The sequence below is a fragment of the Notechis scutatus genome, chromosome 1 (assembly GCF_049901735.1).
Source record: "Notechis scutatus isolate UNSWTSFEM ecotype Mainland chromosome 1, rNotScu1.2, whole genome shotgun sequence".
In the NCBI taxonomy this organism is placed as follows: domain Eukaryota; kingdom Metazoa; phylum Chordata; class Lepidosauria; order Squamata; family Elapidae; genus Notechis; species Notechis scutatus.
Genome location: NC_142009.1, coordinates 289567311 through 289639399, shown reverse-complemented (window position 1 = coordinate 289639399; position 72089 = coordinate 289567311). Strand labels below are relative to the sequence as shown.

The 72089-nt window shown below is 36.6% G+C and overlaps 1 long non-coding RNA gene across 1 annotated transcript; it reads right to left on the bottom strand.

Moving 5' to 3' along the window:
* Positions 1 to 28253: 28253 nt before the first annotated feature.
* Positions 28254 to 70409, bottom strand: LOC148133425 (uncharacterized). The gene is made up of 3 exons (XR_015746777.1): positions 70285 to 70409; positions 50024 to 50254; positions 28254 to 28741 (listed from the first exon to the last, which is right to left on the bottom strand). It is a non-coding gene; the product is annotated as an uncharacterized LOC148133425 (long non-coding RNA).
* Between the last annotated feature and the right edge of the window lie 1680 nt (positions 70410 to 72089).

Here is a 72089-nt window from a genome sequence, read left to right as displayed (position 1 = left end):
CACATAGCATCTTCAATTTGTGATGCATGCTTTTCTATAGATTTGTAACTGGCTGACCAACCTCACTCAACATGCAGTCCTCAATGAAACTGCATCTACATGGAGGGAAGTATGCAGTGGGGCACCCCAAGGCTCTGGCTTAGGCCCAGTATTTTTCAATATCTTCATCAATAATTTAGATGAGGCAATAAATGGGGAACTCATCAAATTTTCAGATGACACCAAGTTGGCAGGAATAGCCACACTCCAGAAGGCTTAAGATACAGAAGGATCTTGAACATTGGGCTCTATCTAACAAAATGAAATTCAATGGTGAAAAAAGTAAGATTCTACATTTAGGCAAGAAAAACCAAATGCACAGGTATAATATAGGTGGTACCTTGTTCAATAGTAGTAATCGTGAGAGGGATCTTGGAGTGCTAGTAAACAATCACTTAAATATGAGCCAACAGTGTGCTGCAGCTGCCAAAAAAGCCAACACAATTCTAGGCTGCATAAACAGAGGGATAGAATCAAGACCATGTGAAGTGTTAATATTACTTTATAATGCCTTGGTAAGGCCACACTTGGAATACTGCATCCAGTTTTGGTCGCCATGATGTAAAAAAGATGTTGAGACTCTAGAAAGAGTTCAGAGAAGAGCAACAAAGATGATTAGGGAACTGGAGGCTAAAACATATAAAGAACGTTGCTGGAACTGGATATGTGTAGTCTGATGAAAAGAAGGCCTGGGGTGACATGATAGCAGTGTTCCAATATGTCAGGCGCTGCCCCCAAGAAGATGGAATCAATCTACTGTATTCTCTAAAGTACCCAAAGGCAGGACAAGAAGCAATGGATGGAAACTAATCAAGGAGAAAAGCAACCTTGAACTAAGGAAAAATTTCTTGACAGTTAGAATAATTAATCAGTGGAACAACCTGCCTCCAGAAGTTGTGGCTGCTCCACCACTGGGGGTTTTAAAGAAGAGATTGGACAACCATTTGTCTGAAATAGAGCAGAGTTTTCTGCCTGAGCAGGAGGTTGGACTAGAAGACCTCCAAGGTCCCTTCTAACCAGGGGTGGGATTCAAAATGTTTAACAACCGGTTCTGTGGGCATGGCTTGGTGGTCATGTGACTGGGTGGACATGGCTTGGTGGTCATGTTATTGGCTGGGTGTGGCCAACTCAATATCACTCACATCGAGGCACGCATCTCCTCGCCTGGCCTCTCATGACTGTGGGGATGCTGCAACAGTCGTAAGTATGAAAAATAGGTCACAAGTCATTTTTTTCAGTGCCTTTTTAACTTTAAATCAGGGGTGTCCAACCTTTCACCTTCCCTGGGCCACATTAGAAGATGAAAATTCGGTTTGGGATGCACATAATTAAATTAAATAATAAATTAAATTAAATTAAATTAAATTAAATTAATAAAATAATAAAATAAAATAAAATGATTATTTATTATTTATTGTTAATTATTTATTAAAATTATTTATTTTTTATTTTATAATTTTCTGGCCAAATTTTGCGGGGTGGGGAGGGAGGGGGGAAAAACTTGCCCGCCTCGCGCCTACCTCTCCTCCTGCAAATTATTTATTTTTATTAATTTTCCGGCCAAATTTTGCGGGGTGGGGGGAAGAAAGCTCGCCCGCCTCACGCCTACCTCTCCTCCTGCAAATGCAGCAGCGGCGGCAGCGGTGGCGGGGGCAGAAGCAGCGGTGGCGGGGGCAGAAGCAGCAGCGGCGGGAGCGGCAACGGGGGCAGAAGCAGCGGCGGCGGCGGGGGCAGAAGCAGCAGTGGCGGCGGCAGGGGGCAGAAGCAGCAGCGGCGGGAGTGGCGGCGGGGGCAGAAGCAGCAGCGGTGGCGGCGGCAACAGCAGGAGGTGGCGCGGGCGGGACTTTTGGGCTGCGGCTGCCCACCTTTTCTGTTGCTCGCCTCGCCCCACCTCGCGCCACCTCTCCTCCTGCAAATGCAGCAGTGGTGGCGGCGGCGGCAACAGCAGGAGGTGGTGGGGCGGGACTTTTGGGCTGCGGCTGCCCGCCTTTTCTGTTGCTCGCCTCGCCCCGCCTCGCGCCCACCTCTCCTCCTGCAAATGCAGCAGCGGTGGCGGCGGCGGCGGCAACAGCAGGAGGTGGCAGGGCGGGACTTTTGGGCTGCAGCTGCCCGCCTTTTCTGTTGCTCGCCTCGCCCCGCCTCGCGCCTGCCTCTCCTCCTCCTCCTCGCTGGATCTTTCATGAAGGTTGGGATGGGCGTTGGGCTGCATTACGAGGCGACCTGGGCCGCATGCGGCCCGTGGGCCGCGGGTTGGACAAGCCTGCTTTAAATGGTCACTCCACACAAGCAAAGTACCAGCAAAGGAGGGGGAAAAAACTCCAGAGAAGTTCCTGAGACAGGAAGTCTAGTCCTGCCAAGAATGTAATAAGGGTTAACGGAGAGGCAGTTTCTGTAAGCAACACCAGAATGTTTCCTTCCTGCCTTCCTTACAGGATTAGGCCAGTAATTTATTCTAACAACCGGTTCTCCGAACTGCTTAAAATATTAACAACCGGTTCTAGCAAATAGGTGCGACCTGGTAGAATCCCACCCCTGCTTCTAACTCTGTTATTCTATTATTCTATTTAAAAGGATTATTTTCCCCTCTACATTTGTTCATGAAAATGGATGAGATGGTGTTCATAAAATTTTCTTTAGATAATTTCCACAGATCTAATCAGCTTACATATTCCTACTTTTGTGAAGCCACTGACTACTTGAAACCGGTTTGAACAATGTTTTCCAGGTGGAATTAATTTTGAGATTTCTCTGTCTCTACATTTCTGTGTCATTCTCAAAACATAGGTCTTCCACACTAATACCAACAGCCCAGCTAAAAAGTTTTTGTTTGTTCCTGGTTTGGGCATATACTCTTTCACATACATACCCACACACAAACATTATCAGGTGACCATTTAGGAAGGGCTTATGCAGATTATTGCAACTAGAATTTGCAATGTGATTTTTAGAAATAATTGTAGTTGAACAATATTTTTCAACACAATGAATTATACTATTGTTGTTCTCTAGAAAGAGCTTGATCATTTGTTTCCAGAACTAAGAAACTAAATATATTATCCACAGAAGGCAGGGCTGGTGTATAAGAGTTTAAGTTTTACTCTGCCAAAGTTAGAAGGCTAGAGGCAGTAATGACTCCTGTTAGATAAGAGTTTGAATGGGTGGAGCAAGTGAACAATACATTGAAGTGCCTTTCTTTCAGCAACCATGGTTCAAAAGAAGGTTAAATTCCAAGAAGAGGTAAGCACCTAGCACACAAAAGAATATATTTAAAGGACTATTTTTTTTTTTAATTTTGAAGATCACTTAAGAAGGCGCAGGAAACCTGAATATTCTGTTAGTTTGATGCCCAGCTTCTTAATACTTTGTATTAATGATGCACAACTTCTGCAAAGTATTAATCTAGTGCTTCCTTCAGATCAACATTACAGGAATTGACCTGGTAAATATTGCTTGGATTTGTACAATGTTAGATTAGATTAAATTGGGCTTGTTGTAGTTTGTGGTTAATATAGCTGTGGGAACACAACCATTATCTTATCATATTGTGTGCACCAAGCCAACACACTAATCCATAATTAGCTTTATTTATTTGGATGGTTTATTTTATTCAATGAAGCATAAGAACTGTATTCGGTTAATCCAGGTTTAAGGTTTAGAGTGACATGAACCTGGCTCCTGGGTACTTACCCCTTTGAAGAAGCAAGTCTGGCTTCAGAAGCATGGCAGATATGAAAAGATCCGATTAAGCTTGAGGCTTTGGATTGATTAAATGGATACTTGGAACCTCCAACCAAGAAATGTAGGTGGCCTCTGCAAGCTAGAATTACCCTGACACCAAGTTCTATTCTCCACCACCTTTGCAATCAGTAAAACTGGGCCAAGTATATTTGCCAAAACAATATGTATATTTTTCTTTTCAATTCCAAGAACCATGATCCTCCTCTTCGTATCTGTCATACAAAAGAACAAGAAAGGCCTAATTCGAATTTCCTCCTATCTCTCACCGGGTGACTTCAGTGGTACATAAATGAATCAGCCATTGCAGAAATGAAATACTGGGTCTGCTTTTGAAGAAGTCTGGTTCTCCTTCCTGATATAATATTTTGGCAAAATATGTTTTTAAAGAGTATCTGGCAGAAATATGGGAGGATAAAGGAAAAAAGAAAAGAAAAGGCATTTTTTTTTGTGGCTGCTTTTCTGTTGCCAAATTCTTAATGTGAGTACATGCTCTCTTACCTCAAGCAGCACTGAAAACAGCACCAAAGGCAGTCCTGGACTTGTGGTCACAATTGGGATCAGAATTCCTGTTGCTTAGCAAGGCAGTTGTTAAGTGAGTCACAAGTGTGACTTAAGTGAATCTTGTTAAGCTGATCTGGCTTCCCCATCAGAAGCCGGCTGAGAAGATTGGAAACGGTGATCACCCAACCCTGGGATGCTGCAGCAGTCACAAATACAGGTCAATTTCTAAGTGTCCACATTTTGATCACCTGGGGGGATGCTGTAAAGGTCATCTGTGCAAGAACCGGTTATAAGTTACTTTGTTTTCCAGTGCTGTTGTAACTTTGAACAGTTCCTAAACAAATGGTTGTAAATCAAAGACTGTCTGCATGTGCCCATTTGTTCTGATGTCTTGTGCTGCTTGGTCATAAAACGGAAGGATTGTACAATAGCCTAGCTATCAATATTCTCCACAGCTTCCCTCACTTTATACCCAGAAAGCTAACTCTTGTCTTCTCTCTCATCATGCAGATTTTGATGTTCTTCTTAGAGTCCAGGAACAGTTTTCCTCCCATTTGTTCTAAGGTGGCAGGCAACATCCTCCTCCCTCTGCCCCCCCCCCCGTCAGATTTCTGCTAAGAACTCAGCTGTTCACGACTAGCATTCCACCATGAACCACCCAGCCATTGCTCTTATGGCACTTGGTAATCCTTTGATTTAGCTCATGTTACAGTATAATTAAAACCATCAGAATACAGAACTAACAAGATTAACTACTTTCCTTTTTACACGGCAGGCCTTTCAGCTTCCCTGCTTGTCTTCTTACACTATAAGTTCTTTGGGACAGGTAGCTAGACAGCTAGTTCTGGTAGCTTTTTAATTCCCCTTAGCATCCCACAGCCCCCCAAAAGCTCTAAGATTTATCACCAGTGCCACCATTAGTTCAATATGAATATAGAAATAGTATGTTTATTTTATTCTCACAACAATACTCGAAAGCAGTGTTTCTCAATTGCAGCACCTTTAGGATGTATGGATTTTGGCTCCCCGAATTCCCCAGGAACCACGCCAGAATTCTGAGGGTAGAAGTCCATGCAACCAAAAGTTGTTGATTTGACAAACATTGATCTAACATACAACTCTAACCACTCCTAGAATTCATTAGAACATACCTGTGGTTGTAAGACTCAAAAGGACATTCCAGCTAGCTCAGAAACCCAACTATTTGCTGCTAGAGTACAAGAGAAAAATAAATGTATCACGTTTCCCCAAAACATTGCTTTATCGTGTGAGAGATTCATATGTTAATATCCATATGGGCACAAAGTTCATTAGTTAGTTATTACAAACTGAAGCTTCCCAACAGCCTCTTTTTTTAAGCGTCCTTAGAAAAAGAAAATAATTCTGCTGGGTTGACACCAGCCAGACTCAGTGTCTTGAAACCCCAGTCTATCTAACTGGGGAGCTTTTCAGTCCATTTATATGAAATGAAAAAGCTTCCTATGATTGTCTTTTGTGATCTTAGGAAGATATCTGGCACATATCAGTTGAGTTCCGCTCTCATGGTTATAGTGTCTAGGCTTAGGGCTCATCTGCATGGCCTGCTTGTTCCAATACAAATGATAATATTTACAAAATTTCCATCTGTCAATTGCAAAAGGCTACCCTGCTTGGATCTGTTCATATACTATGCAGATATATTACAGCATCCTTTGGTCCTTTGGAAGAACTCGATGCATATGAAAGCCAACACCAGCTAAAGCACTGGCAACTGTGATTTCACATTGTTGTGAACAGATAAATAACAGCACCAATAATAATTTATTAAACTTGTATGACTTTTAATGATTCTAGGCAGCTTATAACAATCAAACAAATTCCAATAAAATCAGTAAAAAAATAAATAAGGATAAAAAGCCTGGGTGAAGAGCCAGGTATTCACTGCTCTTCTAAGCAACAGCAGAGTGAGAGAGATCCAGATCTCAAGAAGAACCTTGTTCCAGAGGGCAGCCATTACTGCAGAGAAGATGCACTTCTAGTGTCCTGGGAAATGACTTCAGTTGCTTAATTGAAGGAACTTGGAGTTTGCCAACCCTGCAGGATGAGATTGACCAGGCAAATGTTATGGGAGACAGGTGATCCCTCAAGTAACTAGACCCTATGCCACGTAGAATTTGTAGATGCCATGCTGTTTGTTGAGGAGGTGAATGCATAACCCCTTTGGTCCACTGCAACGGCAGCATTGTTCTACCTTTTCTTGATGCAAAATAAAAGTGGTGGTGGAGTCCTTGGCACTGTCTGGGTTTGCTTGTTAACTTGCAGATGCTTTGTTTTCAGACTAAGTAACATCTTTAGTGCTAGAAGGGAATGAGGTTTGCTCTTTGTTTATGTACAGTACCTTGCCCTATCTGTATTGGTGGGGTGGGCATTGTTTTCTTCCTTGATTAGGTTGTGCGATTGTTCACCTGGTTGGTAGTTTCTCTAATTCCTCAGAAGAGAGTTCCTCAGGTAGGAACAGGTAGTTCTTTAGGAAGTACCCAAGGAACAGGAAGTACCTGAGGAACAAGTAGTTCCTCAGAAAAGTCATGTTTTCTGATTTCTGCCAGCACAAAGAAAGCTACAGTATGCAGTCTGTCTGTGGCATTCAGTTCATTGTAGGCAATGCTTCTACTGAAACTAGGTAAGAATCCGTAGTCTGGTAGCAACTTTTCCCACCAACATTTTTACTAAGAGACATATATTTTTGTGAGCTGCACAGAGGTGGTATTCAGCAGGTTCTGACCAGTTCTGGAGAACCAGTAGCGGAAATTTAGAGTAGTTCGGAGAACCGGCAAATACCACCTCTGACTTCAGATTTTACAGCAAGGGTCTTCAAACTTTGCAAGTTTAAGACTTGTGGACTTCAGCTCCCAAAATTCCTGAACTAACATGACTGGAGGAGGAATTCTGGGAGTTGAAGTCCACAAGTCTTAAAGCTGTCAAGTTTGAAGACCCCTGTTTTACAGTACCCTTCCCCTGCCACAACCACCAAGCCACGCCCACAGAACCGGTAGTAAAAAAATTTGAATCCCACCACTGGACCTGCAGCTTCCACCTTTTAATATGTGTTTGTTGACAGAGTGTTACCAGATGCCCGATTTTTTGCCACCACACACTAAGACAACTCTTTTTCTACAGTATAATGCCTTAAAATATCCAGTGTATGCAATTGTTAGCATGTTCCTCCCCTCTGATCACTGGAGCTGGTGTCCATTTCACTGTAGATCATCTTCAGAAGGCACCTTTCCATGTAAACTCTGGGCATATTTTGTTTGGGTAGGCATATCTTGGACTTCGTAAGTCTCCTACATCAGCAGAAATCATTGATATTCACCAGTTTGATGTATTGCAATTCACACCAATTCACGGATGAGCAAGGCCCGTGGTACTCAGAGGTGGTATTCAGCAGGTTCTGACCAGTTCTGGAGAACCGGTAGCGGAAATTTTGAGTAGTTCACAGAACCGGCAAATACCACCTCTGACTGGCACCGCCCCCATCTATTCTCTGCCTCCCGAGTCCCAGCTGATTTTTTTGTTGTCCTGCACAGGAGAATAGGGCTGGAAAGCAGGTTGGTGGGGTGGGGTGTGAATGGAGATTTTACAGTGTCCTTTCCCTGTCATGCCCACCAAGCCACATCCACCAAGCCACGTCCACCAAGCCATGCCCACAGAACCGGTAGTAAAAAAAAATTGAATCTCACCACTGGTGGTACTGCTCAATAGTTCAAGAATTTCAGCAACAGTGCATGGATGATGTGTCTGCTGCTTTTATCTCTGCTCCCTCTTTGTTAATGCAGCAAGGCTATGCCATTTTTCCATTTTGGTCCTCCTGGGATACTCCTGGATACTGTTTTGCACTTGCTGCCAGCATTCCTTTGCAACACTGGGGACTATAGCCTGAGCTGATGGGTGAGGGCATTTCGCAAAAGAGGACAGGTAATGATTAGCTCTTTGCCTGTTTATATTGAATCCTGCAATTTTAATTTCTTATCTTCACCACCCGGTGTCCTTCAGAATTAGAGCACATTAGGCATTTTGTTAAATAAGTATCAGGGTTCTCCCAATTTCCCTTTCATTGCTTAAGTAACAGAAAGAGCGATACATCTCTTTGTCTTCAGTATGAGTAAACATCTGTCCAAAAAGTCAATGAAGATTATCCAGGTAGAGTTGTATAGTGTTGGGTTCCGAGTTCCCCCAGAGCCTGTCAGCTCTGAATAGGCCTCGCAGCAAGTCAGCTGGCCATGTCACCTTATCTATGCTGCTGCCGAATCTGTATTTCTGCTTGTGTGCTGGCCGATGGCTTTGGAATGACTCAGCAGAGCTGAGGATGGATTCTGCAACAACTACGGGGATGGAGGATGGATTCTGAAACAACTGCGGGGCTGCTGGAACTGGCTCTTTATTGATGTGGTGATTATTGTTAAAGGGGGTTGGGGCACATATAGGTGGTAATTAGGACTTTGGTTAAAACATGGTGAAGGTGGCACCAGGTGGGGATCAGTTAGTGAGGGTCAGAATAGTGTAGGGATGTAGACATGTTATAGGGTTAATAGTATTTAGGGATAATGGGTTAGGCGTGGCCAGAATTAGAACTGCGTATAGGCCTGGGTGTGGTGGGGTGTGTCTCATGATAATGGTAATAAAAGGAAAGGGAGCAAACTCAAACCCAACTCTAACCTTGTCTGGCTTTTAGCCATTCTTGCCTGATTACAGTATTTGTTGTTCGATGCTATATTGAATAAACCATCATTGTCTTAAAGAGGAGTTGGAGTTTGGATTCATTTAAAGACAAATCTTCAATACTCAAGGACTGGCTGAGATCTAGAAGTTGAATCATGACAATTGGACTGTTTTTCTTTTTCTTTTGGGATTTCTGCTTATCTGTCCAAAAATAGCCTAGCTGACAGGTTAATAATGGAATCGAGGCATTTATACCTCATGACTTATCTGCCCCACTGCCCTGTCCACTGGACTGTTTTTAAACAGAGAGGATTACCACTCCTACCGAAGAAGAATAGACAAGTTATCGAGCTTGCCTGGCTGGTAAGATGATGTATAGAACTGTGTTCAGAAACAGACCATGTGACAGTGTACCAGTCTGGAACACTTTTGCCTCTCAGTTGGGCAGTTTGAAAGGTGGATAAAGCCCCCATCCTGGGATCCTGCCATTCATTCAAGCCCCTCCAAAAACAATTGGTAATGGATTTTCCTAACCCTACCTGCAGCTGATCCTGATGGAATGAGAAACAAAGCTAGAGAGATCCTTACTGTGGGTAGCCAGAGCAAGAAGGGGACTGGAGACTAAATGAAAAATGGTTACAGGAACTGGGCGTGGCTAGTCTAGTGAAGAGAAGGACCAGGGGAGACATGATAGCAGTGTTCCAATATTTGAGGGGCTGCCACAGAGAGGAAGTGGTCAAGCTATTTTCTATAGCGCCTGTAGGCCAGATAAGGAATAATGGATGGAAACTGAACAAGGAGAGATTTAACCTGGAAATAAGGAGAAACTTTCTGACAGTGAGAACAATCAACAAATGGAACAGCTTGCCCTTGGAAGTTGTGGGAGCACCATCACTTGAGACCTTCAAGAAGAGATTGGACTGCCATTTGTCAGAAATGGTAGGGTCTCCCGCTTGGAGGGGTTGGACTAGATGACCTATAAGGTCCCTTCCAACTCTGTTAATCTGTAATCTGAAAGAAAAGAAAGAAAGTGGACCCCAAAAGAATCATTCCTTGCTCTGCCTCTCATCTTCTCTACTTTTTGATGGACAGAATTATGAATTCTGCTTCCCTGTCAAAGTAGAAGAGGATTTGAAAGTGTGAATGGCTTTTCCTCCAGCCATCTAACTTTAAGCTGACTCACACACTCACACAAAAGACTTTCTATGTGTCAGCCTGTGCTTCCTGTTTCTAAATTACTTTTGATAGTTTGTTTTAATTGTCTTTTTAATTTGACATTTCTGTGAAAGCACATTTTAACAGTTTAGCCAGAAAAATCTGAAATTATTTGGGACTAAACCCACCTTCCTAACAACCTTTGATAGATTTATAAAGTATAGAACTGTATAGTTTCCTCCAACACTCCTCCTTCATAGGATGCTGGCTTTGTATGGAAGCCCCCTTCCCCGTATGAACTCTAATAAGAATTGCTTGAGCAATTCTATGGACGATTTCAGTTTGAGAACAACAACAACAACAAATAAGTGATGGGCTGTGAGAAATTCAGTCAAGGTTGTTAATGGGATCCCTCCCCCCCACTCAAAAGGATTAACAGCCAGCATAGTCTCCTCAGATCCAAGTTTGATATTGGGGAAAAATATTTGTTTTGAAGTCCTCTCCTACAAATATTTTTCCCATGAAAAAACAATCTATCTTTTGTGAAATGATATAAAATGGTGTATGTCAGAAAAATTGTATACAAACTATAAAGGGCCTTCACATTGGTAGACATGTAAAAAAAAAACCCGAGAAAATCTTGGATTCAAATACAAACACTAATTCAGAGGATTTTAAAGCTAAACATACAATGGAGATCAGAGGATTGTCATGAGATTAATGGACAAACAGTTGAAAAAAGTTATGGGGCTTTTGTTTTGTAAATGATAATTGCAACAAGATTAGGGAATGTACAAAAGTAAAAAGATTTCACATTAACTACAATGGGGGAATGATGAAACTTGCTAAGAAGGCTAAATTGACTTATTTGATCTGAGAAAAGACAATATCTACATTTATTATTGCCTGAAGACCCCTTATGGACTATTTGCATAAAAGAAAAAAGTGAATTTGTGGTTTATGATTTGATAATCAGACAGAATACACTATAGAAAGAAGAGAGTCATGTAACCATAGACAAAGACATAAATTTGTAATTGTAATGACTGCTGTAAAGATAGGAAGCCTATTCTTTATATTTTTCTTTCCTTTGTTTCCTTTCTTGCACTATCTGCTTTCTGATATCTGATATCTTTTTCTTTCTTTTATTCTTATTTTACATTAGATTTAGTTTGTGCCTTCTTTTTTAAAATTTTTTTCAAAACTTTAAAATATTCTTAATTTTTTAAAAAAACATTTAAAAAATCATGTAATAAAGTAAGTAAAACAGTAGGAAAAAAGCAACCTACCTGCAGGGAGACTGAATGGAAAGGTTATATATCTGAAATGATATAGCCTTAAGGTGTGATAAGTCTGAGATGATTTCTAAATATGTACTTTGGCTTGAAGACATGGAAAATGGTGGCCTTTTCTAAACCTTGAAATGAACTTTACCAAAATTTACTTAAGAAAAGGATATAACTGAGTTAAGTAACAGGAACCTGACCAGTTTTTTGCCTGAAATATGTCACTCAGGGAGGATTTAGATAATATCTGTACAAAAACTAAAATGGCTGTGAAGAGATTTGACACTCATTAGAGAAAGGAGAGGGAGGAAAAAGAGGTTAGCTTGATGTCATACCTTATGACATTTAAAAGGAAATGAGACTTCTATGTGTGAAGCTTTAAATGAGAAATATTCTGATGAGAACAGTTCTTTTGACAGACAGTTAATGACTGGAGCAGTGCAGACATAACATGATTATTGAAAAAGAGGAGGACCAGTCACATTGCTTGCCATTGGCTGCGTGGAGTAGGCTTGAAGCCAGCCTGTGCTTGTTCATGAAAATAAGCTCTGTAAAAGGAATAATTTAATTAGACAAGGGCTAAACTAGGCTTATGACAGGAAAGTTATGCTTTAGACCAACAACTCTCAAACTTTTCCTTTTTCACACAGATCACTTAAAAAGGCTGATGGTCCTCGGTGGCCTCATCTCAAATGTTGATTTATTTTGTGGAACTAAGCACCAAGAAAATTTACACTGTCATATTCATACTTTTCTCTTTTGGTGTAATGGATGTGTCTGTTTTTGTAGACAAATTGTGTGAACTTGAAGACGACATCTATCATCCCACTTGTGGCATTTGTGTTTTACAACAGACAGTATACTACTAACAGCAGTTTTATTGTGTATGTTTATTTGTCAGTGCTAGATATGTTACCTCTTTTTCTAGCTAACATTTCCACTAAATATCTGGGCTGACACTTGTGAGCCAAGAACCAAGGCTGGTTTAAGGAATCTGCCAGACCGGTTTGGATTTCCCCCTGCCATACACACAGCACTAGACTAATGCTACAGGTAGTTCTCAACTTATGACTACAATACAGCTCAAAATTGCTATTGCAAAGCAAGACAGTTGTTAAGTGAGTTTTGCCCCATTTTATTTTATTTATTTTATTTCATTTATTTCATTTATTTGTCAATCGCTTACAAGATAATAGGTATAAGTATAAACATGAGTAAGAATACAGGAAATAGGTACGATTAAATGGGGACAATAGGACAGGGACGGGAGGCACGATGGTGCACTTATGCACGCCCCTTACAGACCTCTTAGGAATGGGGTGAGGTCAATAGTGGATAGTTTGAGGTTAAAGGAGTGGGAGTTAAAGGATGTAACAACAGAGTCAGGTAGTGCATTCCAGGCATTGACCACTCTGTTGCTGAAGTTGTACTTTCTGCAATCGAGTCTGAAGCGGTTTACGTTGAGTTTGTATCTGTTGTGTGCTCTTATATTGTTGTGGTTGAAGCTGAAGTAGTCATTGACTGGTAGGACATTGTAGCAGATACATTGTAGCATTTTACAACCTTTCTTGCCACTTTGCTGTTAAGTTAGTAACTTGGTTGTTAAGTGAATCTGGCCTCCTCATTGACTTTGCTTGTCAGAAGGTCGCTAAAGATTATCATATGACCCTGAGGCACTGCAGCCATCCTAAGTATGAGTCAGTTGCCAAGTGCCTCAATTTTGAGTCAGTTGCCAAGTGCCTCAATTTTGAGTCAGTTGCCAAGTGCCTCAATTTTGATTACGTGATCAAGGGGATGCTGCAACAGTTGTAAGTGTGAAAAACGGTTATAAGTCATTTTTATCACTTGTAACTTCAAATGGTCACTAAACAAACTGTTGTAAGTCAAGGACTACCCATACAACTGAGGATGTGAAAATTGTGAATTCAAAATTGAATAGCCATAAACCGAAGCACTTACTTCAGTACCCCCCTCCCCTCTCTCTCATGTTATTTTTTAGAAATAATTTGTAATATCTAGGCAAGCATTATCTCCAATAATTCTTATGTGCATTTATTTGAACTTCCAGACTTAAAGGCACTTAGTGCGACCAGTTAGAAAAGACAATGCAGCTATTTTTTCTTATATCTCTTTACAGATATATCTGGTTTTAAAAAAAGGAGAAACTGATAGGAAAAGAAAAAGAAAAAGAGGGTTTGTTAACAAAAAGAAAAGCACCGATTCCTGAACTCTTAGTAAAATGGTATCAGTGAAGCAGGGCAATTGCATAAAATCATAAAAGCCTAATTTTGTAGTATTTCTGGTCCTTTTTGGTTCAAGATGATTTATTTTCTAATGCATAGGGTAATTACAATGCATTACTAAAAATCTTCAAATTTTTTTAAAAAAATCAAATACAATGAACTTATTCCCACATAAACAGGTTATATTAATCTAGCCGCTGTGATTTGTCAGCCAAAGTTTATGACTCCACATGTGAGAATCTATTCAACAGAAGTACATTTACTGATTAAATCATGACCTAGCATCATATGTAAACCGTGATACTTTTTCAACTGCAAGAATTTTAAAAATTACAGTTCCTTGTTCAATTACAACTTACTCTTAAGGGAGACTTTTACTAGTGATTTACTGGGATAGAATATGAGAACTTCAAATCTCTAAAAGCAGATTGACTGGGCAATCCTAGGGTAACTGTGATCCTCTGAGTTTTCCCAGGCTGGAGAGGCCAGTTGATCCCCATTTTATTGCATTACTCTGCATTATTCATCATAGATTCACCACCTGAATGATTTCTCCGAACGCGCATGAGAACAGATAATCAAATAAACAAACCTAGGATTGATACAACCTTTCAACTTTTGGCTATGAAATTATTTGTGTGGCGTTTGAAGTTATACACAAGCAAGGCAGGCAGCTTATTTGCTAAGTGATGCCGAGCAAACGGCTCTTGCCAAGTAACCTGAATGACCCTGTTAAGAATTGCTAATTTTATTTGCAGGAGGGGGAAAAAATGTGTGTGTGGGATTCTTCTAACCTATTGAAACGTCTCAAAATCCTGCTTGCTCATGGCCTCATATTTCAGAGGGTGATTTTTATAAATAGTGGAGTGAGAACACGCCCACCATGCTACAGAAAGAGATTGAGAAACAATAAAGCAACATCTGTGAAAGTCAAATACTGGAGAACAAAGCTCTAGACCTCCAGACATACATGTTTCAGCAGTTCCCAGACAGTTTTGTATCATGTATCTTAATTTTTGGAATTCTCTTTCAGTTGTTTTGTTTTGGAAAACGTTGGTCAACACATCTCATTTCCAACCAAATGCTCTAGAAATATGCTTTCCACTATCTGAGTTCTGTGGGTCAAAGGTTTTATTTTGTCCTGAATCCAGGAATGTATATTTGTACATCTGTATTTTTTGATAGATGTCATTGCAAAAACAAAATGAAGCGGAAAAAAAACCCTCAATGGAGCCGAATCAGGAATTCATCGCATTCATAATTTGCCAAGCATTTATCTGATGGTATGAGTAAACAAACAAAGCACTGATGTAACTCCAGTGGCTAAAAAATGAAGAGATGAAAAAGCTGTAAATTTGAGTAACAATTTAGGAATTTTTCTAAGGACCGAAAAAGATGTATTGCACTCTCGCTGTACAGTTAGCACCAGGACCTATACCTCTGAGGGAAGATGACATATATACGCACAAAGTAAAATACAGATGCATGCATACACTATTAAAACACTCGCTGTATTTATCTTTTTGTATACTCTAATCAGCTGAAATGGTGCATTATACTGGAATACTTTTTGAATCAATATATCTCAAATCTGATAACTTAAAGAATGCATAATTTTTTTTAGGAGCCATTGTTCCTGTGGAATTCAAATTTTCATGATAATCAGACTACTGTTAGTCCGGTTGTTGTAGAATTCCTGTGGTCATGAGATCATGATTTCTCACATTCCCCGCCAGTGTCCCACAAGCAAAGAGGCAAAGCTAGCAGGGATTCAGAAGTTGCTCCTGCTCAAAGCGATAGCAATACCATCCAGAAAATGTAATGTTCATTCTGGTCACATCAAAGTGCATCACCTTTCTCTCAAAGGGCGATCCAACAAGTCATAGGTTATCTAGTATTAAATGAGCAAAGTCAAGTCCATGCATAGATTTCCATATCTGCAAATAGTCCATGCAACATAGCCTCAGTAAGTAATGTTAGGGATATCTGTTTATGGCAGTATTGCCAAAGTATTGCAACGTCAGGGCTCTTTTTTTTTTTTTTTTTTGCCTCTAATAACCCAGATTTAACTTTTGATGAAAGTGAAACTTTCATTGAAGAGTAGGGACCAATACTTGAAGCCATGTTGTGTCTACCTATTTATCTACTTACCTACAAGGTTAGTTCAGCACTCAGCAACCACATAAGTAGACTTTCTCAGGATGATCTGTCCCCAACCTTCAGTTCTTCCAACCCTTCACCACTGTGTCAGTTCATTTATTTTGCTGCAGATGTTCCTCCACTTCTCTCTTTTTCTGCTTTTCTTGGCATTATAGACTTCTCAAAAGACATCCATTTTCATATAACATGTCCTAAATATGGTAATTTGAACCTGGTCCTTTGTGTCTTGAATGAGGATTCTGGATTGATTTGTCCTATAATTCATCTGTTGGTGTTCTTAGCTACTCATGGTATTCAAAAGAGCATCCATGCTCTTTTGATCCTGCCTCTTCAAAGTTCAACTACACTTTCATAGAGTGTCATAGGAAAACTATTGCTTGCACTATTTTGATCTTTTTAGGTGCAGATATTATCATGGCATCTGAATATCTTTTCAAGTCCTGATGGCTGGTTTCCTTAGCATATGTTCCTAAACTACACTCTTATTGTTCATTTTAAAACGGGCTGCTGTTGACAAACTGATGTTCTGTTGACATCAGTTTGCCTTTCTTTATTTTTAAACATTGGACTCATTTTTTTACTGTTTTGCTTCATTACTGAAGCTTGCAGATCATTTGCATTTTCGGGTAGCAGAATAGTGTCATTGGGATAGAACAGATTGATGTTTTTTTCTTCCAATTTTAAAAAACCACACCATCTCCTTCCAGTTGAACCTGCAATATGTATATTCAGGATATAGGCTGAATAAATAAGGGAATAAATAAGGGAAGACTATATTGTTTTGCCTCACTTTTTCTAACCCAAAGCTCTATCACTACTGTTCAACGCCTTACCAACTTTAATAGAAGGCAGCATTTTAAAAAGTCTGAGAAAATTCTTAGCATATAGGTAGGGTTACATTGGTGAAATGCCTAAAGATTTAAAGGCAACTGAAAGTGTACTAATATACATTGGATATATTATATACTCTACAGAAGGGGTCCCCAAACTTGGCAACTTTAAGACTTGTGGACTTCAACTCCCAGAATTCTGAGAGTTGAAGTCCACAAGTCTTAAAGTTGCCAAGTTTGAAGACCTCTGCTCTAGAGAAACCAAAATGTGAGGAAGTTACGATGTATTCATGATGTAATGGTATGTTCTGTGCAATATGTTCGGTTTTCTTTTTGTTTCAGATCAGAACTGAGTCAAAGTTGATCTTAATAAATGTAATTCACCCTTTGTGTCATTACTGCCGCCTAAATGAACAACAGATGGTATCAGAAGTGAAGCTGAATTCCTGTGCAGAATGAAGGGATATTAAAGACCCACATTTGGCAACTAACCTCTGCTATATGTTAAAAGAAGAAAATGTGTTACTGCACTGTTAGATCATGGAAAGCCAGCACTAGGCTAGAAGGACAATTGCACCATTACTGAGCAGTTATGAGATAATTAATTGATTAATTATTTTTTAATCTATCAGTTGGAAGACTCTTGACAATCTCAATAATAAAACATCAGACTTCAAAAGGGAAGGAGTAGTATTAAGGGGAAAAAAGAAATGTTCAGATCAAACCAACACCATCTATTGGGGCACACATATAAACTTTTACTTTGCTATGATATAACAACAGATTAAACAAAAAAACTGTAAGATAAAGTGGATGAAAATTGTTAAAGAAATAGTTACAACACAGCAATGGGAAGAATTACAGATTAAATCTGTAAAAATTACACCAAATTACAATATAAAGGAAAATTGGTAGAAAATATTCTATACGACTTCCATCAATAACATCTATGAAGGATAAATCATACAGTAATAAAGATTGAAAATGCCATGAAATAGAAGGAACATTTTGTCACGTGTGTTGTGCATGTAAAACCCCCAAAAGTATTAGAAAGATATACAGAAAATTTAAATCCAAAACGAAGCCACAACTTTTCTTACTAGGTATTATCTTACACAACTCAATGAGAAACAACTTATTGAGATATATGCTTATAGCAATGAGAATAAATTTTATTCAACACTGGAAAGGAGATACAATTCTGTTAATGTCTGATTGGGAACTTCAACTTGGAGAATGACATAAGGGCAGAGCTATATCATATATACACAATAGAAAACAACCAAATTTAAGCAAGAATGGTTCCCATGCATACAATGCATTGTGGCATAGCAAATATAATATCTTACACAGTCTGGCTACAAATATTATAAATAAACAATAAATAAACAAGTGTATGAAAAGGGAAAGATTAGAACTAATAGTTCTTTTTGCTATTTTTGGTATTTTAATTCTTTTTTAAATTGCTTTAGTTATTTTTTCAATGTGTGTGCATGCATACATGCATAGAGTAATAGTACAATGAACAACAACAGTAAGCTTAAGTCTGAAACCTTTATCATACAACAAAGATTGGATGTATAATCTGAATATTTGGTTTTTTTAAATGTTATACACAATTTTAGATGAAAAAGTCAAATATTTTATGTCTGTAATATTTATATTCTAAATTGTTATTAATATTGATATAAACTGTGATTCTGAAATTCTATTAATGGCATTGAGTGGAGCCATTCAATGAAGCATCACAGATGACCACAAACTGCAGAGCCACCAAAGCAGATGAAGTTCTTAAGGAAGATTGTGAATTAGTTCAAGAAAATGTACAGAGCAGATGATACTTAGAACCTTTTAGTTTGTCTTGCCCGAGCTTTCAGAATAAAACATTATGTTTCTCAAGGTTAGGCCATTGTCATATCTCATTCACTACAACCCCAGTTTAACTCATCTACATGAAGGTAATGCAAGAATTGAGAAGTCCAAAAAAAAAACCCCATGCCAGAGACATTCTCTACTGGCTTGCCATGAACTCTGACACTGAAGTGTGGATTGTTCATTGTAAGATTTGTCAGATATATCACTCCCACTTATCAGCAGAATTCTTCTAAGATAAGGATTTTCTTTTAGCCCTATGCGAAAAGGTAAGCATTGAATGGTTCACCCAACAGGATAACAACTATGTTGAGATAACGGGTTGCTTTTCAAATTATCCAGAAGTAGCTGATTATTAAACACATCAATACTACAGTTTGTTAGACATGGCATACCATGAGTTGTAAATATATCATAATTTGCAAGTATTAAATTTTTTAAAAATTGCCCACAGCATACGGATTGAAACATATGACCTGGAATCCCAAACATCCAGAATCATGGATTTTTGGAAACTGTGAGGATTGTCAAGATTCTATTCAGAAATGTCACCAATTTGGAAAATACATGATATCTTCTTTGTAATATGGAACAGTCCCCAGTCAGGGGATTTTTCTTCTGGGAAAAAAATACTAACATTGCTTTTCATTATAGTCCATAGAAGTCCAAAAGGTATTGAGCAAAATATTCCAAGTCACACAAACACAGAGAGACACAATAAGGGAGCTGTGTCTCTTTGTCTCTGTGTCAGAGTAGACAGTCTACAATAATAGGGACTTTAAGTGATATTACAGAGCTTCCTGCATTGCTATTGGTTTCAAACAGAATCAGAACAAATTCTTTGAGATAATCAAAGACATCTTCAATTTCTGTCCAGAAATGGAGTCAGAAGTATTATTAGCAGAAAGCTTAGAACAAGTATCAACTAAAAGTATCAAAATAGACACAGATTCTGCTTTGTATGTTAGATATGGATGATGAATAAGAAGCTGAACAGAGTTTTAAATGCTGTATAAATTATTTATTTAGAAAGAGGGGGATGTGAGAAAAAAAAAGATATACTCAACAGTTTGAAGGGTGATCCGGATAAAAATAAAGAACCATAAGAAAGAAATCTTGATTTAATACCTGACTAACTGGTTATAATTTTGACCGCTGTACTGTAGAATATTTTATCTCTATTTCTATTATAGTATTTATATTTTAGCCCCACCCACCCATGTATAGTATGCCAACATGTATTCTTTTGTCTTCCTTGGGGGAGTATATTTCTTCTCTTTTGCTGATGTGTAAATGGTTCTAATATTTGCAGGAAGAAAGAATAGACCAGTACATTCTTAGAGAAAAAGAAATCTAGACCAGCAATATAGGATTTAAATTCCCTCATTTCTAATTTATATAGTTAATGCTGATTCTCCTTTATGTGGTGACAATCCTTTACATTGAATTGTTGTTTTAAAGCCACCTTTTCAAAGACTATTTTAATAAAAGGATTACAATCTACAAAAGGGTAAGAGACAGGTAACCTGAGATTCAATTTTGGAACGAATACTCCTGGTTCAAATGTGCAGGCTTGAACTTAACAAATGTTTAAAATATTTGAGTTTTTTAAATCCTGCCAAAATAAACCACATCTTTTCTAAAGACTACATATTTAGCTAGGCACTGGCAATGTAAATCATTCAACCATTCCAACTATTTGTTTAAAAGCCTCATAGAACACGTGCAGCTTCAAAAAAACTAAAGAATGAAAAGTCTAGACTGTTCAAAACTACAAACTGATTTCCAAAGTAAGACAAGTCAGAAGTTTTTGAGTATTCATTAGAACATTACAAATAAAGTGTGAGTATATTTACCCATACAAACACATTTACATTGAATAGCCCTATCTTATAAACCTTTAGATCAGAAAAGTGATGTACACATATTTTTGTGTGTGTGTGTATATATAATTTGTTTTCTTAAGTTTTCGCAGGTATCTATATGTATGGTATTCAGCTTTGTTCGGGTATTTTCCCATGTCATTATAGTTGTGCTTTTAAAGTTGTAGCAATGTTTCGGCAGAATCTCATCTGCTATCATCAGGCTTCTGTATAGTGTTCGTCTGTGAGTCAGACTTTCACAGCCGTTTCTGTTTTAAATTTGGTGCTAGCCTACGCTGTGCCAGAATGGTTTTTTCTTCATCCTGATTGGTTGGGAGTCTTGGTCTGTGTTTATTGGTCTTGGAGTTTGCTGTGCTCTGCTTGATTGGTGTTTCTAATATCTTCTGTCTGTTTTGTAGCATTTTTTGATTGGCTGGCAACATTGTGTTTCCTGTATTGGAGGCTTTTAGTGCGGCTTGGCTTCAGGAAAATGGACGGCTATCATTTATTAGGAAGCTAGGTTTTATCTGGGTGCCTGGTTGGGGTATATTTGAGCTGGAGGTATCGGGGGGATCTGTTTGTGCCCAAATGTTTGCTTGGCTTGTGGTATGGAGATTTTTTTGTTTGTGAGTGCAGGCTTCCAGATAATTGACAGTCTGGTGGAGTCATCTCTTCTATTCATGCTTTCAGGTCTTTTTTCAATCTCTATGGCTTCTCTGATAATTCTGGTTTTCTATAGCAGCTAGGGTTTTGGTGCCATTGAAGTTGATGCTATGACCTGTGGCTTTCATGTGTTGGACTAGTGAGGAAGTATGTTCCAGCTTTTTTACTGCATTTTTGTGTTCATTCAGGTGGGTACTTATTCTTCTATTGGTCTGTCCGATGTATGTGGCAGGGCATGATGCGCAGGGGACTTCATATATGCCTTGGTTTTCCAGGTCAATCTTATCTTTGGGGTTTCTTAGGATGGCTGCTATTTTGAAGGCAGTCTTGATGTGATGCCTGTGTAGTATCTTACTGATTTTGTCTGTGGTACCTCTTATGTAGGGCAGGACAGCTGTTCCACAGTCTGTTCATCTTTTAGGTCTCCATTATGTCTCAGTGTTTTTTTGTGGATCAGGCCTGTGATTTAGCTCTTATGGAAGCCGTTGGCTGTCAGTACTTTAGTCAGGGTGCATAGTTCAGTCTTTATATGTGTCTTGTCTGCCAGGCATTTGGTTCTGGCAATTAATGTTTTGGCCATGGAGTTTATTTGTGCTGGGTGGTGGTGGGATTGGGCATTGAGGTAGCGGTTGGTGTGTGTTTTCTTCTGGTATATGGTGTGTCCTAGTGTGCCATCTGTTTTTTTTTTTTTTTTGTAGATTAGTACATCTAGGAATGGTAGTTGTTTGTTTGTTTCTGTTTCCATGGTGAATTTGATTTTGGGGTGTGTGCTATTTAGGTGTGTTAGGAAATTGTTTAGGTTTTCTTTTCCATGGGGCCAAATAACAAATGTGTCATCAATGTATCTTAGCCATAGTTTGGGTTTGGGTAGCATTGGCTAGGGCTCTGGATTTGAATTCTTCTATGAACAGGTTTGCAATGATGGGTGACAGTGGTGATCCTATAGGGGCTCCTTCAATTTGCTTGTATCTTTGTCCTTTGTATATGAAATATGTGTTGGTTAAGCAGTGTTCTGCTAGTTCCATGAGGTGTTTGGGTGGTTGGTATTTATTTTTGATGATTTCTAGGGTTTCTTTTATCGGGACTTGAGTGAATAGTGAAACCACGTCGAAACTTACAAGCAGATCTTTTTGTTCCATGTGTAGATCTTTGATCATTTCCAAGAGGTGGTATGAGTTTTGTACATGTGAAGCTGCTGCTTCAGCATGGGGCTATAGCTGCTTTGCTAGGTATCTGGCTAGGTTTTGTAGTGGTGCTCCTCTGGAGCTGACTATGTGTCTGAGAGGTATGCCTTCTTTGTGTATTTTGGGGAGACCATATAGTTTGGGGCATCTGGAAGATTTTTCTCTTGAGATGATCGTCTGTTGGATCTCTTTGCTCATGTTGCTGGTTATGATTTTCTTCTTGGTTATTTTTTCCACATATGTGGTTGGGTCCGTGTTTATGGGTTTGTATGTGGAGTCTTGGAGTAGGTCTGTCAATTTTGTTTCGTAGTCTTTTCTGTCCGTTACTACTGTGGCATTACCTTTATCTGCTGGAAGTATGATTATGCTGCTGTCGTTCCTTAGGGCTTGCAGGGCTTTTAGTTCCTCTTTGTGTAAGTTGCTTTTGGGTGGTTTGCTTGTGCAGAGGATGTTAGTGACTTGGTGTCTTATTCTATCAGCTTCATCTGTATTTAATTTAGTTAGGCTGGATTCCACTCCACATATGATGGATTCTGTGGGGATTTTTTTTGGGTGCTATAGCATAATTGAATCCTTTGGTTAGGACATCTGTTTCTGTTTTGGTGAGTTCTCTGTTGGAAACGTTGTATACTAATTGTTTCAGGTGTTGTTGTGAGTTGTTGGGGGCTTTCTTGTCATGTTCTAATTTCTTTAGTTTCTTCAGGAAATTATATATGGACTAGGTGCTAGTCTCCTAGTTTATTTTGGATCTGAACTCAAGATGTGGAGCGGATAACCGAGAATTCTCTATTTGCAGATTATTGATTATTTCCCCCCATATCTCTTGGGATGATATACTTTCTTCAGTTACATTACAAAATATTATTTTATTGGGAGTATATACTGAACTGTGGACTTCCACAATGAAGCAGATTTTGTTGTCAATTTACCTAAAAAAACAACAACTTGGTGGCTGATCAGCCCCAATAATATAAGCATTAAACTGATTCAGAGCCACAGTCCATATGGCTCAACTTGCATAAAATAGTGGTCTGTTCTTTCTGAGTCAATACTGAGTCAATCTTGAGCCAGGCAGAATCGAAGTACTGGCAGTTGGCGGAGTTAGAGCCTGCAATACTGCATTCCAACCACTGCGCCACCACGGCTCTAGGTGGTCAATCTCTGAGTTGAGGTTCAAAAGATCTAGGGAATAAGGAAAAAGTTGATCTAAAGGACATTCCAGATTGGGTACAGGCGTATAGTTGGTTTCATCAGAAGATAAAAGCATTTAGAATGATTAGAATGTGCCAACTTCGGAGAGAAATCCAAGACCCTGTAAGTCTAGGTTGAGTAAGCCATTTAATATGCTGTAGAACCAGAGCTCTCCTTGAAGATGTAAGAGGACAACAGAATCGAGAGATAGGGTTTTTATTGTACAAATTATCATGGTCACATAATGATTTTGGGCTGCATAGGAAACATTGTTGGATGGGTAAAGGTCCTCAGTTGTTCTCTGTTTAAGTTGACTTGTTGCAATACAGTTAATTAGTAAGGGCTTAGGGAAGGCTTATCATGAATCTAATTACAGTGCTGAAAAGCTTTAATAATATTCTTACTCTGAAACGTGATGCTATTTACATATTTTACCATGACATGACCATGGATGGCTCACAGCCCACTGTGGAATCCCACAGAAAAATACACAATATCTCTATGTAGCACTGAAGTAATAGTAACACTACTCACAGTGGTAGTTAAATTTGTTATCTTTGCCAGTGGGATGGTGATGATAGAAAAAGTATCTGCCTTTGAACTTTGAGAAAGGGAAACTTTTTTTCAGTGCAAAATTAGAAATAGCCTGACAAACTCTGTTCAAAGCAGCCAACATAACTCACAGTTTGGGCTCAGTGTCATCATGCTATAGCTATAAGAAGTAGTGAGAGAGAATGAGGAGCTAAATTAGAGTTATACATCAGAGCTGAGGAACCAGCATCACACCTATTAGAGAGTGAAGTGGTTTCCTCATGGTAGAAGTTGTAGGCAGTTGTTTGCAAGAGACCAGAAGCTAGGATTGGAGCTTGTGACTGAAATTTTGACTGAAAATTCTTACAATATTCACCCAGAAAATGCAATGGAACAGTAATGAACGTACCCTTCAGTTGGCCACTGGAACCTCCTGGATTTTTGCTCTGAAGTCCAACCATATCTATAATATTGCTTCCAACTTCTTTTAGTTCTTCTTTTCCTCTTAAAATAAACCAAAATGTTTAAAAATGCTATTCATTTTATATTATGGTTCACTGCAGTGTCAGCCAGATGTTTAGGCTAGATTTGGCATTTTTATCCACCTATCAAGTCCTTCCCAAGGACCTGAGAGATGTCGATGTTGTTTGATGGTGTTATTACCACAGGATGTATGTTGTTCCAAATAAAGCTGCCTTTTGCAATTGACTGATAGTGATTTTGTCAATGCTGATGGTGTTTAGGTGATGCTCCAGATGCTCTATAATTGCACTTATTACTATTGGTATTATCTTTGCTTTCATTTGCCACATCATTCCACTTCTATTTGTAGGCTTTATATTTTGTGATTTTCTCTTGTTCTTTCTCTTCTTTTCTGCTGTCTCAGGTACAAACATGTCCATTATCCAGACTCTTTGCCTTTCTTATTGATAAGCTTTAAGTCTGAGGTGTTATGTGGCAGGTTCTTATCTATTTGAATTGTAAAGTTCCAAAGCACTTTTGCTTCTTCATTTCTATTAGCTATTTTATGGTTCCATTACCTTTTCTTGTAATAGTAATGGTATTTCTTACAGATATTTCAATGTTCCATTGTTGCTACTTTGTTGTGCCATCATTTGTAGTCAGACTGCACAATCTTGCAGCAGCTAACTAGGTGCTTCACTGGTGGTTTACTCGGTTTATTTGCAGAGGAGGCCGTTGCTGTCTGTGCTGTCTTCCCAATTCTGAATTTGTATGCATTTGATTTTGATCTTGTGCAGCCAGAATTAGCGTCTCTTTCTTCAATTTTCCTGCTCTTAGACATTGCCAGATCTTGTTATTATATGCCTTGCTTGCTATTTTTAAAAAATGTACTGCCCATGTAATACTTTATTTTATAATCTTCATTATTTTTATTTATTTATATTTCACATTTCGGAACCATCCATTTTCCTCATTATTTTGTCCTTTAAAACAGTATGGATTTCCAACTTAACATGTTAACTAATCAGGGAAGCAAACTCCATTTTATTCCTATAATTATGTCATGATGCCACAGGAATTTAAAATATGCAGTCATATTGGCAAATTATATACAAAATGCTGAATGGGATTGGGGAAAAACATATTTTGCATAATCATGTAAGTGGTTGAGCAGGTGAGAGTATGAAGCTTCGTTTGCGCATGTGCAGGAACTAGGTTGCGTACACAAAATAATCCCCTCCCTCCCTCCCTCTTGCCACTCTGCTGCCACCAGTCCACGGAACAAGAAAGTTTGGGGACTGCTAGTGTAAAGGCAGAATCAAGGAAAAAAAGTTAGCTGGCTTTATCTCTGCTAAAATATTGAGTTCTGTGCTGTACGCAATATGGCTTACCTTGTTGTAGAACCCTAATACATTGTCACTAAAGTGAAAAGAGGGGATATTATTTTGTCCCTCTGCCTCCTTTAGTAGAAATGATAGGTACATAAAAGGCAGGAAGTCCTGCTCAGGCAAGTTTTTACCCCAATAATTGTTAAGAGTTCTTCCAGTTCAGGTGAGTTCAATGTGGGGAGCAGAATTGTTTAACTCTTATAGCAAAAAGGCATCGGACTAAAGATCCCTGCTGCTATTAACTTTACCTGGGCCCCAGGGCAAGGATATATTTATATATTTAAGTAAACAGTAAAAAAAATGTATTTATGCAAGCAATAAGCAACCTATATCCTTTGATTATTAGAGGAAATTTCCAAAGGCATTAGGATCCAATAGAGCGAGAGTTTCCTTTTTGGGTTTTTTTCTTGCATACTTGGTCATCATATTATATTTTATATTTTGTATATGTGGTAGTTTTGTTTCTTTTTTAAATTTTAATGTTTTTATGCTTTACACTGCCCAGAGTCACACTGTTTGAGTTGGTTAGGCTTATACATCTTAAAAAATTAATAAATGTGCAGAAGATTCCATAAAGTACATTTTACAATAAAAGTGAGAGTTGAAAATGAAAACACTGGAATTTTTAACAGAGTTTTTTTTCTATTTCTCCTTCAATAGTAACCATGCTAGAGTCTCTACAATGCATAGAACAGTCATGAATATCTGCTGTTTTACAACATCATGTGTTCTACATCATTTGGTGGAATAAATGTTTTATTGTACTTTTTAGAACAATTTGCATTTCTTAAGATTCATGATAGTGTCTGAAATAGTGTAGGGTACACATATATGTGTCATTGATTTTCATCCATCAGCTTTAAGTATAATTAAGTATTGGTGTAACCATTTTATTTTATTTATTTAGGCAAACAACAATCATATAAACTATTCAACATGAACACACAACCCAGCATATATGCTCCTGTCTGACAGATGAATATTCTCATTCACCAATAGGGCACTCATAAAATATCGACACACCTTAGGAGGTAATAGGACAGTTGACAACATATTAGCAATAGACAATTTTCCTCTAGGTTTCCCTTTTTTCATTAGAAGCACCTTACATTTATTTATTTATTTATTTGATTTGCCAATTGTTTACAAGATAATAAGTATAAGTGTATACATAGTTGTGAATACATGAAATGGGTACATATAAGAAAAATAAAAGAAGAATAAGAGAAACAATAGGACAGGGACGGTAGGCACGTTGGTGCGCTTATGCAAGCCCCCTACAGACCTCTTAGGAAAGGGGTGAGGTCAATAGTAGACAGTCTAAGGTTAAAGTTTTTGGGGTTTGGGGAAGAAACTACAGAGTCGGGTAGAGTATTCCAGACATTGACCACTCTATTGCTGAAGTCGTATTTCCTGCAATCAAGTTTGGTGCGGTTAACTTTGAGTTTGTATCTATTGTGTGCTCTTGTGTTGTTATGGTTGAAGCTGAAGTATTCATTGACAAGTAGGACATTGCAATGTATGATTTTATATACCATGCTTAAATCAGACCGAAGATGGTGTAATTCAAGGTTTTCTAGTTCTAGAATTTCAAGTCTGGTGGCATAAGGTATTCTACAACGAGTAGAGGAGTGGAGAACTCTTCTTGTGAAATATTTCTGGACTTTCTCAATTGTGCTAATATCAGATACGTAATGTGGGTTCCAGACTGATGAACTGTATTCGAGTATTGGTCTAGCAAATGTTTTGTATGCTCTGGTTAGTAGTGTGATATTACCAGAGAAAAAGCTACGTAGGATTAGGTTAACAACTCTTAATGCCTTTTTGGCTATGTAGTTGCAGTGGGCTCTAGCACTTAGATCATTAGAGGTGAGTATTCCAAGGTCCTTTACAGAGCTTGGGTCATCAACAAGATCTTGACTATTCAGCTTGTATTTTATTTTCTGATTTTTTTTGCCAATATGTAAGACAGAGCATTTATTTGTTGAGATTTGAAGTTGCCATTTGTTTGACCATTCTGATACATAGTCAAGATCTTTTTGTAGGGTAGCAGTATTGTCTGTGGTATTGAACAGCTTTTACATCATCAGCGAAAAGAACGCAATTGCTCTTAATATGAATCACAGAGGTCATTTATGTAGAGTATGAAGAGAGTTGGTCCTAGAACACTGCCTTGGGGGACACCACTATTGACAGGTACAGAATTTGATAGGACGCTCCCAATTTTGACCATTTGTTGTCTGTTTGCCAGGAATGCTTCTATCCAGTTATGCAGTTGTCCAGAGATACCATAGGATTTTATTTTTAGGAGTAGTTTGTCGTGTACCACTGAATCAAAGGCTTTACAGAAGTCTATGTAGATTGCATCTATTGCTTTGCCCTGGTCGAGTTGTGTCGTCCATATGTTTTTGCAGTGTAAGAGTTGCAGATTACAGGATAGTAATTTCAGCATCTTTTGCATTTCAGCATCTTTTGCCAATCTTAAAAATTTCTATTCAGTTCAGAGAATGTAAGAGTTTAGAAACACTCTATGGTATTTTGTACATTAAATTAGAAATAAAAAGCAAGAACTCCATAAAGAACAATTGACCATTAAACAGAGACTCCCACAGACAACCACACGCTTTACTAAATGTACCAAAATAGATCTGCTACAAAAGTAAATTTGACCAAATACCTTTGGATAAATCTCAGATCTCAGCAGCCAAGTGGTTAAACATTTATGATTTGATTTTATCTCAGCTTGGAATGTCGTTGGAGTGTCCCACTTCTGACAACTGTTTGCTAAGTTAAAGCTTTAATGTTTACATAGCACTGAATGAAGCAGCCTGGTCTCCAGATGTGAATGCTTCCTTAGACTGGTGCTTTCTATCAGATCACCATCCTAATGGACCCTGCTCCAATCTTCTTCCTTAGGACGTCCACCAGTCTTTGCAATCTGGAATGGAGGAAGGGGTGGGGGGAGGAAGAAAAGGAAACTAATATTAGGAATGTCCTGACTGAAAAGAGACAGTGTTTGCTCTGGACCAATACAACCCAGGGGTGGTCATAGAAGAAACAAAGCATTACTGTAACCGAGACAGGCTCCCAAGGCAGAATGCAGACAATTTGTAAGAAACTTTTAACCTACAGCCTTGTCACAGTCAGAAGAGGGTGTTAATTCATCTTCCACTCTGTGACAAACACAATATCTCAGGCTCTCATGTCTCCAGGTTTACACAGCATTTTGACACTTTGTATGTGAAGCTTCTTGTAGAGATGCCGTTACACAAGCAACAACTTCCAAATTCATGGTACATGTACGTGGAGGGAAATATGTAAGTATATACACTGCTGCCCTGGTGGTGATTCTTCTTAAACATGGAACGTCTAATTAATAAAGCATTACGCCTTCATTTCTGCCTCAACTGCACATGAGCTTTAATTGGATGCTCCCTGAAATGTACATTTTCCTACATGTGATTATGTAAAGTTGAACCTGAAAATGTGATTATTAATTATACTTTTACACTGTTCAGTAAGAAGAATTTGGTGGAGAGTGTTGAATGCTAGCACAAAAACTCTACAGGTGATGTAGTAGTTGAAGTGCAGTATTGCAGGCAAACTCTGGAATTCGATCCTGACAGGGCTCAAGGTTGATTCACTCTTCCATCCTTCCATAATACTGCTACACTGTAAATCATCCAGAAAGTGCTGTAAAATGCTATGGGGCGGTATATATAAGCCTAAACACGATTGCTATTGTTATAGGGTTACAATTACTTTCTATCTCCTACCGTTAGCCTTCTCTAGCTTGATACTCTTTGGATGTGGAAGTATTTACCAGGCATGATGGAAGCTGAAATCCAATATCTCTGGAAGGTAACATGAGGTGAATTATTATTCTACTACCATGTTTCTCAATCTTGGCCACTTTTAAGAGGTGTGGATTTTTTCTCCCAGAATTCCCCATGCTAATTGGGGAATTCTGGGAGTTGAAGTCCCCACCTCTTAAAATGGCCAAGGCTGAGAAACATTGTTCTACTGTAAACACTGGTACTGATATATCTTGTTGCCCATTCTTACCATAGGTTTTTAATTCAAATTTCCAATACTATAGGGAAAAGAGCAATTACATTTTTCTTCAGCTTTCCTCCCAATTCTTGAGTATTTATTTATTTAGGTGCCTTTAAGTCTTCTGATAACTGACAGATCCATGCAGAAGTGGTTTGACACTGCTTTCTTCCTAGGGCTGAGAGAAAGTGATTGGTCCAAAGTTACCATCTTAGGTTGGGGATATATGACACAAAACTAGTTTCCCATCATTTGACGAAGTTATGACAGATATTTCAGCATTTTTTTCCTTGCAGATTTCCATATTCCCAAATTGCAGATTCCCATATTTCCAAATGTAGTAAAAACCAATTATTTTTAAGAACATACATGGTTTTAATTTGACTATTCAGTTCTATAGTATGTCACTGTTGCTGTTGCAGTTCCTTCAAGAATCTTTGCATAATCTCTCTTGCCTGCATTATGATGTACATGAGTATTTTTGCAGTGATGAAGAATATGTAAATGATACAAGCACACAAGTCTACTAGTCCATGAGATTCTCAGTCATTCAGGGCATGGTTGTCCCAAAGGTGCTTTTTTCAAAAGCTAATTGGACTTTGTTTTTCCTTGCAGATGCTTCGCTTCTCATCCAAGAAGCTTCTTCAGTTCAGAACTGAAGCTTTATTCAAGAAGCTTTTTGAATAAAAAGTGAAAAGTCTTAAAGGAAAAACAAATCCAATTGCCTTTTGAAAAAAAAAATCACCTTTGGGACATGAGTCAACCCTTTAGCATTTATCTACTTTTTGATGCGTCAGCAGACAATGGCCCTTCATGATCTCTGCTAAAAGGATTTTCCAACTATTTCATCTGAAATGACTGGTAACTACTTGACGTCTTTAGCAGGCATAGCAAACTATGGACAAAATAGTGATAAGAATGTTTTGCAACTCTAGATTTTTCTGCTTCATATACTGAGTATGGGGTGAGGGAAAGAGCAAAGCTGAAGCAATATACTGTCAGTTCATGCTGATATTTGCACATGTTATCCATTTTTCTATTAGCTTATGATGGAAAAAAACCTGGAATGTGTTCTAATATGGATTTAAAGTGTTTTTCCCCTCTCAAAATATATGTTTAAATGGGCACTTTGAAATATTGGATTATGGAGAACTCTGTTGTTATATTTGGGAAAAAAACACAATACCAACTGGTATCTGGTTGCTGATATGTCTGAGATGAAGATTAACTAATTTTGTATATAATTCTTCTAGAAAAACCTATCAGAGCATGATTAAGAAAAGTGAAAACAATAGGGCAACATTTTAGTCCTATTTCAAATAATATATCTGATCTTTGTTAAGCTTGTTATTTCATTCTGAACAGCAGTAAATGGATGGTTGATGTCAGGTTTTTATACTTTGATACTATGATAATTCGAAATGTTCGTAGGAACAAATGATGTTGGAAAACTGATCTACATCTATGAATTGAACATATTTTGGTTGATATTTTAATAATTATGAACTCCTTTATCTGTGCTGTACAACTTTTTCTGAAGATTAATTTTTATGTGGCATAAAAATACCCATGAACAAAAATGAGCATGAATCTATCGTTAGTATAGGAAATTAAATACACAACACTTTTTGTGATTTGTATGACTTCCTGGCAGTTAAGCAGAAACATTAATATAATATGAAAAGGAATTCCACTCTCATTGCACAAACAGAGAGCTTTTAAGGACTAATAGATGAGAAATAGAGATCTACAACAAATATTCCTTAAAAATATACTATAGTTCTTACCACTTTTCATGATGCAAGCTGAAACAGCAGAGGTATACAATATATGCGGAAACTGTAACTTTTTTTCAGGAGATACTAGCTTGCCTACAACTTTTATAGCATTATTCAGAAAACCTCTAGCTTTTCATACAGTTGGGTATAAATATACTAACCCAAAAAATAATTATAGAGGAAAGGCAGCGGAAAATGTAAGAGTTTTTCAGTAACAGAATATGATGCCAGATATGTATTTAATTATATTTTTCATATTCTCTATATTGCTGAAGATCACTGCCTGGACTCAAAAAATTACAGGGGTAGAAGAAGGTCACAAAGTTGAGACTGTGCTTATAGTTATTTAATTTTGAGCATTCCTGGTGAAAGCATAGATGAGCAATATTATGCTTGTCAATGGCCACATCTATTCCTTCTACCCTCTTTTGAGGAAACAGCTAGGGTGACAGGAGCACATCACATATTTGTCTGGGTCTTTTTCCTCCCCAGGTTATTTTTTTAATTGTTCATTTTTAAAGTAATCTATTCTAAAAATAAGTTCAGTAAAAATTGTTGATATGCTATTGAAATTGGCTTCCATCACCTTGGAGCTTCGCAAAAATACTCTATGGGCCTCAGTAAGGTGAAAAACTAAACCTAAAAATGGAAATTGTGCCCCTCTTCCTATCGTTCAGATATTTCAAGGGTAAAACCTCCCTTTGCCTAATCCTATCACATGCAAACTGACTCTCCATGTCCCTGACAAAACCCCTCCTGCAACCCTACCTAAACCAAAGAATAGAAGCCCTTATCAGCTCACAGAACAGCCCAATGATAAAAAAAGAAATTGTAACCTAGAGAAACTCCAACCTTGCATCTTCTATCAGCTGATGAGTCCAATATTCCATCTCCTTAACAGCTTTGGTGCCCTCTTGAAAGGCTCACTTTTGTAACTGTAGAACTCACCCCGTGCACACTGCCAAGGACCTACCTAGCTTGCCCAAACTGGTCAGCCAATCAGATGACTATGATTTCCTGCCTTATAGTCCTCAACTTCTATAAAATTCGTTGCTTTCCGGTAGTTTAGGGTGTTTCTTTCTTGTAAATCAGTCACCTAACGATCATTAGTACTTTTCCTCAGTGCTGTGATCTTACTTTGGCAAAATCTATAACACTCTAGTGCATACCAAAATTAAAGGCATCAGGTAACAATTAACAGACATCTAAGATCTGGAGGATTATCATCCAAGTCATTAATATTAGACTAACTATGTAACTATTTTGGGATTTATGTCTCACTTAATCCCTATCTTCTCATGAAGTCAGCACTCTTTATGTCCCTTGTTGTTTTTATCATTAGCATATATGTACAAAACTATCTTCATTCCATCAGAAGGGAGGCCATTGATTCTACATGAAGCCCCAAAGGAACCTTTGGTAATATTTGCCAATGAATTTCAATACTATTTGAATCACACATCTATTAGAATATAAGGAATACAATAACTTAACCCAAGAACCTAGAACATAAATGGGAAGACTTGAGAAACCGTAGAGTTGACAAGGCAGAATAGAGTTGTCTGTGTTTGAAAAGAAATACCCACTGGATGAAAGTTGCTGTCTTCTGTTTAACTTTGAAACTGTCAGGCCTCGTTGAAAATAATGAGGCTTAACAATCATGGCTCTTGCTCTTTAAATGAATGATGATGGCTATAATCAGAATAGGGTAGGCCACACCATGTATAAGGAATGCAAAGCCACTTTGCTTTTTGTTTTGTTTGGGAACAGGCATGTATATTTTTGAGGGCTAACTTTTTAAAAAAATGAACCCAAATTAGAAGCAGATTATCAAAATAAGCCAAATCTGAAATACCATATACTTTCTACTACATGTAAATTCCATTTAAAGAGAAGGCAGGGATTTACAATTCGTAGCACTGACCTATCCTGACACTATTCCTATTGCTCCCTTCCCCATTATCTGGCTCAAGGTGTCACTATAACTTTCTCCACGGATCCCAGGCTACTCATTCTTCCATTCTTCTTTTGTTCCGTAGTCTAATTCATGATGTATTTTGCCTGTGCGAGGAAGGAGTTACAAGAGAGTATATTCCATAGCATGGCCACAGCATAGGAGAAGATTTTTGATATATGCTTAACAAGTTATTCCCAAAGCAAATTGTAACTGTAGGAAGAAGGCATTCTTCTTCCTATCCAATTTTATACCAAACTATGGTGCTATCACAGTTGTTTCTTGACTTGCATGAGGTTCATACAAAAGGGAAAAAAAACAAATATATGTAGTCACAGATGTGTGCTGCAATGATGTGCAAGGAGAATATGATTCTTCAAACATACCAAATGCTTTAACATTTGCATATTGCTCATAATACCATATTCTATCTAGACTCTACATATTCTGATCAAATATTCTATTTCATCTTAAATGAATGCTGTGTTCTTCTGTTTTGCCTCTACAATGTATGCAGTCCTTATACCAAGTATTGAGGATTTTACAAACTTCTCAAAAGATTTAGTTGAATTAAGTCTTAGGTGCTTTTTCCACTCATTATTTTAGCAGGTATTTTTTTTCTAATAAACAAACCTGTAGCTTACTAAAGAATTATAAATATTTGGAAATCAAAGTTTCATGATTATTTCTCAATTCACCCAAAGGATGAATCTTCCATTGTTGTCACTGTAACACTGAATATATTTAAAATGACTAAAATGGATATCATAAATTTGATTTATAAAAATAAAACATAAGCACAAAAGTAATCTTATTATTGGGTCAGAATTGCCACAGAAAATTTGACTACAACTAGATTTTATAGGTTGTAAAATATTAAATTATTTTCATACAGAAATTATTTTATTTGAAACAATCATATAAATATTCCAATCCAATGGTTCAGACTAGACACTTGGCAGAACTTCATAATTAATTCAAACACATTTTTAAAAACTTGTCATGATTTTTATCTTACTATCATATTCAAAGTGGCCTTTTTGTGTATTTTTTCAAACATTTTAACAGTTCTATTTCATTTTTAAGCCAAGTTTTCGTATTGCTATGGAATTATTTCTAAAAGGAATGAAAAATATAAAAATATTAAAATGACATGGATTTGTTATATCTGGGGAAAAAGAATTTAAGTAAACATTAATTGGCAGGAACATCTATCTCTTTTATAATGTAAAAGTTAACTCATTATATGTTGATTTCTGTAGCCATTATTCAAGTAGTTAAAACTGCTTAAGAAAAGATTATTTAATCGTGTACTATTTAACATATTATGAATTTTTAAAACAAGGCTATTATGCTTCTTAGCACTGAACAAATTATATGGCTCTAAGCTAAACTTCACATCACCATGTCTTATTTCAATTCTCCTGGATTAGTAGTTTATATCATTTAACTTTGTGATGCCAATACTTGGGACTGCTTTAAAATCTTTCACAATGGTGCAACAACAAATCTGTTTGTTTATTTTTAGTATGTTACTGATGTATAAACGTGTGTGTGTATGTGTGTATCTATATCCAGGGGTAGGATTCAAATTTTTTAACAACCGGTTCTGTGGGCATGGCTTAGGTGGTGGGCGTGGCTTAGTGGTCATGTGATTGGGTGGACATGGCTTGGTGGTCATGTTATTGGCTGGGTGTGGCCAACTCAATATCACTCACATCGAGACACGCATCACCTTACCTGGCTTCTCATGACTGTGGGGATGCTGCAACAGTCATAAGTGTGAAAAATGGTCATGTCACTTTTTTCAGTGCCATTGTAACTTTGAATAGTCACTCCACACAAGCAAAGTACCAGCAAAGGAGGGGGAAAAAACTCCAGAGAAGTTCCTGAGACAGGAAGTCTAGTCCTGCCAAGAATGTAATAAGGGTTAACGGAGAGGCAGTTTCTGTAAGCAACACCAGAATGTTTCCTTCCTGCCTTCCTTACAGGATTAGGCCAGCAATTTCTTCTAACAACCGGTTCTCCGAACTGCTTAGAATGTTAACAACCGGTTCTAGCAAATAGGTGCAAACTGGTAGAATCCCACCCCTGTCTATATCTATATACGTATATATCTACCCATCCACCCATCTATCTTCATTATAAATGAAATGAATAATAAGTACAATTTCTGTGTTATGTGGAATCTGAAAGCTACTCAGGTTTATGAGGTACACTCATTACAAACATGTTCACTATGTTATTAAAAGTTGTTTAGAATAAGAAACAAGCTTCAGTATAAAGGTTTTTTCTTCTGAATATAACTATTTAGGGATATCATATCAGTGAGGATAGAGAAATGGCATCAAGTAAAAGGATTATGCGGGACATTGAGTCAATAAAACTTTTTATTTCTACCATCCTTAGAAAATTCCAGAATGGCCTTCTACATTATTCAAAGAGGAAATAAAACGTTAATCATTGGCTTAAAAGTTTGCAAATTACTTCTGTAATTCAGAACTTTCTGTTTTGAATTAGATTGCTTTCAGAAAACTCATTATAACATATTACACACATAACATTTACTAAAATAAAGCGATTAGATATTAAATAATTAATGTCAAGTTGTCATTAATAATGTTGGATTTGCTTAATTTCTTATTTTTTTGTTTCTTTCCCCTTCTGTGTATTTTCCTTCAGATACAGTGTGAAAATTCATGATAACCATAGGCCCTGATTTGATATTTTTAGCCAGTAATGTGATTAATCACTACATTTGAAAGGATCATTCTTTCTTGACCTCTTCAAGTACTTAATAGCAACTGAAAAATATTATTTAAAGAAATATGAGATGATGCCTGTTTTGTCTTTTCATTGTTCACATAAACTGGAAGACTCACCCAGATAGTTTTTAAAAAGTAATATTTTCATTACGTTGTTCACTTCTTGACATACAATGAATCTGTTTAAAACGTGAAATGTGTGTGTCTGTGTGCTTTAAAAAACAAATTAAGATGAAGTTTTATAGCTTTGTTAGTAACACTTCTAGATTGTTTGATCTCTCAAAATAGGAAAGAGATAAAATAAATGGAAATCACACATACTATCTAATACATAACTAATAAAATATGAAGAATTATTGGTGCCTGGGCCTCCAATGGCTCTAGTCCAGCTCTAATAAATATTATGAAATGATTCTATCTCATGCCTAAATTTGGGGTTAACTGCTGAAGGGACAAAGCATCATAGTGGGCCGTTAAGAATATTTCTCTGTGTGTCCATACTATTTAAACCTGATTAAATTGTTAGGTAAGGCATTGATATTTGTCGTAATATTATTCCTCATTCACAAGAGGAATGGCTTGCTCCCCACACAGAATACAACTCTGTTTCAACCCCTTTCACGTGTTGAGATTCAGAGTAAGATAGTAGGTGAAGTACCTCCCTTGGATGGTATGTGGTAGCAACAGGAATTAATAAGTTGCTACCCTGAGAAAAGAAGAGAAGCAATGGCATTCTATAGATTCAGAGAGCTTCTGGAAGAAGTTTGAACCTCCAGTGTTTTTCAAGCTTGGCATCTTTAAGAGATAGACTTCAACTCATAGAACTTGACCTCTTAAAGTTGTCAAGTTTGAAAATAATTGTTCTAAACTTTCATCTATAGGCTCAAGTATGCTGCTACAGGTATGTATTAGTACTTAACTTAGTAAACATTTATTACTTGCTAAATGTGTAAATATATTAGTGTGCCCTAAGCAACCAAAAGTCCTGCAGATTAAAACGAATAGTTTGAATTCTGCATGGAAAGATACTCTGGCTCTGAAAAAAAAGCAGGCTTTGGTCATACATGTCACATGAGCATTCAATAAATGAGTAAGACTTATTCGGAGTATTAGTGACTCTAGAGATGGTTAATTTGTGAAGAAGAAAGCAGAAAGCTATAGAATCTCTACAAGCCCTAGTTAAGTGAAAAGAGGTATTAGAAGATTTTGGCAAAACATTTAATCAAGTATTAGTTATGAGCAGAGGTGGTATTCAGCAGGTTCTGACCAGTTCTGGAGAACTAGTAGCGGAAATTTTGAGTAGTTTGGAGAATTGGTAAATACCACCTCTGACTGGAGATTTTACAGTATCCTCCCCCTGCCACGCCCACCAAGCCATGCCCACATAATTGGTAATAAAAAAAATTGAATCCCACCACTAGTTATGAGGGTATGTATCTATCTGTTAGACATTCCCCACCCCCAATAAATAGGGATAAAATAATCTCAGAAAGTTGAAGTGAAGCTCTCAACATTTTTCCCCTTCTTGTCATTTATAACAACAAGAAAAACTAGCCAATAGTACTGAAATTGCACAACTGACAGGAGAGGAAACATAAGCAAACTAAAAATTCAGAAAAATCCATCCTTGCACAATTTACAACTTTATCCTAAGGAATGAACACGGTGACAAAATCAACCACAGTATCTTTATATAATACAGTATATAACAGCATACAGAATAATATCTGACAATAGATTAATGAATAGGTTTGGATTTTTTTGGCACCAATCTCCTTGTGAAAAAATAAGTAGGAAATACTCAGTGGGAGATGAAAGAATGCCAGGGAACTCATCAATTATGCCCTAAAACTGCATCACAAGAAATTATGTAAAGGCGGCAATATTGCCTGGTTTTGCTGCTGTGGCCCAATAAAGTCAGAATAAGGTGACCACACAATTTATGTCAACATTTACTTTTCTACTGCTACAAGGATAATGCAGTAATCTGGCTATTTTCTCAACTACCATTCAACTTTGATTACTCCAAGCGTCAGAGTCTTCTCCAATGGATCTTTCCTTTACTTTGTGTCTCTGAAATATCTAAGCTTTAAGTTTCAAATTAGTGGTCCCAGTGAGCAATATTATTTGACTTCATGTCATATCAAATGTTTTGTTCTTATTCATCCAAATATTCTTAACAACTTTCTTGAGCACTACAATTCAAACGAATAATTTTTTCTTCATTTAGTCCTAATGGCGATACAATTTGGAGAACTACAGCCCAGCAACCATTGTCTTTGTGTTGTCTCTGCATTTCAATATTTTGCTAGATTTTTCATGGTCTTTTTTTCTCCGTAATCGATGATCCTTAATTTCAAGACCGTATCACCATCCTGTAAATTTTTGAGCCTGAAGTTTAGGTTTCCCCCCCAAAAAATACTAATCACCAATTGGCTTTTCCACTATCTTATCTTCAACAAGAGATTACTTTGCTTGTTCACATTTATGCTGTCAAAAAGTTATCATCAGGATATCTAAGGTTATTGATTTCCCAGAAAATTCAATCCCAATTTCTATTTCTTCTGACTAAGCATTTTTATAATCCATTTCTGCATGTAAGCTAAATAAATATTGTAACAATAAATGATTTTGGTACAATTCTTTCCCAAATTTAACCCATTTAATTGTTCCTTATTTTTTCTGTTGTTTCCTTGTTAATAAATTCTTCAATTGGCGGATGAGGTAGCCCAGTACATCCTTGTTTTTTAGAGTTAATTCTTGTAGAAGTCTCAGAAAAGCAAGTAGCAGGAAAACATATCTCAGGTTTTTTGTTTTGTTTTGATCAGTAGAAAAGATACAACATAAATGATAATGTTGGAATTATTAAAAATGCCTCGCCTTACCCCTGCATGAGGTGAAAGAGCAACAAAACAGAGAAGAATAACACTGAACTGCATTCAATAAAGACGGAGGGAAAGAAAACACAACAAGATAGGTAGCTTTGTTAAGAAGATTAATTTCTTGAGAAGGATCAAAAATGGCTCAATGTTTATATATACAGGTGCTTGAACACTTTTAAAGGCAAATGAGATGATTTCTGGAAAAAAGTTCTTATTTTCCTCAGTGTTACTGGTGGTAAAACACAGTTTATTAAAGCAGCTTAAGTGTTCCACAAAATCCCACATAATTCAGCTTTGCAAAACAAATATAACGCAGAAACATTTGACACCAAAACCATTATTGACTGCAGAATATTTCTATTTTTGAAAGTGCACACAGAAAGAGGGAGAGTCTATGTAGTTTATATAGCTGAATTTAAAACATGTCTGAACATTGAAAACTTGGCAAAGGGTTACTGGTGCACTGGTGTGTGGAATTTTGAAATACATTTAAAAAGTCTCTTAACAGCAGAAAGTAATTGAAATCATTGTATCTAAGGTAACTGCTGTCAGAGATATTAAATAGATGCAGTAGGAGTAAAATCAAATATAAAGAAGCTTATAATAGCCTTTGGACAGATGGTAGCAGTAAAAATGAACTGTGCTATCATTGTGGCAGAGTTTCATACTAACTCAACTGACAGACTTGATTTTATAATAGATTTTAATCTGTTATTTATTATTTTATTCCAGAATTTTTAATAGTATATTTATTGAGTATTTTTATTTGTTCTAGTCTCTGATCTATGACTGTAATAAATAAAATCTGATTCTAACTCAATGGAGATTCAAAAGAGAAACATGCAAATGTCTTTACTTAGTTTACTTACTTTCCAATCAAATATCACATGAAATATTAGAAATATTATTTTTGTACATCAAAGTAATAAAATCATCCTAGTAAAGCACTGTATTTAGCACTGATGGTGATTTGGGGGTTCACTAACATTTGAAGGTCCATAGACACTATGTTTTGCCTTTAAACTATTGGATTTTCTTTTAAAAATGTTTCTTTGCATATAGCCTTAGTTATACCTGAATGGTAATTGGTTTAGTATGTGGATGATTCTCTTTCAAACCTTTAACTATATCATACATGTCAGCTGCTTCCCTGCAAATGAATGTTTCAAATGAAATAATAATTGGAAGGGTTTAAAACAACTGTGATGTCTGCAATCAATTTTAAATACCTAAACAAACTTTGTAAGTTCTCAGCTGAATCATCCTTTATACATTGGTATTAGTCTGAATTCTACACAAACCTTAATCCTTAAAGCAGACCTAGTTTGCATACCCACTGTCATAAAATCTAGTGACTTTCCTTTATTCACTTATTCCATAATTCATATGTCAATTAAAGGGACTCTCATCATAATGTGTATTGGGAACCTGCTTTCTTCATTTTCAGACTTTCTTCTGTTCCGGTTCTAGGAAGGTTTGCACGACTTATACAATTCTTCAGATATTCTTTATACGTTTGGGAGTAGAATGATGGAGGTAGATGCTATAGCGATTTTCTTAGGAAGAACTCCTTAGATGTATAAGAACCAGCATGTGGGAACATTTATAATCTATAAGTTATAAATAAGATTTAAAACAACAGTCACTGATAACTGCTTCTTTCCAGTCAATAATTTTGAAAAGCATTGTCTCAAATAATTGTATGCAACAATTTATTTGCGTTTAAAGACAAGAATGTTAAATAAACTAATATATAGGGGAAACCCTTAATATGCAGATCCAATGGGGGCAAACTTAAGTGTTTAGTTTATTTTGCCAATTTTCTCATTCAATAAAAAGAGGAAGTATGAAAAGAATGGAGTTGTTACAATGGAGTCTAACATGCTTTTTAAAAAATGCAGATAACTACTGTATTATTTATAGCTTCGGAAGCCCATCATAAAAACTAGACGTGTCAAACCAGTGCTAATGTGTGGCATGGGAGCCATGGGAAATGTGACCTTCAATAGCATCTGGGAGATCCCACAATAAAATACTAATGAAAATATTAAAAAATCAGTCCAAATCTTGCAAGATTGCAATTATATTGTGCAATGTCAGTGTTCTTACATGATATTGTATCAGACTTTGGACGAGAACCCTAATTTCTTTGTAATAACTATGAGAAGAGCAATCAGACTACTTTTATTTCTTAGATATTTTATTCAGCAAGACCATTGACATATAGCAGGGCTGTCAAACTCCTGGCCTACGGGCTGGATGCATTTATGTGCTGGCCACACCCATGCTGAGTTTAGTGAAGGGGAATAAAAGTCCCGATATGTCATGTGATGCCACTATGACAACATGAGTTTGACACCCCTGACGTATAGGCTCTTGGTTTCTCAGATAAAGTGGGAAGACAATGCCTGGTTATTTATAGTGCTAAGTTAGTTAAGTTTCTAATAAAATATGTTTTAAATATTTTTTCTCTTACTGGTAACTTGAGGGCCATTGTTTGCAGAACAAAAAAGGTGTAGAGTTTCTGCTACAATTTTGTACAGGTGCTTCAAGGTACATGCATAAATACAGCACCAGCCTGCAACTCTTAAAGCAACTATGTCATTTCCTGGATGAAGCAGCAGTTGCAAAAAGCAATTACATCAGTGATTCTGGGAAAGAAACAGCTATTTTAAGGAGCTGCAGATAGATGCTATATTTGTGCCTTCATATTCTTTCAGATTCAAATACAAATGCTGCAGAGCCCTAGTATAGAAATGAACAGAATCACAAGTGATACACTCTGTTATATTGCATGTTCTCAGGGATTCTAAAGGAGATGAAACTTTCACCAACATACTGCTTGCAGCTTACTGAAATTATAGGAGAAGAGAATGAAAAAAAAACCCATCTGGCTAACCGGGGCAAGAAAACAAAACCCCTTTCAGTTAGCTTTAATCTTTTTCTCTTTGTCTGTGTTCCTTCAAGTCAAGCTTGACTCCTGGTGATTGCCTGGATAAGTCCCTGTAGTTTTATTGGCAGGATTTTCAGAAGTGGTTTGTCACTCCTTTTTAGGATTGAGAGTGAGTGACCAGTCCAAAGTCACCCAGATGACTTCATGCCTAAATCAGAACTAGAATTCACGTCTCCTGGTTTCTAGCCCAATGTCTTTAACTGCTACAACAAACTGGCTGATAATCATCCATTGATTTCAAAATGAAATAAGTTGAAAACTTCTTTAAAATAGTCCTCATATGACAATTGTTCTTGGCATAGTTGTTAAGTAAATCACTGCAGTTGTTAAGTTAATAACATGGTTGTTAAGTGAATCCAGCTTCCCTATTGACTTTGCTTGTCAGAAAGGGATCACATGACCCCAGGACACTCCAACTGTTATAAATTTGAGGCAGTTTTCAAGCATCTGGATTTTGATCATGTAACCATGGTGATGCTGCAACGGTCGTGTGAAAAATGATCACGTGATTTTTTTCTTCAGTTCTGTTGTAATTTGAAACAGTCACTAAATGTTGTAAGTCGAGGACTACCTGCGCAACATAATACATGTTCTGTTTTATGATATAGTTAATTTTTGTCTTTTCAACATCATAGTTAATTGGTTAGGAATTTGAGGCTTTTAAAATCCTGAAAAACCACTGTCAGAGCAAATGGAGGGATGAATTTGGAAATGTGATCTTTTCGTTAAAGATCATAATTTTGCAAAACAAAAATCTATTACTATCTTAAGATGATATCAAAATGTTTCTAGGTAGAACCTCAATATGAAAAACAAAACTTCAGTGATGCATCCAGAATATTCTTTTAACTAGTTAATGAGAAACTAGGTTTAAAAACTAAATTTAAGTAAAAAAATCCCAAGAGATTCTTAATAAAATAATGTATTAAAACAAATGTTAATTGAAACTATTAAATGAGCAGAATATAATATAATTTTAAATTTTAAAAAGGAAAAAAAGTCATCAAATGCTTGGATAAAGCAAATACTCTCACCTCAAAACAAACATTACTGTATTGTTCCTACTTACCATTTTATTAACCAAGCCCATTCTGAATTTGGAAAAAAATACAGAGAGGACAAACTAAATTTACAATTTCTAAGCATTCAGATTTTCAGGAAGGGTCCTTCTAAGCTCCAATTAGACCAAAATAAGAAATGAAAGCGTATAAATATTAGCAACTCCAGCTTTGAAGCAGTTCCCAATTTAACAGACTGTTGTGTGCTATAGACACCAATCTGTACTTTAATGTTATGCTTGCAGTTAAAAACCTCAGACTATAGACCTAACATATAAAAGATAGTCATACAGTTCTTTTCTGAGACACTGACCTGGATCCTCATTTAAAAATGAACAAACCATCTTTATGTAATTAAATCTTTGTTTTGATCTATTAGTATTCAGCAAAGTGCTGTTTTATAAACCCTCACCCTGAATAGGCAGTGCTGGAGGTAACCATCTGCAGCTTTAGACTCCAAGCTTGAATTGATGAAAAGAGCTTTGTGTTTCCATTGCCAAGGTTGATTCTTCCAGTCATCCAGGCATTCCCTTCAGACAGAATCCGTGGAGCTGACACTTTTACACCCATGTGCTAAATTCTCCTCTCCTCATGGTTTCCTTTGCTTACTATCCTCTGGAAAGACCCCCGAGTCTTAACCACATTCTTTTCATAGTCATGTTAGGAAAAAATGGACCTCACAATATCTTTCCCTGACCCATGGGGTAAGTGATTAGTCCCCCCATCTCACATTGTGGTGCAATTATTCAGAGAGTCATTTTTGTTCTTCTCCAGTGTGCATTGGAGAATGTCCTGGATATTGGTGTGAAATGCACACAATTCCTGGGTGCAGATAGCAGAGTAACTTTTTTTTTCAGACACAAAGATTCTTACACTGAGCAATCTGTCCAGATATGATATTTTTCCCAAGAGCCATGACATAGAATTATGTTTCTTAATAGTTGCGTTTAGTTCCTAACAAGTCTCACCAAGAGAAATGCAACAAAGGAAACAAGGTTTTCTTAAACATAACTTGTGTAAGAACAGCGTTGATCTACCATAGACACAAAGCACACGCTACCATTGAAAAAGCCCATACATATAATTCTTATTTAACTATGAAATCATCACCATGTTTCATTAAAAGCTATATTCTTGCTATGGTCTCAGGGATGGTTACAGGAAGTGGAACATATAAACCATTAGAAAACCAAGTGACAGGCAAGGGTTACTCCCTTTCTTTGAACAATTATGGAGGGTTGCAATGAAACTCTAAACAAAACCAGCCTGCTGGGAAACTTTCAATACAAGGATCAGTTAATTGCTTCCAAAAAATGAACATAATTTCTCTTCCCGTCATTCCCTCTCTTAATGAAGACTATCAAACATACTTTTTCCTAAATGGCAAAATACTTGACTGTATGATGTGGCTGAGATTTCTAAGATACTGTGAATTCTTAATTTGGTTATGCTGCTGATGAGTAGGACTGTCTGCGTGGCTCTCCCAGAGGTGTCATTGAATCCTTAGCTCAAAGTAAACATACTTCCCACAAACTCAGCTGCTTAATCTGTTTGCAGGTTGAATTATAAGATAGAATGGGTGACTGTGGGTGTTGGGAAGTAGCAGTGAGCATTTCCATGTTTTGTATTTTTTAACAGAAAGGGCATGCTGTTGTTGTCAAAAGATTTTGCTCAGCTGTTTAATTTTGCTACAGGCCTGGGAAGCTGATTGTAGCATTAAATGACCTGGTAGACATTTTCCCAAGTAGTTAAGCATGTCAAATTGAATTAATTTTTCTAAGAAAAGCCCAAGCTAAAGTTAGTATAATAGTTTAGGTGATATCCCTAAGTCTATTAGAGCACTTTTGCTCTTTTCCAAGGAAAAGGAAATGGGACTGTAAAAGAAATTAAAGGAGAGCTAGATAACATCTTTTGAGATAATGTATGACTACATTATGACATTAGTACATTTAATTCATTTATGTTATTTATTAAAATGTTTATGCACATATTTTCCTTCTCAGAAAGCCTTTAGAATAATACATAATTTCAAAATATTCTCATACAAAAAGAATAAAGCCAACAACTTAAAACAGAAGGGGAAAAAGCCAGAAGACAAATTAATCCAGATTTAAAACCCAACCAGAACCCAAAAGAATAAAATAGTTTATGCCCTGCCTAATTAAAAAAATGCTTTTGAATGGATGCAGCTAGAAAGCAAGAGGCTTTTCCACAATTAATAATCCCATTTCTTCTGTTAAGACCTAGACTAACTACTTATAGTGACTGCATTCATAGCATCCTAGGGGCTAAGTCAGGAAGAGCTTGATGTATACTAAAACATGGAGTTTTAACAACAGCAGTTATTTGGATATTCAAAAGGCTTTTGATAATGTCCTTAATGAAAGGCTCTCAAGCTCCTTGCTCATGGATATGAAGAAAGAAAGGGTCCTCTCTGGATTGAAACTGGTTAAATAAAACATAAGAAAATAAGGAATAGCAATATCTACATATTATTAGCAAAGGGAACTCTGTAAATGGGCTATCCAATAAAAGTATTTTTGTTCACAGACATACAGAGGTTAGGAATAAGCAGCTCAAACTAGTGAATGCTACCCATTTATTTAAGGTGATTAAAACAAGAAGGGACGGGGTCTAAAAAGCTCTCTTTAAACAGAGGAAAAGAACATAAACATGGTAAATGCAATACCACCTAAGTAGTGATGCAAACCATCGAGACAGGAATGGCTAAATTCATGTATAAACAACTAAAATGATGGCAACCGAATAGGAATGGAAGGGGTTCTCAGAGTTCAACAGAGCAGTGAACATGATTGCTGTGAAGATGGGAAATTCAGGGCCAGAAATTTAAAGAAAGGAATTTAAAATAAAACAGTTAATACCATAATGTCAAAGCTTTGATCAAAATCTATGACATAACTCATTTGTAATAGTTATTTTTTATTGTTATTTATTTATTTGTCAATTGCTTACAAGATAATAGGTACAAGTAAAAACATAGTTATGAATACATGGATACATATAAGAAAAATAAAAAAATAAAAGAAACAATAGGACAGGGATGGTAGGCATGTTGGTGCGCTTATGCATGCCCCCTACAGACCTCTTAGGAAAGGGGTGAGGTCAATAGTAGACAGTCTAAGGTTAAAGTTTTTGGGGTTTGGGGAAGAAACCACAGAGTCAGGTAGAGTATTCCAGACATTGACCACTCTGTTGCTGAAGTCGTATTTCCTGCAATCAAGTTTGGTGCGATTAACCTTGAGTTTGTATCTATTGTTTGCTCTTGTGTTGTTATGGTTGAAGCTGAAGTATTCATTGACAGGTAGGACATTGCAATGTATGATTTTATATACCATGCTTAAATCGGACCAAAGACGGCGTAGTTCTAGGTTTTCTAGGTCTAGAATTTCGAGTCTGGTGGCATAAGGTATTCTACAATGAGTAGAGGAGAACTCTTCTTGTGAAATATTTCTGGACTTTCTCAACTGTGTTAATAATAGATACGTAATGTGGGTTCCAGACTGATGAGCTGTATTGGAGTATTGGTCTAGCAAATGTTTTGTATGCTCTAGTTAGTAGTGTAATATTACCAGAGAAAAAGCTACATAAGATTAGGTTAACAACTCTTAACGCCTTTTTGGCTATGTAGTTACAGTGGGCTCTAGCACTTAGATCATTAGAGATGAGTACTCCAAGATCCTTGACAGAGTTTGGATCATCAACAAGGTCTTGACTATTCAGCCTGTATTTTATTTTCTGGTTTGTTTGTTTTTTGCCAATATGTAGGACATAGCATTTATTTGTTGATATTTGAAGTTGCCATTTGTTTGACCATTCTGATACATAGTCAAGGTCTTTTTGAAGGGTAGTAGTATTGTCTGTGGTGTTGAATAGCTTTACATCATCAGCGAAGAGAACGCAGTTGCTGTTAATATGATCACAGAGGTCATTTATGTAGAGGATGAAAAGGGTTGGTCCTAGAACACTGCCTTGGGGGACACCACTTTTACATCATTATCACAAAGTACACTAAAATGCACTAAAACATTTTTGTAAAATGGAAAAGATTCAGCAAAGGGCATCAAGAGCAATCAATTTTTGGATGAACTGTCCAAGGTAAGGGCAGTTGTGAGGTAAGGCTAAAAACATTTAAGCCTTTTTGATTTAGGGAAAAAGCAAACAAGAGGATAAGAAGGCATGAGAGATGTGTAGAAAATTATGGATATGACACATTGATAAGCATTAAAGAACCTGGATAGGAAGAACAATTTCTTCCTCTTCCATAATACCAGAATCCATGATACTCCAGTTAAGAAGACTGATTTGCAGAGGGAAAAGAAACTCAGCATTGTCAAACTACAGAATTCACTATTACAAGACTGACAATGATCATTAATTTGATGGTCTTGAAAGGGAATTACAGTCTTTATTAGAGGAATAAAGAGATTGATGGACTAATACTCGTCCATTGGTCTTCTGAAAATCCAAAGCCATTTTCATTTAGCTAAAGGGAAATTAAAACACTGGGGGATCTGAGATGCTCAAGCTGTATCCTTTTTTTGAAGCATGAATTATGGAAATATACTCACAAGTAACGTATACATAACATACAACTTGAGAATAGCTAAATAAACATGATGAGAACATACAAGATAATATATATTTCAACTGGAATATATGCTGAGCAAATATTCATGAAAACTTTAAAGACACTATTATATTAGATTAGTAAAATGAAGAACTTAGCAATTATAAGAAAATAAAGTATTTGTACGAATTCTTTCCCTGAAGTCGTTTTCCTCTCATTTTTAAATTTCTGGTCTATATTCATTTTTCTGACCCAATCAAGTCCTGATTCACTCTTGACATTAGCAAATAATGGCCTGCCTTATTTGTGCTAATGTTAGGTAGCAACTCTGTTCAACTCAGTTCTTGGATCAAATCTTCCTCCTAAATTCTGCAGATTAGGGGTGTATTTTGTCTCTCAACAATGAATGAATGGATGCCAGGGTAGTATTTGGCCAAGCTTCTACTGTTTCTGAGAACAGAATATTGCAAGCATACAATGTGACTTTTTCTACACCAGCTTATTTTTCTATGCCCTTGTCTATCTCTTGGGCACTGTATGTCATTGTACCAGGCTGTTATTCCTGCCTTTGATAATTGACATGGAAAATTGCCATTAAGCTGTAGCCCTGACCTAACAAAGTCCTGGCCAGATGAAATAAACTTGCCACTGTGCCTGGCATTGTCTAGCAACTTACTAAGGATGGTAATGGGGGTGGAGGGTGGGGAAGCCCCTTGCAGGAGGGGCCAAGCTTACTGACCAAGTACACCAACCTTCCTGGCATCCTAACAAAATCCAGTAATCAGAAACAGCAAATGCCCATTACTCCTTAAGGATTAAGTTAATGGCCATTCTTTTCAGCTCTGCTCAGAAGAAGCCAAGCCTCGCTAACATGCTCTGGCTAGCTGGATAGTTCTCAAAACTAGTGATAAGAAGGCTGTTTACAGGAATGACCAAGCTTGCCAATCAATTCTGCCAATCTTTTGGCATCCTAAAAAAAAACCAGTGATCAGAGGTAGTAGAGCTCATAAGAACAAGTCAATGGGCATTCTTCAGTGTAATGCCAAGTCTAGTAACCGACAAAAACAAACAAAAGGAATGTACTTTTTAGAGTTTTGGAAAGCTTAATTTTTAAGTTGAATAAGATATTTTCTGCACTAGTTCAATTACTGCAACTTAAACTGTTTTCTGATCCCTGCCATCTCTTTTTAAAAAAAGACAGAGGTAAATTTCTAAAACATATTATGATAAAACTCTTGAAGGCATTTGGCTAAAAAGTCTACTATTATCCTCTAATCATGTCAAAACCTGAAATAGGGTATTTTTCTGATGATGTCCCAAAGAAATGTGGAGGGTAGTTTGTCCCTCTGGCACAGCTTGTTAAGTATGTGTCTTTACCTTGATGTTTCAGGTAATGGAAACAATCCTCTAAGGGAGTATTTGGGATTGTTGGATGACAGCTATATGTCTATTTATAATTTGAATAATTTTATTATAATTGTTATTTATTTTGTGGGTGTTTCTATCTGTGTGACTCACATGTTGTAAAGATGCTTGGAATTGGGAAAAGTAGGCAACAGATACATTTAAATAAACAAACAACTGAACAAACAGTCAATGACTATTTCCCCCCCAAATTCAAATCTCAAATTGATTCAGATCAAATTGGCTATGCTAGCCACTCCAATGAAATATTCACTGACTCACTCAATTCATTCACTTAAATTGGCTTGTCCCCAGTTTCAATGTGCAAACTTGAATCAAATAATGCCTTCTTAAAATTTTCAGTTTCAAGTGGATCAGTATTGATTCATGTCAAATATGAATGTGTAAGAATATTCACAAACTTGTATTGAAACTGTTGTGGTCCCTAGCCACAACAACTAATCCAAGCTCTAATATGTAAAGCTATATTCAATAAAATCTTGAATATAAACTCTCTGAATTTGTGTGGTGTCTATGTGTTTCCTTTCCTTGCAAATTTTGTAACTATTCTATATTGGTTGAAAATAAACCTTTGAAGCAGATTATAAAGTGCCCAAAGCTTTAAAATAAATTGCTATTATGTCTATTAAATTGCTTTAATGCATTATAAGAACGTTTAGGTATTTTTATCTTTTTATTGTCCTTTTTATGCTATGGAAAAAAAGGCACAAGAGGCCGTTTAGTTAACAAATTGCATTTTTCAAAAAGACAGGCTATATACTTACTTTTGAAGTTTTTCAGTGGTCTCTTGAAAAGCATCTGAAGCTTCCTGAAATTTTAATTCTATGCTTGTTTTCTCTGCTGCCATTTGCTGGAGCTGAGTCACCAGCTCCTCATTTTGAAGAAAGAGCATGGAGACAATATCATCTTTATTTTTCAAAGCTTTTTCATATGTTGTAAGTGTGGAGTTGAACTGATCCTTAAGATTTGCTTCTTGGGATAGAGCTTGATGCAAACTGATGAAACAAAAAACACGTACATCAGTGGTGATCAATACAATGTAATTTTAAATATATCAATCAAAGGGACATAAATATGTGCATACACATTCATTCGTTTATTAAGCATATAAAGTGACATAAGAAAACCTGCTATGTCATTCATAATAGTTTTACAATACATTTAAATTAACATAGAACTGACGCAGCAGTTAATTCTTTAGAGCATTTTGATTATTTTTCTTTCTTTTCTTCTAAGTAGAAGCAAATATTATTCAGGAGTTTCTCTGTATTTGCAGGTTCAAGTTGCTTCTGATTTGTACAATAATTTCCATATCTCTTGCTTTTGTCAATGCAACAATTCTTTCTCAGGGAGAAACTTCAGCGAAATGAAACTGATTATCTTTAAGATGATAGATAGATAGATAGACAGACAGATAGACATATAGACGATAGATAATTGCAGAAATTTATTTTGGAGGTTCAACCTCACAGGCTATATCTGAATGAAAAAATAAAGGCAACAACATCAGAATGAGCTGGTTCATACCATAATCAGGTTCCTTGTATATGCCTACATTCTAATTTCATATTCTCACTACATACAAAATAATCTTTACTGAGCAGAACAGTGTAGATCTAAATTTAGGGATTTCCGTTTGAAAGAGCAAGATGTGAAACTGATGCTGTATTCTATTATTTCTACCTGTCTTCTACCTATTATTTCTACCTGGCTGTGGCCAACTCAGCTCCAGCTTTTTTCAGGAATAAGAAGCCAACAACCCATGTGCATCATCATCTAGCAGTAGTTGTTGCCAATAACAACCCACTAGGTAGCTTTTAGTAAGCTCCTGGAGAGCATAGTTGTGTAGTAAACCTGGTAATCAATGCCTGGACAGATGACTGGAAGCCAGGAGAGACATCAGGTCAATTTGAAGGAAGATTACTGGGAGGAGCCTGGAGGTTATTTGGCTATTCCATGACTAGGCGCTCAAGCTTTCTAGGTTCCTGAGCCTTTTCCCTTTTGTCCAGGAAATCTGTTCAGCTGCTGGTATCAGATATATGACTGTGACTACACACGAGTGTCTGTCTATGTGCACACTTCAATGTGTGAAAGTTTGAGTTCAGTTTTGATCTTGATTTGTTACTATAAAAAACAAGAAATGTTTAAAACAGCTGCTGAGCATAATAAAATATGTTATATATCTCTATATATGGAGATTCTCAGACATCCAGATCATGGTTGTTGCAGAAGTGCTTTTTCTAGTGGCAACTGGACTTTCTTTATTTTTCCTTGAAGACATTTTGCTTCTCATCCAAGAAGCTTCTTCAGTTCTGAACTTTTCAGGTTGCCTCTTGAAAAAGCACCTTTGGATTTTATATATACTTTATTTCACCCTTCCTAAAATTTTCCCAAGGAAGTCTAGTTGGAGTTATTTCTCAGATTTTCTTTCTTGGAATATTTTTATGAAGTAGGAAACAGTGGTTTACAGATTACTTCCATTTTAATGACTGAACAGGAATCCTGTATTAACAGTAGAGAAATTTTATATCTATTTTTGAAATTGTTTTTAAATTAGCCAAAATAAAAGTAAATTTATAAACAAATGTTTTCTTCAAAATTAGTGCTTTATTTTTTACCCTACACTGTTTTGTTAGAAGCTTGGTTTTTTTTTTTTTTTTTTACAAACATTGGGTATATAGACTGAACATATCTAAATTACTGTGTAAGTGTAAAATGAAATAGAAACTATATTTTTCTACTGAAAAGCAAGAAGAACAAACAAATCCTGCATTAAGTTTATTGGCAATGTCCTTTTGCTTCTGAACAAAAAAAGAAGCACAACCAGATTGCTATTTCCTATAGAAATTAAAACTCACCAGAAATGCATAAGTAAAATACGGCTGATTTAATGGGAATCTAAAAGTTAAAGGTCAAGGAATTGGCATGTCATTACACCTACTACCTGAGGTTGTTTGAAAATGATGTGAAGTATCTATTCAATTAAATAAGGACATTTTTAAATTATAAATAATGTATAAAGAAATAAAAAGTCAGTAGAAGAATAACAGATAAAATATATTAAACATGATTTTACCATAAATGAAAAAGAAGAAGCATTTCAAAGTAGTATCCTGAGCTACAAGCTGAAGAAATCAGTATACTATTTTCAAATATTAAAAAAAAGAAGAATCTGGTTGGATTAGACCAAAGCCTATTTTAGTCTAGCATTCTGTGACTGAATTCTCATAGCATATTTGTTGATAAACCATAACTGATTGGGTGTGCACAACATTTAAGGCATATAATATTTTATCAGTGTAACAACACAACATGTGAATCTAATTTCCAGTCATCCAGATGTCTATGAAGTTTCTTAGTCATCCAGATCATAGTTGTCTCATAGGTGGTTGTTTTTTTTGGAAAAGGCAACTGGACTTTTTTTTTTAGATAGTCATTTTATCTTCCATGAATTTATCAGATCACATCAAAGTGGCATCTCACGGAAGTCTAGAATTTAGTTTTTTATTTTCTAATGCTACATGTGGAGATTTGAATTTACAAAAGGATCCATAGGATCAAGCTATATATCCAACTATAAAAAGGCAAAGGTTTCCCCTGCCAGTTGTGTCCACCTTTAGGGGAGTTGGTGCTCATCTCTGATTCACAGCTGAAAAGCTAATATTGTCCAAAGATGCTTCCGTAGTCATGTGGCCGGCATGTTAAATAGGTAGCTGCATGATGTTCACAACTAGGAAAGCTAAACATGATCATTCACATTTGATACAAAGCGTAAAAAAGTAAAATCTAAACCCTGCAAGAAACATTCTGACAACTTATCGTTTGAGCCCATCCTTTAAAATATATATAAATTAGTAGCTCTACCAATTTACAGTATACGAAGAAGAACCTGGTGAAGGGCCCATTCAGTTAAATGTTATAACAGCAATATCTTAGTAAAGTCTCCAAATCTTGGAGATGTAATGGAACCATCGGCGCCATTTCCATGGCACTATAATTCACTTCAAGCAGTTGAAAGGCCTCTAAAAAGGAGCTCAATTAGTTGCCATTTACCTTCATTATTATCTCTATGGAATAGGCTTACTCTGCTTTAAAATTTATATGACTCATTTTGCAAGCTGATGTTTTGAAAATAAAAAACAGTTTGAAGGAAATCATGATTCACTAGTGAGACAAAGCGGAAATCAATTCCAATTCGATATTGATAGCTTCCATGTGATGTAAAGTGTGGGTTCTTTTTAATTAAATGTAAACATGTTTAGTTCTAAAGTCCAGTAAGGATGACAAGAGCCACTAGAATGGATTGCTTAAGCATCGATCAACTGATTTTCCAAAGTCTTTTGTTTATTCCCTAGGATTCTTGAGCAATCTGTGGCAGGGTTAGTGTCAGTTCCAACTGACTTTAATTTAGGTCATTTTCAGGTAAGAGAAGAGAAAAAAAAGAGCAGTCTTGACAACAATGTTGAGTGCTCAAGTGATACCCAAAGTGATTCATTAACCATGTCCTTCTGATAGCTAATCAATACCAATGCATGGAGCCAAGCACACTGCTCTAAACTGCCCTTCTCCTGAAAGCTAAGTCTTGGTAAATATTTAATGGCAGTAAAGGTGTTTTGGTTGTTATCAAACTGATACCTTAAAGAACTCTTAAAAGAACTTTTATCTTCCTTCTCTTTTCAGAATTTGTTCAGTCATTAAATGGCCCTGATGCAAAATGCTTATTTATTTCAGTTGACTGAATAAAGGATATTCAACTGCCCTCTGTACTATATGTATTAGTGAAAAATCTCTAGATTTTTGTAAAAAAAAAAAAAAAACCTTCCAAAACCTGAGTTTTGTTTTGAAAACATGAGGGTATGTGATGAGCCAGATTGAAGCTCAGAGTGTAGCATTTAATTGTTTTTAACTGAATTAGGGGATCAGGTGTAGGAAATTTTGTGCCACTAGGAATTTTGGACTATAACTGCAGTCTTCCTCAGATAGCTATCTGAGAAAAAGAGAGATCAGGTTGCCTATCCCTCTACTTGTTCAACAAACAGTCCAATTACATGCTGAAAGCAGGCTGAGTTTACAAAAATAGCCCTCAAAGGCAATAGGAAAGCACTTCCATATTCCTGCCAAGAAAATGGCATGAACTGAGTTCAAATCAGAGATTTCTTAGTCCACAAAATTCTTTAACTGAAGTTTTATTTGTTAACTGTCTTTTTCTTCTTATGTATTAAAATGGTTTAATTTATTTCTTCGGTTTAATTTATTTCTTCCTGTACATGGTCATTGGATTGGACCTTTTCATCAAAATAAATAAAACTTTGGAGCCAATCCACTGTGTGCAGTACACACATACCTACTGCTGCTTTTCCTCAAGCAAAGATCTTGAAATAAGGAAGTTAAAGATGTAATTGACAAGGAAGAAACTTTGGAAGCTATATTTTTCATTGGTAACCCAGACATATAGTTAGAATACCCACACTCTTGATCAATCCTTATATTATTTATCAGTCAAATTTATATAGCTGCCCATCTCACAAAAAAGTATTGCCTAGAAATGTGACCCATAGAATATAATTATACTCATGCATCCACCATATTGTAGTTTGGGCAGAATGGAAATGATCTCATTGGCATTCCAGCTCATATTGCTCAATCAGGTGTTATTGCAGGATTTTCAGTTGGATATGGAGTCTACACAAATTTAGGAGTTTTATCACTGAAGAAGGATAATTTCAAAATGCAGCAGAAATATGTGATTGGAAATGAAATGGAAACATCTGGGCCAATTACTATTCTCCCCACTCTCTCCCATTTTATGTGTTGAAGTTACTTTATCTGCAGTTATGCTTATCTTGTAAGAACACTTTGTATTTATGTGGAATCCGACACTTTTTGTTCGAAATAAATATGATGTTAAAGGCTAGTTCTTTGTTTTGCAGAATGCTAGACTTTTTAAAAAAATGTTTAGAACTTTTTAAAAAAATATAATGGATTTGAAGACTGTGTCTGCCCAAGAATGCTATTTTTAATCCTAACTTTAGACAGTTTGCCATGCAACATGCATAGTTCAATTATATATTTCGTATAAATGTAGGGGATTTTTTTGGGGGGGGGGGGCGGGATCTGTAGCTTTCTATTGACAATGAGAGTTTGAATTTATGGACAGAATTTGCCCATGTAAAATGTGATATAAACTGTTTGTGTTTTTATGCAGCTCCATAATACTCTGGGTTTTTTTCCCCATAATGTTTATTGTAAAGAAGCCATCCTGTTTAAATCATTTTTTATTAAAACAATTCTCTTAATCTTTAGTTGCCTCTTCTGCTTTTATATTAAAGAAATCTGATTACTCAATATGTGTGAATATCTATGAGATCAAGTAATCTTTTTCTCCATTTAATCATATCCAATTCTTGGAGATTGTCTGGACAAGTCAATGCAATTTCCTTGGCAAGGTTTTTCAGAAGTGGTTTGCCATTAATTAGCCTAATAAAATTTACCCTATGAAAATAACACAGGAGACATTGTTCAGAACCCGCTATTTCCAATGTAGCTTCTTTATTTCATTCCACTGTATAAAAGGATAAAAATCTTTTATTCTAGAGAAGAATAATGTTACTATTGTTCCATTTAGTATTCTGGTTTGAAAAGATTCCTGACATAATTTCTAAAGTTAAAGTGGGCTTGTGGTTCACCTTTTCCAAAATATGGATTTAAGAATGTTCATAGTACTAATCATTTTTACTGTTAACCTCATTAATTCTACTTACTAAATAATTTCAAACTTACTGAATGCGCTTAATAAAAAGATAATAAATGCAAATTGCATTAAATTTAGGGTAACCTGTGTTGCTAAGTATGTTTCACGAATTATTCCTCTGTTTAGTCAAGTGTTAAAATATTCACAGCAATTCCTTATTTTCATAATATTCCTTTTGACAAAGATAACAGCCATTAAAGAAAACCTAGTTCCCACCTGGCTAAACCTGACTTACAGGTTTTGTTGAGGAAAAAAAAATGCATGACTTAATTATTGAAATAGATCTATTAGAACTGTCCCCCAATCCACCTTGCCTGCTCCACCTACAGATGAACTCTGAATGACCTGTTTTATGCAAAAAGAATTGTAATAACTTGCACTAAAAGCTGTTGTAACGCTAAGTCTGTTTGGAAGACAAAAGCTTGATTCAGAAATGGGTATGATGTCCCAGAAAAACTCTACTTTTGCCAGTGAATTGTACAATGAATAAATAGCTAAGTTAATATGATGTACAATTTAACTTATTTTCTCAGAGTTAACAGAATAACAGCTAAGCAAAAGCTAATTAGGTTAGCTTTTGTTTGCCACCAACAGACAAGTGTAATCTATTGTCTACATTGATTTCATTGAAACAAAAAACAAACAATGGTGTCAACATAATTCACTCCTTTCACCAGATATTATTTTACTAAGAACAGCAATTTTATCTGTATCTCCATTTCTTTAGATGTTCTACAGTTTCATTTTTCTGAATAATGCTATGAATGAAAATGGCAATGTTCATATTTTTATATTTTACAATACAACAGTGAAAAATCATGTTACAGGAAAAGTTACAAAGCTATGTAGCTTTGTATTTTGTATATATTTTCAGAAGTTAACTCTAATAACATACAGGTAGTTTTTGACTTATGACTACAATTGAGCCCAAAATTTGCATTGCCAAGTAAGATATTTGTTAAGTGAGTTTTGTTCCATTTTATGGTCTTTCTTACCACAGTTGTTAAGTGAAAGTTGTTACATTAGTAAAACGGCTGGCTTCCCCATTGACTTTGCTTGTCAAAAGGTCACAAAAAGTGATCACATGACTCTGAGACACTGCAACCATCATAAACACCAATCCGTTGCCAAGCACCTGAATTTTGATCACACGACCATGAGGATGATGCAATGGTCATAGATATAAAAAACTTATATGTCACTTTTTTTCAGTGCTGTTGTAACTTCAAACAGTTACTAAATAAACTGTTGTAAGTCAAGGACTACCTGTAATTTGGTTAACGCTTGGTTGGTTTTCTAGATAAGCACCCGCTCATATTGATGGGTTCTGTGCTTATTTTTAATAATCCAGAATCTATATACTTATCTATTTGATAATGCTACAGCTATACATCTAGGTCAGTGATGGCGAACCTTTGTTGTGGTGTGCCAAAAGCGCGCGTGCGTGCCAGCACCCACAATGCAATGCGCTCCCCTGTGCATGCATGTGCAACACCCCCACCCTGCCCCCTTACCTGCACTGTGCATGTGTGGCCTCCCAGCTGATTTTTGGCCCATTTGAGGCCGTTTTCACCCGCCCGGATGCTCGAGAGAAGCTTCTGGAGCCTCTGGAGGCTGAATAAGGCCCATTTCAGCACTTCCAGTATTTCCAAAAAGCCTGTTTTTTGGCCTCCCGAGGCTTCCCTCGAGCCTCAGGGAGGCTGAAAAGGCCTCAAATGGGCCAAAAATCATCTGGGAGGCATGCCCCTGTGCAGTGCAGGTAAGTTTGGCTGGAGCTCATGTGCCCACACTAATGGCTCTGCATGCCACCTGTGGCACCCATGCCATAGGTTTGCCATCATGAGTCTAGGTACTCAGTAAAGTTATTTTTTTTTAGTTTCTATGGCTTTCTTCATTTAAAGAAGTACCTAATTAAAGAGGCTTATCCTCATATGCAAATTCACTTACATGAGTTTTGGAAAGCACCAGGGACAAAGATTCCCTTGCATTTCAGGCATGTTTTGAAGAGTGCTTTAATTTCTACTTTTTGAGCATGGCAAAATGTATCCCAAAGTTTGGGTCTATCTCTTGCATAAAACATGTCATCAAAGGGCCCCTTTCCTCATTTATAAAAGAGACAGTTAAATATCTAGGTGCTCCCAGTGACAGCATATGAGTAACTGAACAGGGCATTAGTGCATATAAACACTAGTAGACACTGATGATTATAATGTGATAAGGAATGGAGCACAAGCCTAAGATGAATATTTTATAGGTCATTTGGTGAAGGAATTGCTCCTGCCTCTTACTTTTATCATTCAAATAAATTCTGCAATATATTAATGCTAATGTTAATGATAATATCTTGCAAAAAGGTGAAAATTAGCAGCCAGAGTTTGCTTAATTATAAGCGTATTTCCTTATAGCATATCTACCAATATACCAATATAAACATACACTTTCCTAAGAAATCAGAGATACTTATTAAGTCTAGTACCTATTTTAAATTATATGAAAAAACAGGTTGTTTCCTAAGTCTAATTCAACATTTTTCCAGCAGTCACAATAACAATAGATTTACAGTAAATGTTATCAGATAATCAGTCTGATGTGGTGGTTAAGGCATCAGGCTAGAAAGTGGGAGACTGTGAGTTCTAATCCCACCTTAGGTGCAAAGACATCTGGGTAACCTTGGGTCAGTCATTGTTTGTCAGCAGTATGAAAGAGCCAATGGCAAAGCACTTACGAAATTTTGCCAAGAGAATGGCAGGAAGTTGTCCAACACAGTCATCACCAGTTGAGACTGAATTGAAGATTCTAACTAAGGCTGAGTGAGAGAGTATGAGTGTGTAAGTGTGTATTTATTCCAATCAATGCAAATGCTAATGTAGAATGTAGTGTATTGTCTTCACAATTAGACTATAAACAAGTGTTTCAGAAAGAACCAAGACTGAGTCATGAACTTTTTACATAAGCTCTTTTGCCTATAAAATACCTACATGCTTCTGAGAATGAATAATTCTAACAAAGTTGTTCTGAAAGAAAGTTATCAAAAGAGGCAATAAAAGCTGTCAACCCAAGAAACTACCTTTTCGGAATGAAAGGTGTTCTTTGTCCAAGCAATACAATTCACAAGAGACTTAAATATGCTGCAATCTTCTGGAACATGGAAAAGTGCACTCAAAAATAAAGCATATCACATAATTCTGTCTTAAAATGAAACCATTCTTCCTCAGATTTTGATCTGGGGCACTATAAAGATGATCTCAGGAGCACCCAAAGAGAAAAGTTTGAACTTCTAAGAGTGAACAACTATCCAGTGGAGAAGAATTTCAGCAGCCTGCCTCATCAAGTACTGACAAATGGAATGTGAGAACTGTTCCTTAGATGAAAAGAGGCAGACAGAACAATTCAACTAATGGGATCACATTGAGCTAATGGGATCACTCTGAGTTGCCTAGCTTCTGTAGGCATATGTCAAAATGCTAATGTTATTTTAAGGTCGTTTCTTTTATTTGTATATTCACTCTCAGTCGGCCATGACTGGCTTGGAGAATTTTGCTGCAGTTAAAACACATCCACATACTTTTAAAGATGTAAGGCATAAAGCAAACTCTCTTAAACACATGTTGCTGAAAATAATAGCACTGACATGCATACTGGAGCCAAGGTCCTTTATTACATTCTAAGCTAACTTTTCTAGCGTAAGTTTCTTTGATGATTATTTAAGTGTAAAGTTCAATACATGTACCATGAAGATGCTACCAAAAAACCCTTTAAACTTTTTCTCAGCACACATAAACAACACTAGTAGTGTTGCAGCATGTTTTGAAGAGAAATGGTTTGTAAATATAACATAGTATTGTGGAACTGTGAGTTCAGTGCAGGTTTAAAAAAAAAGGCCCATGGAATTGCAACCCTTCAGGGATTAGGGAAGCCCTGACCCTGTTAGCATTCATTAAGGCATTAAAGACCCAGTTGTTCTCCCAGGTGTTTGCTCAGTTTGATTAGGCAAATTCAGCTGGTAATGTTGGTGGATGTTGTTCCTTATGGTTTGGACTGTATTTGTGGCCTTGGACATTAGGGTTTTGTTACTCAACCGTGGCAACTTTAAGATGCATGGGCTTCAAATCCCAGGATTTCCCAGCTAGCAGGTTGGTTAGGGAATTCTGGGAGTTGAAGTCTATACACCTCAAAGGTTGAGAAGTACTGCATTAAACTGTTGTTCTTTTTTTAAAAAAATCTTTTGCATGCTGCCCAGAGTAGTTTTTGGAATTTATAAATTGTCTAAAAAACACTTTTTCCAGAATGCTGTATCTATTGATTCCCACCCATTTAGGATGTTATTTGGGATTACTGTATATAAAGCAAGAAAGCAAATATACAAGAAGTACGATGCCAATGGGTTGTGGAAAAACTGTTAGAATTTTCCATTTATATTATCATTTTGATTTTCAGAAAACACAACCTACCAAACACCTTGCGTGCCTGCTATTCTAACCACCAATTGAAGATCAACAGATTCATAATTTAATGTTTCATAATCCATTTCTGCCTGCATTCATTAACACTAATATGATGTATTTTTTTGTAGTTCTCAGGTGAAACAGATCCAACTGATTTCAGGGGAAATAAAATCGTACCTTTAATTTGTTTGGGAGTTATCAGTTTTGCTGAAACAAAACTTCCAATGAAGGGAAAGTCAGATTGGGACAGAAGCACCAATGATTCCTATATGAAATAAAATGCCAGAAATGATCTTGCTCGTGATATGTGCAGGAAGGGATTGCAGGTTTGTTTCTCCACAATATTTTGGAATTAGAGGCCTCAATAATGCCATTTTCCCTCAGATCACTTTTCTTTGGACATGAAAATTTTAAAAACAATCTGTTGGAATTAAGAATACATCACATTGGATTGCTGTCCAATGATATCCAGCACTGGAAGAAACAAATAGGCCTCTTTTCCTGATTAGATAGCAATTTAAAAAACAACAACAAAATATGTTTTATATTTTAGTTATGATTCACAATGTGACGGAATTTTAATCCTTTTGCTTCACTAAGGAATTGAACTTCTGTAATAAGTATACATTCAGAGCTTAGTTCAGAAACAAACTAGACCACATGTGATAAAAAACTTACTGGATAAGCTAACTTAGCTGGATGTAATGCATGTACTGGTAAATCTTTAAAAATATTTCTGCTAGTTCTTCAACTGTACCATCACCGCATTTCTTCCTATTATTAAAATATAGAAACCAAATACTTTCTTCTCTTAAAAAATTATCCATCTGGCTAAAGTTGTTAAAGTTGCATGTTTTTGTATGTGGGGTGGTGGAGGGACAACTTTAGAGAAGTTATTCAGTAATAACTTAGGGTCAGAGAACTGCACCCTGGAAACCTGAAGATCTGATGACTTTTATTATCTATAACATCATTAGTTTTAATACCAGTATAGATTAGCTTTTGTGATACTATTGTTACCGTCTGTCTTGTAACAGTGGGCATACTATTGTGATTCCACACTGGTTTTCTTCTAAACCCTGCTTTTCTTTTTTACGATTATCCTCTCAAAGAATTTGCTGAATAATTTAAAGCAGCTTTTTCTGAGGCAACATAAAACCAATATGAACAAATCTGAGTTTCTTTCAATTTCACAATCTGTTAGCAAAATATTCCTCATTTACAGCAATGTAGAAACTAACATAGCTAATAATCTTTGAGAGGCAAGAGAATTCACAGAATGATCATAAGGCTTGTAACAAGATATAAGAAACAATACAAATTTAACATCAGTTAAAGATCTCAAATAAAAGTGCTGTGGTTGTCATTCAATAGTCATAGTTGATAAAAGCATCTTCAACTGAGTGTTGAATTTTTTCATATTGAATGGCCCTTGTTGGAATGAAGGGCTGTACAAACCACCCATGAGAATATCCTATGTTGCTTATATTCCTGCCTCCATTTTCATTCATTCATTTGCACAAACATGGCCTTTGTGAAGTCATGCAAATCCTTTAGAGATGCTATGTATTGGCCCTTGTACATCTTCTCTCAGCTCTGACCAGAAGAAAAGAATGATGCCTGGGCAATTGAGGAAAAAAGCTTGGATGGCAAGATGAAAGGATTCTCCATGACTGATAAAAGAAAAATGAAATGCAATCCTCTCCAAGTGTGCCTAAGGACTTTCAATAGTTACAATCACATTAGTTGGTGCACATTTCATAGCAGGTGGGCAATCTTCTTTTGGCCTGTGAATGGTCTTGAACTTTGAACATAAGGTTGGGGCCCAAGAATAGAATAGAATAGAATAGAATAGAATAGAATAGAATAGAATAGAATAGAATAGAATAGAATAGAATAGAATAGAATTCTTTATTGGCCAAGTGTGATTGGACACACAAAGAATTTGTGTTGGTGCAAATGCTCTCAGTATACATAAAGATACATTCATCAAGAATCATAAGGTATAACACTTAATGGTAGTTATAGGCTACAATAAGCAATCAAATCATACTAGGAAACAGTCAATCTAATATATGACCATGGGTGGGTAAAAAAAATCAATGGGAGCAGAAGCAACTTCCTTCCTTATGTTAGCCTCTCTATTGAGTTTTGTTGTCAGAACCTGGGAATGAATATTGAAAATCTCTCCTCTCCTTCTCTGTGGCAGGCAGGTAAGTGGCTACTGCTGAGCAGGGGATGGAGTGAGGGAATGCATGAGGAACCTTGGTGGCATAGTGGTTAAAATGCAGGCAAACTCTGCCCGCCGCTTGGAGTTCGATCCTGAGATGCTGAAGATTGACTCAGCCTTCCATCTTTCAGAAATCGGTAAAATGAGGTCCCAGATTTTTGGGGGGCAATAAACTGGCATTGTAAACCTTCCAGAGTATGCTGCAAAGCACTAGGAGGCAGTACATAAATCTAAGTGCTATTGCTATTCCGATAAATGGCTGGTGCCATGCAAACATAGAGGGACTGGATTTCTTATTGACTTTTTCCCTGCAAGCTTCTCTGAAGGAAAGACTTTGGGAAGGTGGCAAGGAATGTTGGCAGTCATGTCCCATCAACTTGCTGGAAGCTGTCTGGGAATGTTGGATCACATGCTGACAATAGCAGTGTAGTAGTGGTGGAAATAATAAAACTCAGTGTTCAGAGATGATAAAATGGCAAAAAGTAAAATAAAATAAATAAATCCCCAAATTTTATTTCCTCAGGAGGCCCCTGAATTCTGTAAGATAGTTCATTTGAGATATCTTTGCTGACAAAATTTTGCTCTATGATTCGCCATGATGCCCAATTGAAGATTACAAGATAGTATATGAGAGCTTTAGTAGAAGGAAAATATTTCTTAGGTATTTAGTATTTTCTCCCTTTTTTAAAGTTAAGTAATCACTTTGGGAGATGTTCTGGGAGTCACACACAAGGTTTTGGCAAGTTCTGGGGGTTCTGAGACGTCAGATGATCCTGGGAGAGGCATGAATCTTCTCTGATCAATATCATTGGGGTACTCTAATGTACAAGAAAATATAGGCGATGATCAGACCTTTTAAGATTTGATACTTCTTTTAGGAAGAATCAAGTCACTAGAATGGTTAGTAGCCATGAAAATATGATAAAAATCAAATTAAATGAATAAAAAAGAACGAGTCTGGGATATAACTGAAAACAAAGTAACTTGATGAAGCTGAGCAGTGTTCAGATAGGTTATAAGCTTTGCGGATGCTGCTTTGAATTCCTTAATGGAGGATACAGAAGTGTACTAGATAAATAGGGATGGAGTTGGAATGTCAAGAACTGGTAGGTTTCTATGAAGACACTAAGAAAAAGTTACTTAAAGGTGGGTAAGATTTTACAATTGTACAATGAAATAGTCAAAACTGAGGAATTTCAAAGTCAATTACACCTCCTACCTTCGTGATAAGGGCTCCTGTTGAAATGCTGATAGCAAACCTCTGAGGAATTTAGGTTTTTTTTTTAAAAGTCCCACACATTATAAAATTATACATAGAATAAAATATTCCATCTCCATATCTCTCTCTCTTTCTCTCTCTCTCTCTCTGTGTGTGTGTGTGTGTGTGTGTGTGTGAGAGAGAGAGAGAGAGAGAGAGAGAGCTAGACATCTAACTAGTGATATCTCTATCAAGATATTATATTTCAACAATGTATAGTACTACAAGTGATCACTAATTTGGAGAAATGTGTAATACAACTAACAATTATTCTTATCCAACATGGAAAATTTTATTCATCTCTTGAACAACTAAACTGAAAACATACTTTATTGATGTACAGGGGCAGACATGTGGGGAGGTCAAAAAAGTCAAGATAGTGGCTACATGAGCTCATTTTTGTGTGCTTGGCATTTAATGCATGTTAAAAAAAATGGCAGAGTTTCAACTGTGTAGACATAGATTCCAACCTGACTTTTTTGACACTGTGTCAAATACTTCGGGTCACAGTCCCATGACTTGGTCATGTTGGGCAGAGTTGAAAGAAACTGAAAGATCAAGTTGTCTCTTAACATTATCTTATTCATGCCTACTCAGACATAAGACTCATTGAATTCATCATGAATTACTCCTAGGAAAGCGCAATTACTATTGTTACTTTTTTCTGCTTAAATACTATAATACAGTTAACAAATTAATAATTAAGAATAGTGGAAAACTGCCAGAACAGCTGCTTAATAAAGCCAATAACAAATTCACAGGCATAACATAGTCATGCAAAGATATTGGAAATTTGGGAACTTGTTAGAAAAGAAAGATGGAAAGAGGAGCTTTATAATACCTCCATGACTATTCGTTCTCTACTGAATATGCCTTCCTCCCATCTAGCATAATTCAGGAAGGTTAAACTCTGAGATTTTGGAGTCCAGCTGTTGAGGAGGAATAAAAAAAGCTATTAAAACTGTTGGGAGGCATTTGGAAGAGAAAAATCTATGGACATAGGAAGGGTTGTTCCTCTTCCTGCTGATTCTCCTCGGCAAGTCACCTCCAATCTCTGCAGTAACAATTACAAGGGAAACACAGGCTTGGGGACCCCATGTTCTTTTTGGAATTTCTATGTCTAACCTAACCAGTACAAAAACAAACACCGAAAAGCCTGTTGTAATAAAAACACTTGTCTGCAGAGGTCAGGAGGAAAGTAAGCCTTCAGTTTTTCTGTCCCTTTTTGTAGCCATACAATAGCTAGTGTCTTAGTTTAATGTGCATTTTGTGTGCCATATACCTAATCTAGAATTTAGTGCACGCAAAGTTAGTAAATGAATAGAATAACTGACTGTTGAGATCTCCCCAGTCTTTTGTCAAACATGATCAGAAACTTCCTAAGATTAAAATACATAAAAAGGGCACTGTCAACACTCATTTTTAAAATTATATCGCATTAAGATATAATTTAACACCTAGCACTACCTTATTTTTTCTTTGCAGCATTTCAATTGTGCTGTATCAATTTGCGCTAGGTTAAGTTCTTTCATATCAACAGAATAAATGGAGACTTATCACATTGTGTCCCACAGCAGAGAGTAGTTAAACAAAGACCTCCTTTTAATGGCAAAGGAGAAAAAGATTATTCCTTCCCAGCGTTTAGCCTCCCATCTTGTATAAGTGGGAAGGGTCTTTTGTGGAGCATTCTAAAGCATAAAATGAGACTGTCAAGTCCAAATACTTTTTCTATTGTATATAATACCTTTTTTTAAAATCGATGTATGTTTTTGCAGTAAATAATTTTCATCCTTATTCTATGATATACAGACATACAGATAGAGTAAAGAGAACAATACTAAACAACCACATTGACACATTAATTTCAGTGTGAGCGAATTTTCAAGTTCTGTATGTCTCCCCTCTCCACCAAGTTGGATGGCAATAGCACTTAGATTTATATATGGCTCCACAGTGCTTTTGTAAACTCTCCAAGCGGTTTACAAATTTCAACATGTTGCCCCCAACAATCTGAGTCCTCCTTGAACTGAAGGATGGAAGGCTGAGTAAGCTGGTCAGGATTGAACCTCTGGCTGGAAGAAGAGTTAGCCTGTAGTACTGCCTTCTAACGACTGTAGCACCATGGCTCCTATAGACAAGGATGGGGATATTCCTCTATCGGAGATCTGTTCTTCAAGATTTTGGCTACTTTAGCAGCTATTGTTTCCAGGCAAGGGGCTGCAATAATCCTGTATGAGAGTTTGTGCTATTACACGCTTGACTCCACAAATGACTGGTATAAATTGGGCTGTAGAGACAAATTAGGGAAACTGTTGATTAATCTTGCTGCCCAGAAATATACCTTTCTGAGTTCTTGGATCTTGTAACCGGGTTAGTGTGGGATTCTCTCTGGAGAACTTCAATTTTCATGCCCTTTAGATAGTATTTGAAAAGACTCAGGAATTAATAGCTTTTTTTTAGTAACCACAGGCATATGCCAGTAGTAGCAACTACTCATATAGGTGACTACTAGTTGATGTGGTCATTTCCTCTCAGTAAAGGGCATGTGATTTGGATATCGAAGACATTATCATCAGCTCGTTGCTATAGTTAGATCAGTTCAATAGCTCAAAGGCATATTTGGCTTCTACTAGAATGTTCAATTTCCAAGACTATAAACTATCCAGAGTACTGTGAATGGGGATGGATATAAACTTTGTAGTAAAAATAGATTTAGTCTGGCAAGAATCTGTCTATAGAGTGCGAGCAAATAAGCGACTGAATTTTGGCTAGATTTTTCTACGTTGTTCTTGGCCTGCAAACTTATTGAATTTCGATTTGTTGTTTGCTGCTTTTAATACTTGCATGAATAGTAGCTAGTAGCTTATTTATTTTTTCCCCAGGAGCTAGTAGCAAGGCATGACATTTTTCTTAAGCTATCACTTTGAAAATTAAGTAGTCAAGAAGTCTGTGAACAGGTATTTTCTGAGACTGCATCAATAAGTTGTAAAGAAAAGGGGCATGGCATAGAAGACTGGATAGGTCCAGAGAACTGGCTGGTAAATTAAATGAGCAACGTGCTGAGACTTGTGTATGTGGTCATTTCAATGGCTACATTATTTTTAAAGTCTAGACTGTTGAGATAATGTTCTAAAATAGCTCAAACAGACACCTCCCTAATTCACTGGACTAGGAAGCAGGGGAAAGTATAGCCAAATCAGATTCTGTTCTTACAGCCAATCTTAAAAGTAGTTTTAGCCTTCCTATGAAATTAACTACATGGCTGGACTACTTAGTGGGCCTGACATTAACAGACACAAGAATGCAAAGTCTTTGAAAAAAGAAGGACACACATAAAGCACCTATTTTCAACTTGTTAAGGCACTGGTATATTAAAACAATGAATTATTAAATCATTGTTAAAGCAAAGATGTCCTGATTTCTCACATGCACACAGAACAGCTTCCAAAGTAACTGCATGAGCCTTGTAAAAGACATGGCTGCTTTAATAATCCAAAAAGAGATGCTTCTTACGTTCTCCTGTGCATTGTAAAATACCTCTTTCAAAGGCTTTGTATAGCTTAGATAAAAATAGTAATAATTCCTATATTCTTTGGGATTAATCATTCTTTTTAAAAAGTCTACAATATATATTATTTTTGCCATATTTTTATGATTTTTTCTTCCATTTTTTGTGTTCCCTTTGACAGGAAGAAGGATTACAATTTACCTGCCTATCCAGTTTTTATTATTTGCATTAATCATTGCCAAGAAAATACAGCAGTTAGAAAATTAGAATATTTTAACTGGCAATATATAGTTTATGACAGTTATGCAAAGTATTGTTTTAAGAATAGTTCTCCTAGATCAGGTTAATAAAAACTTTTCATGACTAATAATAAACAGAATACATTTCACTAAGACTCAATTTTTCACAGAATTGGGACAGCCCCATTTTTGTACTTTTCCATCCTACTTCTTTCCTTCTTAAACAAAATAGATTGTTTTAGGTTTTTTTAGAAATCTTATTTTTTAAATAATAATTGAATTTAAATTTAGAATAACATATTCTTGAGTTTTCTGTCATAAATTGTCAAAATGTTCTTCATGGTAGCAAGTTTCATTTGGTCAGTGGACAGACAGACAAGAATATATCTATACTTTACCTTCTTCTTGTTTTCTATTGGCAATTTTGCAGTTGTTTGACAAGGGCTGGATTACAGAACAAGCTAATAGTGCCTGTCTTAATTTGTGTTTTCCATAATATAATATTTGCATAATTTACTGCATTTTCCCTAAAACTGTAGAGTAATCTAGCCCCATGAATCTTCATTAAATAAAATAATGAAGATAATGATAATGAAGAAAATGATATTAAAAATATACATTTGAAAAGTATTAAAAGATGATTTGTATATTTTAAGCTTTGATATATATACTATGCTTTAACGTTTGGCAAAGTCTATCAAAAAAATTTAAGTGATTAATGCAATAATGATTCGAATTATTATTCTAACAGAAACAGCATTTTGTTAAGAGTTGAATGGTGTAGTACTGGCATTCTGAAATGATGAAGGGACTTCAAAGGACAGTTCACAGACCACAGCTGTATGAATATCATACACACTTTTTGAAAAAAATCATGTTTTAAAAAATAGAGTTCCTAAGGAAGGTAGTAATAGCATTCTGTCTCTGGTAGCTGCCCCAGAATAATTCCTGCTGATGGCAAATTGGGCTGAAAAACCTGTCCCATACACCTGCATATTATGTGCAAATAGGGCTCAAAGATGTAGCTTAAGGATGTCACATACAGAAAGGCCAAGTCCTGTTATTTATTGTCCCAAAGTGTAGCACATGGAATTATAAGCTTATATTTCAGGGAGGCAAATTCCAGTTGAGTCATGGAAAAGTTCATTACAATAAATAAGAACAGCTCAACATTAGAATCACTTGGAAGAGACTGCTGTCTGTCACAAGACTATAGTTTGTATTCCAGTTGAGCAGAGAGTTGGACCAAATGGCTTAAGTGGGCCATTTCAAATCGATGATTTTTTTGGATTCTTTAAACATGCCAAACATTTTAAAAAGCACTTTCTGAAATATATGAATAGATTTAAGCTAGAAGAAAGAATGGTTTATGGTTATAGTTTATGTCTGTGTCCATTGCCTGTAAACCAACATATTAATTGCAAACAATTTGTAATCAAAGCAAGATGCCATCTATTTGGAAGCCTTTCTTTAATTGTAAGATATTTGAACCAATGATGGTGAATTAAAATCTTAGCTGTTATTACTACACTGCTCAAAAAAATAAAGGGAACACAAAAATAAGACATCCTAGATCTGAATGAATGAAATATTCTTATTAAATACTTTGTTCATTACATAGTTGAATGTGCTGACAACAAAATCACACAAAAATTATCAATGGAAATCAAATTTAGCAACCCATGGAGGTCTGGATTTGGAGTTACACTCAAAATTAAAGTGGAAAAAAAACTACAGGCTGATCCAACTTTTATGTAATGTCCTTAAAACAAGTCAAAATGAGACTCAGTAGTGTGTGTGGCCTCCACGTGCCTTTATGACCTCCCTACAACGCCTGGGCATGCTCCTGATGAGGTGGCAGATGGTCTCTTGAGGGATCTCCTCCCACACCTGGACTATAGCATCCCCCAACTCCTGGACAGTCTGTGGTGCAACGTGGCGTTGGTGAGATGGAGCGAGACATGATGTCCCAGATGTGCTCAATTGGAAAAAGTTTGGGGAACAGGTGGAGCCATAGCATCAAGTAGCCTTGCAGGAGTGCTGACATTCCAGCCACTGAGCTTCTGCATGAGGAACCCAGGGCCAACCATATATGGCTCAATAGGGGTCTGAGGAACTCATGTCCATCACATGAGAATGGAGGGTGTCGTAAAGAAATGCCAACATAGAACTGCCAAAGTCATGCGGGAGTTGCTAGAATAGTGGCAGTACATTTGCTCAGGGTGAAATGATTATTAAAAGCACAGGGGCCAGTGGGAATGTGCCAATCTTGGTGTTCTCTGGAAAAGGCCAAACATCCTGGATGGTGTTGTGCTGGAATTCACCTTGGACCGGCCCACCTGGGTCTGTAGTTGAGCAGACATGACATTTGTGGCCCGCTGGATTTGTAATTTTCTAGGAATAATGTCGGTAGCATTATGCTTTCCCACATTTACAATCTCCTGATGTACTGGCTGTCTCCTGAGCACCTCCATGTACTGTAATTACTGCCCAGAGTCATTTTGGATAGCAAGATGTGATCCTGGATGAGCATATACATTTAATTGTAACTCAAATCTCCAAAAGAGTGAAATGCCAGATTCAAATGGCATTACCTGTAATAAATACGAAGAGTCTGCAGTTCTTCTTCTCTAGAACTTTCCTATTGGGGATGAACTAGTCAGCTTCTCCTGTTGTCTCTATGTCATTGCACAACAGCATAGCAATTGCAATCAGTTTGCTACCTAAGTGAAACAGTTTGCTTTCAGAAATTGACTTGGAGTAACAAAGTGTTCCCTTTATTTTTTTGGGCAGTGTATTCATATTACTTAAAACAATTAGGTCAACTAGAGTCTCAGCCAATATCCCAGCAAAATAGAACAAGGTTTGAACTAGAATGGATAACAAGCCAGGTGTGTGTGTGTATGTGTGTGTGTGTGTGTGTGTGTAATAGTGAGCCTAAACAAGTTCAGCACAACTTATTAGGCTAGAAGCTAACATTCAAGAAACCCATTATTGATTTAATTAACTATATTTCAGAGGCAAGCTATATATCCCAATGTAACTGTGGGATAAAACGTTGTAGGTTCTTATGCCTTTGCAAAAGTTTTCTGGGTAAGAAAATGAAAATGTATTTTCTTTCTTGTTTTTCTTATGATCCTAACCTTAAGCAGTAGACATAAGCAGAGATAATTTGAATACTAAAAAGAAGAAGATATTTGAATCTGCTATATTGGTATGTAAGTAACAGCCCTGATGCCACTGACATTGGCAATCTGTAACCTAAGATCTGCAAACCAGTGCCTAACTACCTCCAGTCAAGAAATATGTGTTCAGAAAAGCTGCTTTGACACTTTTTCACCGGTATAGTAAACAGATACAATGTGCTAGTTAAATAGTTTATTCCAGTAAGATTTATAGCATAGTCAAACAGTCCATATATCATACACTAGTTCAGTCCGTCGGGGATTAATGTAGTTAATCAGTGCAACACGGCTCAATAGGCTGGAAACATGCCATCCATATAGATTTCAAGCCAAAGAACAATGCATGGGACTAAATAGTGGGTACAGCTTTATCAGGCTGAAATGATATTAAAAGGAAAAACGGATGTAGACTGGAATTCTGGAATATTAATTCATTTTTGCTTTGCATATTTGTGATTTTTAGGAATAATGTTACATTATTTTCCCACATTTACAATTGTACTGTACTGAATTGTACTGTAAACTGCCCAGAGTCATTTTGGATAGCAAGATGGATAGCATATACATTTATCAAAAAAACAAATTACATGCTTTGCAGTTAAAGTGACACACACTTAAACTCACTATCATAGTTTATATATTATTTTACCCAAACTACGTTAGGTAACCATGTTATTCCTAACAGTATGTTATACTTCAGTGTCCCGAATTCAGTAGTAAACAACCATGTACCTCTAAGGAACCTGTGAATAGGACATGACATAACAGATCTTTCTCACTGGTTCTGTTCAACAATCTAGAGCAGGGGTGTCAAACTCAATTTCATTGAAGGCCACATCAGCATTGTGTTTGACCTTGGGGGGCCAGGGTGGGTGTGGCCAAGGTGGGTGTGGCCAACTCAACATCACTTGTGTTGGGGTGCTTGTGGTGGCCTGAGCACTCTTCCAGCAAAAATGGGTTCCCAAGCTCCATTTCTGGCTGCGACGGCCTCCTACAACCCTCTGCCAGCAAAAATGGAGCTCATGCAGCTCTCCCGAGCTCTGTTTTCACTGGCAGAGGCACCATGAGCCGGTCCTTCTCTGTTTCCAGAGTGGCCCTGCAGGCCAGATCTAAGCATCCCGGGGGCCAGATTAAGTCCCCGGGACTTGAGTTTGACACGCCTGATCTAGAGGCTGTACATAGTCAAAGTCTTTCATATACATTGCTACTAGCCA